Here is a 67,211-nt window from a genome sequence, read left to right on the forward strand (position 1 = left end):
ACATGTACAATATCGAGAATGAATAATTTAAGGAAAAACTCTTTTTAACTATACATTGGAAAAATAAAATAAAAATGTCATTATCTTCAAAAACAACTATCTTTAAGATAACATTTAAAAAAGTCTTGTTGATACATGAGACATAATACAATGCAGTATAAAAGAATTATTTGAACATTAAATACAAAATTACAACAGGGACAGTATTATACGTCCCTGATTACAAGCGTTATAATAATGCCAGTAAGGCCAAATATCTACATTATATGAAACAAGAAATTTCACCCCACAAGAAAACTGCATTAGATCAAATTTCAAACCGGAAAGATCTCCAAAATATCTACAATATTATTAGTAAGTTATAAATATAAAGACACAATTAAAATATCACTTTTGTACAGTCATAATTATCTCCCTTTGTTATGTGTTGTTTTGCTATGAACATTTTATACATGTATAATTAAACATATGGTTAAGACTTCACTAACCTCGTATACCCACTACTTGGCCAGTGTTATTCAAAACAAACAAGTAAGCAATATTATAACTCAAAACTATTCCACACGGAGGACTTCAATCAGTTATAATTCAAAGGGAGGTAACTGACCCCACAAAAATGAGTGTAATGCTTCTCTAAAATAAACCAAACTTGTTTCTATATTGAACAATAGAATGAAGATTAAGTCTCCCACACCTCTTACCCTTAGTTATCTAGACATTACTGGTAAAAAAACTCTACGAATGTCTCTTCATATATCATGTAATATACACCCGAAGTCTAGTGTTTACTTATTTCAGCCAGTGTCAACAGATTTAAGACATCAAGTCTTTACTTCAAGATAGCATTGTGACATGACATCACGTCAAGCTGGCAGTAGTGACGACTAGACAAAAATCACACATACAATAACTGTTGAAATTGGTCCATCTCAAATAAAATAAAAGCAATTTGTTCCAAATTTCTTTTTCACTCATTAAAATGATTTTAATTTATCTAACATCAAGAAGATGTGTTTTGTATCATTTTGGCTTGTAAAATGTCTAATTAACTAATAACTGTGTATTTCATGTATAGGTTTCAATTAAAAATTCATTTCATTGCATATTTCACAAAATATGAATGTAAACATATAAAAAAATGTTATTTTTGTGACTTTAAAATTCACTGTAAACATATAAATACATAATATTTTTTTCTGTTTAATGACTGTGTTTAGGAACCCACTGTAACAGGGAAACACAATAGACCACAATCCTGATTCCTCAACAATGAAATTTCATAACACTGATAAAATCTTTTGAGGAATTATTATTTTCAGATAACATAGAGAAGATTTAAATATCAATTGTGTATACTGGTCCATATGAATATAATTATGTTTTGCCTGTTACAAGCATTTTAACCTGAAAAATCATGTTTTTTTTAATGCTCAGTTTTTATTCCAATACTGACAATATAAAATTCTTTCTATTCTCCTAATTGATTACTACTGAATACACTTCACTGCTGATCTAATACATCCTGGTAATGTTCGATTGCACTGGCTAAAATATCTTTGGTTATAATAATTTCAGTCATAGACAAGTTTATAAACATGTCTTTAATATAAAGTAAAGGTGCTCTTCCATAACTTGTGAATACATTATTTAATTAGGTGATATATTCAATCATAATGAAAATTGTTCATGGTCCATACCTAAATTAAAATTGTTTGTGCACATATCTTTTCTATGTAAAAGATTATTGCTGCAGATGTGATTTCACTAACATATTTGTGTGCCATTCTGTGAATGTTCATTTCTCTGTGAAATCAAACAGTAGATTTAATTGAATAATCAATACTAATATTACGATATGCACTGAAACATATAATTTTACGGTGATTTATTTTGGCACAGTAACGAATAAGAATTCCCATAAAGAAATATTGGATATTGCTAAAAAGAGAAAGAAAGAGTAAACAGAGATGTCAAAAGACAAAAAAAGGACACTTTGAAGAATGAAGGTCAAGAAGAGGTGTATAAGGAAACAAGTTGAAAGATTGAATTGACAAAAAAAGTAGCATCAAGGTAAGAAATTAATGAGGACAGCTGTAGGCAGAATGTCCAGATGGAAGATCTACGTTACACGTTTTTACAGTGTGACAAGTACATGGTCAAAGATAAGGGATAATGAGTTCAAAATACAAAGTCAAAAGCAAAGACAAGAAGCTAAGAGGTAAAACCAAAAGTTCAAGGTAAAGGAGGCAGCATGCAGCAATTAAACCATATGTACAAGAAACAAAGAGATCAAATCCCCAATAGAAGATGTGAGGAGTTTCGGGAGGAGCAAAATCAGTGCTACATCAATCTACAGGCAAGACAACATTGACACACAACAGGTACTACATTAGTCCACAGACAACATCGACACACAGAGGTACAGCTGGCTTAAGTGTATCCTAGTTCATCTGGAATCCAACAATTGAAACAAGGACGTTCCTATCATTGTGACTGTCACACAGTCATGTAGTGGTTTTGGTTGTAGCACACGACCAAACCTGCTACAGATGATTACATCAACTGTTATATAGGATTGACCATGTGATGCTAAACAACCACCTTAGTTTTTAAGTCTAGAAAACCAATATTTCCATGTTTACATACAAACTAATTTTATGACATTCCATAACAGTTATCAATTAAAAAAAATCAAGTTACCTATCACCAATAAAAATGTGATGAACAGGTTATCGTACATAGTTTTAAAACTCAACAGACATCAATTAGAAAATGAGTAATATTTGTCAGAGATTGCAAATTCTTCATAGTTCTACAAAATTGAAGACTTGTAATGTCTTATTTCATTGGGAGTTACCTTCACCAAGAGGCCTTGAGGGCCTGTATCTCTCAATAATGGCAAATATAATATCCTTTAATGCAATACTGGAAATATTGCCTCATTTTGAGCTCAATTTCTTCAGTCTTAAAGGGAATATTGGATCTCAACCATATCATAAAATTATGTCCAAGGACTAAATTCCCAGGGGCACAGCCAGACCTCAATGCCAATCCTGGTAGCATGAAGTTGTTTGTATTTTCATGTCCTGGTAGGATGTAGAGTATTGCTACAGGGTGAAGATCTGGACTAGTACAGGTATTATTGTGTCACTTAATCGATTTATCTGTGATGTTTGTGATGTTTTTGAACTTTGATAATACAGCTGTATATGGTGGAAACAAAGAACCTGTGTCTGTGTTTGCATGGTGAGCTAAGAATTTAAATTCTGCCTGAAAAATATAAATCTTCCTAAAATTGGATGTGATGTTGGAAAGTTGTGATTTGTTGAAAATATGTCCATAAACACATTAAGAGTTACTTTTGAGTAATTGGATCAAAGGAAATTACATGAAATAGTCATGATTTTTAAATACTGTTTAATATAAAAGCACATTCATTATGCTGATCTCCCTACCAAAGGGAAACAAATATCCCTACTGCTTGTGTTCTGGATTACAATTCTGACAATCAAAAATGGAATTTGTAACATAACTTTATGACCTACACACAATAATGGTGGAATCCGCAGCAATAAAACATTACCCCATACACTGGTATATCTTTGTACTATATATCATGCTGGCAATAGGGTTAGGGTTTGGGTTCGAAAAGATCCAAAGGGAGATAACTGATGCATCCTACAAAAACTTTCAGAATAAATTCCAACCCAGAGTTAGATACAAAGCCTTGAGATAACTCTGGGTCATATTACACATTTGTAACATTGTGTTTATAACACAAACCTACAGCATCCTTTAGGATCAACAATAGAACATATTTATTCTGTAAATCTTCAGAAAATTGAACTCCTTGAAACAGGTTGTGATTTATTTTCAGATTATAACCATAGGAGTTAAAAGATTTTACAAACACATGTTTACAAATATGGGCGTTAAGGTTAGTTTGAGCCCAGGTAAGTGTTTTTGAGCCCAGGTAAGTGTTGTTTGAGCCCAGGTAAGTGTTGTTTGAGCCCAGGTAAGTGTTGTTTGAGCCCAGGTAAGTGTTGTTTGAGCCCATGTATTTGAGGACATACATGTATCTTTGGGCCTATCTATGTGTTAATATGTTATGTTAACATTGTTTGTGCTAGTATTTGTGCCTCGGAGCCCAGTTGGTAGTTTGGCCACAGTAAACAAAGCTTCTGACACAGTAAGGACCTACAGAAAGCTTCTGACACAGTAAGGACCTACAGAAAGCTTCTGACACAGTAAGGACCTACACAAAGCTTCTGACACAGTAAGAACCTACAGAAAGCCTCTGACACAGTAAGGACCTACAGAAAGCCTCTGACACAGTAAGGACCTACACAAAGCCTCTGACACAGTAAGGACCTACACAAAGCCTCTGACACAGTAAGGACCTACACAAAGCTTCTTACACAGTAAGAACCTACAGAAAGCTTCTGACACAGTAAGGACCTACAGAAAGCTTCAGACACAGTAAGGACCTACACAAAGCTTCTGACACAGTAAGGACCTACTGAAAGCTTCTGACACAGTAAGGACCTACACAAAGTTTCTGACACAGTAAGGACCTACAGAAAGCTTCTGATACAGTAAGAACCTACAGAAAGCCTCTGACACAGTGAGGACCTACAGAAAGCTTCTGACACAGTAAGGACCTACATAAAGCCTCTGACACAGTAAGGACCTACACAAAGCTTCTGACACAGTAAGGACCTACAGAAAGCTTCTGACACAGTAAGGACCTACAGAAAGCTTCTGATACAGTTAGGACCTACAGAAAGCCTCTGACACAGTAAGGACCTACAGAAAGCTTCTGACACAGTAAAGACCTACAGAAAGCTTCTGACACAGTAAGGACCTACATAAAGCTTCTGATACAGTAAAGACCTACAGAAAGCCTCTGACACAGCAAGGACCTACAGAAAGCTTGTGACACAGTAAGGACCTACACAAAGCGTCTGACACAGTAAGGACCTCCACAAAGCTTCTGACACAGGAAGGACCTACACAAAGCTTTTGACACAGTAAGGACCTACATAAAGCCTCTGACACAGTAAAGACCTACACAAAGCTTCTGACACAGTAAGGACCTACAGAAATATTCTGACACACAGGACTAGAGTAAGCAGTGACTTACAAAATTATGCCCACAGAGACAGGACATATAAATACACCAATACAGTGACAGGAGGAGTAAAAGGTTGGTGTCTCCTTTAACAGTGTATTGTTTACAAAATAATCACAGATGACTCAATAAAGTGCAATTCATTAACAAAAATCATTAAGTACTTTTAACATGGCCGTTATTAGACTGACGTACATGTACGTCATGCGACACGCTGCCGTTTTCTCCACTTATAGTCTGTTTGCCATTGTTTTGCTGTTCTCCTATTGAATAGTCACTAGTATCTCTGATATGACTACATTGTTTTTGTATACAGCCGTTGGCTTTGGCTGTGTTTCCCTGGAATATTAATTGTTCCTCTACGTTGAGCTGATGTGTGTATCCAAATTTGATGACAATCCACACGCAGAGCTTGCCGAACAACGGGATCATGACAGCCTGGTGGAGCATGGACCAGAGGTGATACCACTGGCCGTAAAATGGATCGGTGTAAGCCGGACAGTTCATGTTATTTAGATTTACAAGTGAAACCTGAAAATAATGAAACAACTTTAAATAAATTGAAACAATAAAACAATGCAGTGTAACATGTCTAACACAAAGCCTTTATAATCTGAACTGGGTAGGCTAGACCTCAATGTACATCATGTTGACCTTTGAACTTAACAAGATCTTGACCTTGGATGTAGAGACCCCTTAGTGGTATATGACACACATGCTTTGCCATCCTACATATATCGATAAAGTTCAGTTTAGTTCTCTTCTGCGAGTCAGAAATTATCAACCAGATGAAAAGTTTGGCCTTTGACCACAATGTGACATTTGGCATAGGGACCATAGTAGCATAGTGGTATGTGAAATATCGCCTTACCGTCCTACAAATAACACTCAAATTTCATTTCGCTATCTTCAGTTAGTCATAGTCATAACTTATAGCCATATATGGATGGACCAAGTGGTGATTATATAATATATATGCCTCAGGAATTACGTAAAATAAAATAAAAATGTGTGTGTTTGTTTGTTTGTTTGTTTGTTTGTTTGGGGGGGGGGGAGGTGCATAAAAAGCACTTTCAAAATAACGAAACTGCTATATATGGACAGGTTGGCAGTATTATTAAGGTAAAACGCACATCAACACTATACTTACATAGGCTAATAACTGAAGTGGTATAAAATGGTATATATACTGCAGGCTGGTAGCTATAAACACCTCAACACTATACTTACATAGGCTAATAACTGAAGTGGTATAAAATTGTTTTTATACTGCAGGCCGGTAGCTATAAACACCTCGACACTATACTTACATAGGCTATATATAACTGAAGTGGTATAAAATGGTATATATACTGCAGGCTGGTAGCTATAAACACCTCAACACTATACTTACATAGGCTAATAACTGAAGTGGTATAAAATGGTATATATACTGCAGGCCGGTAGCTATAAACACCTCGACACTATACTTACATAGGCTAATAACTGAAGTGGTATAAAATGGTATATATACTGCAGGCCGGTAGCTATAAAAGACCAGTTGACATCACGGAAAGGTTCCGCTGTGTATACCCCTGAAACATAAACATTACAATACACTGTAACAAAATAAGATAACTAAGTGAAGAATTTTAACTTGATCATTTATCAATATGACTTTACATACCACATAAAGTACTTCAAGCCATAGTTTCATGAATACTGAATACTGAATTATTATTATTATTTGTATATGAAATCAAATTGTATGTATAAATGTCTGAATGGAAACACATCCAATACATTATTCTGATATACTGATAAATACAAATATTTGAATCTTAACACATCTAAATTGATTGGATGTTTTGAACGTACATGTAATTCAAATCATAATACAAAATATAGTTACTGCTTTAAAACAAATTTGTTTTGATTTGTTCTGTCACCTATATCCTATCATCAGTATGTATAGGTCTTTCTCTTATACCTATCTGACAGACCTGTCCATGGTAAGGAAGGGGTGTGAGATTACAACACTCTTTCATGCACAGGGGTGTAGGAGGGTTTTACCAAATTTGAAAACCCCTCGGGTGGAATTTCCCTATCCTACAACCTTGGGCATGAAAGAGTATTTTTCTCTCATTTCAACCACCAGAATATAAGCTCAGAAACCATGAAAATGCGTTTGGACTTGCCACCATTTTGAAAATATCAATTTTTCCTTTGAAATTTTTAGACGAGAACGAATTAGCCAGCCAAATTAAGCATATCCCATATTTGGAAACAATGTTTATGCATAAAAATTAATCTCATCTTTCTAACGTGTACGGTATATATAAAGTAAAAGGTTTAAATTTCATCATGTCGCCTTTTCCCCATTGCGGCATCGGAGAGTTCCAAAATCGTGATGTCACGTCATTGTTGAGCCATTGTGACGTCACGTCACGTGAAATGGGGTGTAAAATAGAAATTTCCTACACCCCTTTCTTACTCTGGACAGCTCTATCTTACACACAGGGAAATGCCCAGGGGTGTAGGATAGGGAAATTCCACTATCTTGATTTTAAAATTGGTGTAAAACCCTCCACAGAATCTTGGGTTTTACCCAATTTGTATACCCCTTGGGTGGAATTTCCCTTTCCTACACCCCTGGGTATGAATGAGTCTTATCATATACTATACAAAAATAATCACCGTGGCATGGCATTGTCATTATATAACTCTACCACATCCAGGTGGTACTCATTAAGCCATCCTAGGCTAATGGTAGGCTATGTTTATAAACCCTCCTTGGACAGATCGCTGTTCTATTCATGGAAAAGCCTATACAATAAAAACCTTTTTAAAACTTAATGCTGAATAATGGTTAAGGGTTACCGTAGTGGAATTTTCTACGAGATAATCAGACTCCAAAAATGTCAAAGATAAGCAATGATTTGCTTTAAGTTGGCATTCATCTATAGGCAGGCAATATGAACTGAAAACTGTTTAATCCTTAAATGATCAGTATGAAGTATGCTAATCTGATTTTGTATATAGCTTTTGGTCTGTCACTTACCCCGTATCATTAGTAGGTATATAGTTTTTGGTCTGTCACTTACCTCCTATCATTAGTAGGTATATAGTTTTTGGTCTGTCACTTACCTCCTATCATTAGTAGGTATATAGTTTTTGGTCTGTCACTTACCTCCTATCATTAGTAGGTATATAGTTTTTGGTCTGTCACTTACCCCCTATCATTAGTAGGTATATAGTTTTTGGTCTGTCACTTACCCCCTATCATTAGTAGGTATATAGTTTTTGGTCTGTCACTTACCCCCTATCATTAGTAGGTATATAGTTTTTGGTCTGTCACTTACCCCCTATCATTAGTAGGTATATAGTTTTTGGTCTGTCACTTACCCCCTATCATTAGTAGGTATATAGTTTTTGGTCTGTCACTTACCCCCTATCATTAGTAGGTATATAGTTTTTGGTCTGTCACTTACCCCCTATCATTAGTAGGTATATAGTTTTTGGTCTGTCACTTACCCCCTATCATTAGTAGGTATATAGTTTTTGGTCTGTCACTTACCCCCTATCATTAGTAGGTATATAGTTTTTGGTCTGTCACTTACCCCCTATCATTAGTAGGTATATAGTTTTTGGTCTGTCACTTACCCCCTATCATTAGTAGGTATATAGTTTTTGGTCTGTCACTTACCCCCTATCATTAGTAGGTATATAGTTTTTGGTCTGTCACTTACCCCCTATCATTAGTAGGTATATAGTTTTTGGTCTGTCACTTACCCCCTATCATTAGTAGGTATATAGTTTTTGGTCTGTCACTTACCCCCTATCATTAGTAGGTATATAGTTTTTGGTCTGTCACTTACCCCCTATCATTAGTAGGTATATAGTTTTTGGTCTGTCACTTACCCCCTATCATTAGTAGGTATATAGTTTTTGGTCTGTCACTTACCCCCTATCATTAGTAGGTATATAGTTTTTGGTCTGTCACTTACCCCCTATCATTAGTAGGTATATAGTTTTTGGTCTGTCACTTACCCCCTATCATTAGTAGGTATATAGTTTTTGGTCTGTCACTTACCCCCTATCATTAGTAGGTATATAGTTTTTGGTCTGTCACTTACCCCCTATCATTAGTAGGTATATAGTTTTTGGTCTGTCACTTACCCCCTATCATTAGTAGGTATATAGTTTTTGGTCTGTCACTTACCCCCTATCATTAGTAGGTATATAGTATTTGGTCTGTCACTTACCCCCTATCATTAGTAGGTATATAGTTGTTGGTCTGTCACTTACCTCCTATTATTAGTAGGTATATAGTTGTTGGTCTGTCACTTACCCCCTATCATTAGTTGGTATATAGTTTTTGGTCTGTCACTTACCTCCTATCATTAGTTGGTATATAGTTTTTGGTCTGTCACTTACCTCCAATCATTGGTCTGTCATTAACCTCCTATCATTAGTAGGTATATAGTTTTTGGTCTGTCACTTACCCCCTATCATTAGTAGGTATATAGTTTTTGGTTTGTCACTTACCTCCTATCTTTAGTAGGTATATAGTTGTTGGTCTGTCACTTACCTCCTATCATTAGTAGGTATATAGTTTTTGGTCTGTCCCTTACCTCCTATCATTAGTAGGTATATAGTTTTTGGTCTGCCACTTACCTCCTATCATTAGTAGGTATATAGTTTTTGGTCTGTCCCTTACCTCCTATCATTAGTAGGTATATAGTTGTTGGTCTGTCACTTATCCTGTATCATTAGTAGGGATATAGTTTTTGGTCTGTCACTTACCTCCTATCATTAGTAGGTATATAGTTTTTGGTCTGTCACTTACCCCCTATCATTAGTAGGTATATAGTTTTTGGTCTGTCACTTATCCTGTATCATTAGTAGGTATATAGTTTTTGGTCTGTCACTTACCTCCTATCGTTAGTAAGTATATGGGGATGACCAGCATCAAGGTATGTTGTATATAGTAGGTGTGTACTTCAAACGGTAACTGAAATGACATAAAACAAAAATTTCAATGAATAATTTCCATGAGGTTCATGTTTTATCTATCTTTATTCTCCCTGATTATGTTGCAGAATTGGACTTGGTTGATCTTCAGCAAACAGGTAGCCATTTCCTGTTACAATTAATTCCTTGACCTATATGAGGTATTTTACAAACTTGTGTAGAAATTACTGGGAAGCTATCATGCAAAATCTCAACCAGAAATATATTAATGTCGGAAAACCAGTCCTAAATTTTAAATTACCAAGTTCTGCTTTAATCATGCTTCAAATAAATCATTCTTAAAGTGTCAATTTGAAATTGGGAAAAATAACCAAAACAATAATTAATGTTTCTTCTTTTTAAAACTCTTAAATATATGAATATGTACAAGATCATTGGTTTAGTGATTGACTCCCCTAAAACATTAGTAGTAGTAGTCGTGTGATAATTACATGAATGTTTTATACTGTATAGTATCTATAGGTCACCTTCAAATGATCTCTTTGGTCGCTTTTGTTCTTGGATGCTTTCCATTAGTTGAATTTTCATATTGTCCATTAACCTTGTGTATTTTGTAACTTTTGAAAATTAACAGCTGAATGAGATAAATATGATAAACTAAAGTCATTGGAGAACCTCTGTATCAAAATAGGAGATTGATGAATTATAACGATTATTTAAGCTATCAGTATAGTTTCTCAAAACCTAATATGTCTAATCAGAATATAAATACACCCAATATAACTAGGAGTTCCTCTTCACACCTACCCATTCACACATTTTTTGGACTTGTACATAAAGTTTACACTGATAGAGTTGAGTGATAAATATAAACCATTGATTCATTCCATGATTATAACATCCAAGTTGAACAATATACAGGCTTTTAAAACATTTCTATTACAACACAATCAAAGTGTACCCACACTGAGATTGTATTTGAAGTCTCAGCCAACAAAACAATGCTGGTAGTAGCTGATGATGGGACTTACAAGAACTCATCCAAATTAAATGGATGTTTTCAGTCAAGTGCCTTACTCTTTATCTGTGACACTCACTAGTAAAAACCGTCTTACAAAGATACAATGTACTGTATCCCGCACATAGAACACTCTACTGGGACTACATTGGTTTTTGAAACAGAAAATTTCTGGATAAAATACCACAGAAATAGTCATTAACAACTACAGGTCTAAAAGACTGCTAAGTCAAAAATAAACACGAGGTAATGACAACTTACACCAGAATCTCTATAAAGTCTTCAATTTGAATAAAGGGCATTACACATGTATATGTATGGTTCCAACCTTTAGTATTAAACTGACACAAGTGTTCCAATAATAATTAGTAACATTTTAACACAAAATTATAAAGTTCACCACTCATACAGAGGAGATGTAAATGATGACACAATGACAAGTACACAGTGATTGTGAAAACAACTCGCCAGACCTTGTCTTACATGATCTAGAAATTGATGAAATGTGTTCAATGTCACCTTATCATAGACATTTGTAAAGAGAACAATATCTACCAAGTTTAATTAAAATCTACTGAAAACTAAACCCTGTAGACTGGTAACAGTAGTCTTGTTGATACCAAACTGTATCTACTGAACACTAAACCCTGTAGACTGGTAACAGTAGTCTTGTTGATACCAAACTGTATCTACTGAACACTAAACCCTGTAGACTGGTAACAGTAGTCTTGTTGATACCAAACTGTATCTACTGAACACTAAACCCTGTAGACTGGTAACAGTAGTCTTGTTGATACCAAACTGTATCTACTGAACACTAAACCCTGTAGACTGGTAACAGTAGTCTTGTTGATACCAAACTGTATCTACTGAACACTAAACCCTGTAGACTGGTAACAGTAGTCTTGTTGATACCAAACTGTATCTACTGAACACTAAACCCTGTAGACTGGTAACAGTAGTCTTGTTGATACCAAACTGTATCTACTGAACACTAAACCCTGTAGACTGGTAACAGTAGTCTTGTTGATACCAAACTGTATCTACTGAACACTAAACCCTGTAGACTGGTAACAGTAGTCTTGTTGATACCAAACTGTATCTACTGAACACTAAACCCTGTAGACTGGTAACAGTAGTCTTGTTGATACCAAACTGTATCTACTGAACACTAAACCCTGTAGACTGGTAACAGTAGTCTTGTTGATACCAAACTGTATCTACTGAACACTAAACCCTGTAGACTGGTAACAGTAGTCTTGTTGATACCAAACTGTATCTACTGAACACTAAACCCTGTAGACTGGTAACAGTAGTCTTGTTGATACCAAACTGTATCTACTGAACACTAAACCCTGTAGACTGGTAACAGTAGTCTTGTTGATACCAAACTGTATCTACTGAACACTAAACCCTGTAGACTGGTAACAGTAGTCTTGTTGATACCAAACTGTATCTACTGAACACTAAACCCTGTAGACTGGTAACAGTAGTCTTGTTGATACCAAACTGTATCTACTGAACACTAAACCCTGTAGACTGGTAACAGTAGTCTTGTTGATACCAAACTGTATCTACTGAACACTAAACCCTGTAGACTGGTAACAGTAGTCTTGTTGATACCAAACTGTATCTACTGAACACTAAACCCTGTAGACTGGTAACAGTAGTCTTGTTGATACCAAACTGTATCTACTGAACACTAAACCCTGTAGACTGGTAACAGTAGTCTTGTTGATACCAAACTGTATCTACTGAACACTAAACCCTGTAGACTGGTAACAGTAGTCTTGTTGATACCAAACTGTATCTACTGAACACTAAACCCTGTAGACTGGTAACAGTAGTCTTGTTGACACCAAACACCAAAGCTCTATATACATTCATCAATTTTAATAGCTTTCATAACATTGCAACTTGGTTAAAAGCAATATTCCTCGTTACAGAGATGCACCGATTTATTTACTGAATGTTGTTTACTCATTCACCCATACATAACTAAACTGGACTTGCCCAGTCTTTGATTTGGTAAGGTTCAAATGTGACTTTAGGGGTGAATGGGTTAAGGTCATTTTTGGCAGTTGCATGTACGGGGGGGATCCTTAAATGTTCTATTACAAAGAGTCATACAATATTTGGTTACTGTAGCTCATTAGTGAAATTTTTCTTGTATCTCGTAGACTAAGAAGAATCTAAACATCACAGACCGAATCAAGTGAGAATAAGATGAAAACAATCAAAACTAAATTGGCAGATGAGAATTACCCACATACATATGTTTTATGGTTTCAACAAATTTGACATAAATGAGTATATACAGCCTCCAAACCTGTGGCACATTTGGTTCTAAACAGTCTTATTTATTGAATGCATCATTGATTTGTTTCCCATTTAAACTGAATCCAGATCAGACAATGAAATGACCCTTGACCTCTGGTGTTGTATACAGACCAAGAGGTTCAAGGGCCTTAGCGGACACCTGAGTTATATTATAGGTACTGGTAGCTTTATTTCATTGTTTAGATGTGATGTGGAAATCAGTATGTAAACTAATTATAAGAGAAATACAATACTTGTCATGTCATGAAAGGATAAGAATTTGAAAATATTGGTAAATGTTCCCTTCGGGGCCCTAGCTGCCCTAGCCCCTGGGGATGGGGCAGGAATCTCAATTTTACAAAGTAATACTTTCATTCACCAAAGTTGATTCTGACTAGGTTTGAGTAATTTTCTGCTGAAAATGGATAAAATATAGCCAAAAGTGTTATTTCCCTATATAAACTATTGTAAACTTTACTCCCTCCCCAAGAGAGAACGGATAGCTCGGGGTCCTGAAATTTACAATTTAAATAAAGCCCCTGATGATTTTCTTTCCATGCAGAGAAAATGTCTGTAGTACCTCTGAGTCTGGAGAAGAAATTTTTGGAAATATTGGTTAATTTTCCCTTTGGGGCCCCGCCCTGGCCCCAGGGGTTGGGGTAGGAATCTCAATTTAACAATTTGAAACCATCTTCCTCCAAGAATAATTCTCACCAAGTAAAAATAATTTCCTACAGAAAGTTGTCAAAATATACCTAAAAGTGTTATTTCCCTATATAAACTATAGTAAACTTTACCCCCTCCCCAACAAGGGAAAACAAATAGCTCGGTGGTCCTGAAATTTACAATTAAAGTAAAGCCCCCGATAATGTTAGTTCCATGCAGAGAAAATGACTGTAGTACCTCCGAGTCTGGAGAAGATTTTTTTTGAAATATTGGTTAATTTTCCCTTTGGGGCTCCGCCCTGGCCCCAGGGGTTGGGTTAGGAATCCCAATTTTACAATTTTGTAGCCTCATCTACCAAGGATGATTCTGACCAAGTTTGAAAAAAATCCATCCACTGGTTCTTGAGAAGTTGAAAATGTAAAAAGTTTACGCATGACGCACAACGACGGACAGAAAGCGATTAGAATAAGTCACTTCAGCAAAGCTTAGGTGACCTAAAAAGGCACATGTATTAGAGCTTAACATACACTACCTAGTTTTCCTAGACTTTATTATCAGTTTTACAGCCGTTGCAATTTAGAATATAGTCTTTTTTTCTTTACTACCGTTATATGATTTTGAAAAATGTAAAAGGCTTTTCATATTTCTTAACTTATAGTACATTGCAAAAAGAAATTTGCACTTTAACCATTTCTATGAAATTCTATGAACACCATAAAAGGATTAAGGAAATTTGATAAAATAACTATGCTTTATAATGACAGGTCAATGATGTGGGCACAAAATCAATTTCAATAAATATTATATGTTATATGGTTATGATTCCTCATCAACTGGGAGTTCTCTCTGGGCCAGGCAGCTGTTGTCAGACTCTGATTGACATGGCAAGCTTATAGAGGTAGAATAACTTGAGTGGTATGTGGTATGACCTGCTTGTGTAACGTCATTGATCACCAACGCTAGTTAACGAGAAGCTCAGGTCTCTTAATAGCTCACCTGCTCCCAACAGCTAGTAACTGCTACGTCCTATATGATTAATTTACAACAAAAGACAATAAAAATACAAATTCACGACAGACAGAATTTCAGCAATTAAGCATAACCCTCAGATCCTTTGTTGGCAATTATTATACCACATGTATTTTTCACGATTAAGTCCAACTGTTTGGCCTTTCCTGACCTAGTTTATTCATTAAATACTGAAAGAGAAGTCTTTTAAAGATTTCCCGCCTATTAATCTCTAATATCAGGTATTTTTGATCAATACATATCATGCAAGAGGCACAAAGGGACTGCATTGCCAACCTGGAAAAGTTAACAGGATTTGGTAGAAAGGAGTGTCAAGGTAATTTATTTGAACAAACTTCTGATAATCCCTTGAACTCCCCCCCCCCCCAACAAAANAGCAAGACATAATTAAAGAAATATATTACGATCAAGACCATGTTTTTCTAGATAAATCATCTGAAGAAAATGATGACAATTGATGAACAGATAACAGATAGACTTGAAATGCTGCTATATCATCTAGTTTTTAAATGCTAATGAAAAATAAACTCCTGAAAAAGTATATGTACACAAAATGTAAGTCTACTTTTTTCAAAATGACAATTTTCAAATTGTCAGAAAAAGGATTTGAAAGCAAGCAATCTGCTTTTCCTGTAAACGTTAATTGTCGTTTCCTGTTACCGGTAGGTATGTATCGTCAACTATTAACTACATGTAGGTATATATATCTCGCTGTATAAAGATCGTACGTCATGTCGGATGACTATGTACTTCCTGCCTATTCATTAGAACTTCATATATATTTTATTTACGTAGTTGTTTGTGTGGTTTTAAGGAAGCTGATTTCTGAAAGTAGGCTATGACCTTCTCATGCCAAAACTTCTGCCAGCTCAGGGAGTATTTCTATACTCCCCCTTGGGAAATTAAGGCAAATCAATGTTTTATCAATAGCAATGTTGCCTTGCGAACATACATAATGTATGTATGCCTACACTGAGGTTTAGTCTAGAGTATGTATGCTTACACTGAGGTTTAGCCTAGAGTATGTATGCTTACACTGAGGTTTAGCCTAGGATATGTATGCTTACACTGAGGTTTAGCCTAGGACATGTATGCTTACACTGTGAACCAGTGAACAAAATCAAGTTTTGGAAACATAAAATTCCAGATATTATAAATTTTATATCACACTTCTGAGCTCAATTACCAGACCACTTCACTATTTAATGCCTTTCTACTAAATCATCATCTAAAAGGCATACCGAAACAAATCTTTTGCATTCTGGGATGGTTTTATCATAACCTACAGGAGAGTTCTAAAACAAAGTCTCTTTTGTTCTGGAATTTAATTCTTGACTAAAAGTTTTGCTTAAACAAAACCTATTCTGTTGTTGGATCATGTATAATAATTTACAAGATCATTTCTGAAATAAATTCTATTTTATTCTGGAATCTGATCCTCAGCTACAAGATTTTGCTGAAACAATTTCTATTATCTTCTGGAGTCTGACCATCATGTAAAAGAGACTGCTGTAACAAAGCAAGTCTTATCAAAAGCTTCCTGATCATTGATAAAGTTGATCTCTTGTTAAAACATCTGAATATCATGGCACTGGGCTGCTTGTGCTTTACTTCTTACTATTGGCAATTTAGAAAAAAGAAAAGATATGAAAACATATTTAGACAAAAAGTGAACCAACTTACAAAATCGCAATTGCAACAGCCTTAAAAATCCAAAATGGACTGGTGGCCATTTTGTTTTTTTTCAATTTGAAGCAGGTTTTGTCATGATCCCTTCAGAAGTTCCTGAGAAATAGTGGTAACAAACTTGAAATGCAAAAGTCTATGATAGCTATCTGGCAGCCATTGTGTTTTTCTAATCCATTTCAAATTGGATTGAGCTCAGCTTGGGACAAAGATGATTATGTATATTATATATGATTTTTTAGTTCTCTCTCAAAAAAAGTTGTAACATACTTTACAAGATCCATCTCAATTTGCAGCATGAATAACTAAGGACAAAAGGTATTTGAGGTATATCAAGTTGGGGCCGCGGTGACCAGGTGGTTAAGGCGTCTGCCAATATTCTGCTACCACTAGCTCTCTACCACTGGGTCATGGGTTCGAGACCTATGTGGGGCAGTCGCCAGATACTGGCGGTAAGGTCGATAATATTTCTCCAGCTTTCCTCCACCCCAAAAACCTGGCACTTCCTTAAATGACCATAGCTGTTAATAGGACATAAAACACAAACAAACCAAACCATATCGAGTTTCATCAATAGTTATCCAGTGGTTTCTAAAAATAGCCATAACAAACTTCATCTATTTGTAGCCTGTTGTGGTTGGGAAGTCCCGGACTCAGCCCCTTAATAGCCTTATAAGTATTGTCCTCTCATAGGAGGCTTACAGTCTTCTTCATTTCCTGTCTGCCTGTCCTGCGACTCTCACATACATATTTTTAACCATACGAAAGTTGAGCTTCATGCTCAATATGTTATGAAGAATAGATAAAGCCTGATGTAATATAACATAGCGGTAATACTTGGTATACACAATGAACCTGTTTTGTTTGTCCTAAAGAGCTCTTGCAAGTTTGTCTTTATTCTAAATAAATATTTTTTCTTTACAAATATATAACATAACTTTATTTCATTACAGAGATGTCTTTTCTGATTGTCTTATTCACCCCTGAAATTTCATAATAAACTATTCCAACCTTTGAATTGGAAGAGTTCATATGTGTCTTCAGGGGTGAATGAGTTAACGATTCTGCAAGCCCTTTATTACATTGTATATTGTAGTAGGGGAAATGATAATTACTGTACTTGTTTCCACTATATGATCTTGCTTCATGAGTTGGTCTTTGTATGCATCCCATTTCCCATAATAAATATTTTACTTTAAAATTTTAGAATATACAAAATGTAATATATTGTTATTTCAGTATCATCATTTCTTCCATGATTAGTTTTGATTTCTTTTTTTCCTGTAACAAAATAGATGTCCATAAAAGTGAAAAATTAAAAACACCTTTGTTACTAATTTCTTGATATGAAATACTAAAATAACTTCTATTAGACTGAAAATTCACTGTCCAGCTTTATGTTTGAACATCCACTACAGTACACAAGTTGACTCAATCCTAAATAGGTTATAATGTGTATATTCCGAAAAACAAAACTTGATTTGTTTATACTAGGATTGTGACTGTCTGGACCCCGTGCTAGGAAAGGTACATGTATGTTGAGATATGAAATGGCTACCAGTAACAGACTAACAAATTGTGATTGTAATAATAGCTCACTCGAGCCTTTGCATGAGATCAGTTAAAAGTTTAATCACCTTGCATGGCCCAAAAAAGTGTTATACCAAATCTAATTAAAACTTATGAACCCAATCTTTAGGAGTAGTATTTCAGAATATACCTGTACCTCTACTTCCCCTAGCTGTACATCCTAACCCTAACCCTCATTGGCAAGATGACGGACAAACCACCCTCATTCAAATGAAATTAAATCCACCCACTTGCCTAAGAGATGCTTCATACCAAATTATCTAATTTAAAACTCACAGGCAGAGTGATATAAAAATAGCCACGTCACATGCTTGATGCATACATAGTAAAGCTTAGTCCCATGAGATCATGATCCTGGAGCAACGTCTGTTCGGTAAGCACACACTTTATGTCTCAGAAATGATTTCCACTTTTCTACTAAAAATGTATTTCAGTTATCAATTTGTTTTACGCCCACTTCAGATGAGGTGGAGTGTGGCTTGTCAGATTATATCGCCTCTACCCTTAGCTTAGACATGTCATTATCTTCTGCTGACAATAATTTGACCCACATGCACATGTTATTTTCAGTCTATACTCTGACAGATTAAAAGTTATATGTGTTCCTTTACAGAACCATAAATTATTTCCTTGTCTTTCAAGAGTTGTTATTTATTAATAGCGTTGGTTAAATTAAATGTTGCCTTTTTAAATTTGTCTCATTAAGTGTTATAGAATTCCAATCTCTTAACACTTTGGACACTTTATATGTGTGCAGTCTTGATATTGCCCTTAGATAGGATTTTGTGTATCACCATATTCAAACGTGTGCCCGTGTCTGTCCATAAACCATGCCAGTAGTTCCTCAATCATGCTCGCAGCGTTACAATAATACTTCTGAAATCAATACGTCTGTGTACCACCATGCAGCAAGCCAGTCCCAATACCATCACACAATATCATAACTTGGCTGAGAAATATATACCGCCGAAAATATAGCTCTGAAAAATTGTGTCAAGCATTACATAGAAACTGTTAAAACTTCTTTGCTGGTTAGAAAGTTACCTGATTGTAGTGAATCTGCAAAAATCTTCTCAATTTGCAAACAATTTTTGGGGGTAAATAACTTCAATGTAGAAAAGAGAATGAAAATTTCAATTAATGGACATTTTCTTTGTAAATGAATCAATAACATGAAATTGTATCAAAATAGAAAACCAAACAAAACAGAAACAGTGCCGTCTTCACAATGATCAAACAAAGGAATCTCGTAAAATATGGGAGATTGCATTGGCATCAGAATGTTCGAGGTAAATGAGATGAAAATGTAGTTGATAGGGTAGTTTACCGATATATCATGTATGCTTAATTTCATGAATTTATCTTTCAATAATTCTTCATACTAGACAAATTCACTTTTGAAGTAGGTGAAATCACTTAAATTTTCAGAAGAAAGTTGATATCTTTAAGTGCCATTTCAAAAAGTACCTGTCTTTCTTCAGTACTTATTGCCAGTGCTGAAATTAAGCTATTGAACAGCTGTTTTTTCTACTTTTGAATGCATGACAAACCTATAGTAGGGTAATGGCTGTACTTATATATACACGCATCACCCCTCCTCACAAAGGCTAATCTTTTGCAGAAGTATTTTACAGTTTATTGTTCCTTCATGAATGAAATATTTTTTCATATTCCTAACTTTCTGGCAGTTGCATTGTGTTAATTTCATTCGAGAGAAAACAGCAGTTTATTGCGGGGCAGCCAGTGACAGCAATGTTAACCATTGCGGGACAGCCAGTGACAGCAATGTTATCCATTGCGGGGCAGCCAGTGACAGCAATGTTAACCATTGCAGGGCAGCCAGTGACAGCAATGTTAACCATTGCGGGGCAGTCAATGACACCAATGTTAACCATTGCGGGGCAGCCAATGACAGCAATGTTACCCATTGCGGGGCAGCCAATGACAGCAATTTTAACCATTGCAGGACAGCCAGTGACAGCAATGTTAATCATTGCGGGGCAGCCAGTGACAGCAATGTTAACCATTGCGGGACAGCCAGTGACAGCAATGTTACCCATTGCGGGGCAGCCAGTGACAGCAATGTTAACCATTGCAGGGCAGCCAGTGACAGCAATGTTAACCATTGCGGGGTAGCCAATGACAGCAATGTTAACCATTGCGGGGCAGGCAATGACAGCAATGTTAACCATTGCGGGGCAGCCAGTGACAGCAATGTTTAACATGATTGCGGCATTGTGTTAATTTCATTCGAGAGAAAACAGCAGTTTATTGCGGGACAGCCAGTGACAGCAATGTTAACCATTGCGGGGCAGCCAATGACAGCAATGGTAACCATTGCGGGGCAGCCAATGACAGCAATGTTACCCATTGCGGGGCAGCCAATGACAGCAATGTTAACCATTGGCGGACAGCCAATGACAGCAATGTTAACCATTGCGGGACAGCCAATGACAGCAATGTTACCCATTGCGGGGCAGCCAATGACAGCAATGTTAACAATTGCGGGACAGCCAGTGACAGCAATGTTAACCGTTGGGGGGCAGCCAATGACAGCAATGTTAACCATTGCCGGACAGCCAATGACAGCAATGTTAACCATTGCGGGGCAGGCAATGACAGCAATGTTAACCATTGCGGGGCAGCCAGTGACACAACTGGCTGCCTCGCAATGGTAACCGATGTTAATATTCAGTATTGGTGTCTGATCAAGATACTCTCATGAATTCACGGGGCAGCCAGTGACAGCAATGTTAACCATTGCGGGACAGCCAATGACAGCAATGTTAACCATTGTGAGGCAGTCAATGACAGCAATGTTAACCATTGTGGGGCAGCCAATGACAGCAATGTTAACCATTGTGGGGCAGTCAATGACAGCAATGTTAACCATTGCAGGGCAGCCAATGACAGCAATGTTAACCATTGTGGGGCAGTCAATGACAGCAATGTTAACCATTGTGGGGCAGCCAATGACAGAAATGTTAACCATTGCGGGGCAGCCAATGACAGCAATGTTAACAATTGCGGGACAGCTAATGACAGCAATGTTAACCATTGCGGGGCAGCCAGTGACACAACTGGCTGCCTCGCAATGGTAACCGATGTTAATATTCAGTATTGGTGTCTGATCAAGATACTCTCATGAATTCACGGGGCAGCCAGTGACAGCAATGTTAACCATTGCGGGACAGCCAATGACAGCAATGTTAGGGCAGCCAGTGACAGCAATGTTAACCATTGCGGGACAGCCAGTGACAGCAATGTTAATCATTGCGGGGCAGCCAGTGACAGCAATGTTAACCATTGCGGGGCAGTCAATGACAGCAATGTTAACCATTGCGGGGCAGCCAATGACAGCAATGGTAACCATTGCGGGGCAGCCAATGACAGCAATGTTACCCATTGCGGGGCAGCCAATGACAGCAATGTTAACTATTGGGGAGCAGCCAGTGACAGCAATGTTAACCATTGCGGGACAGCCAGTGACAGCAATGTTACCCATTGCGGGGCAGCCAATGACAGCAATTTTAACCATTGCAGGACAGCCAGTGACAGCAATGTTAATCATTGCGGGGCAGCCAGTGACAGCAATGTTAACCATTGCGGGGTAGCCAATGACAGCAATGTTAACCATTGCGGGGCAGCCAATGACAGAAATGTTAACCATTGTGGGGCAGCCAATGACAGCAATGTTAACCATTGCCGGACAGCCAATGACAGCAATGTTAACCATTGCGGGGCAGCCAGTGACAGAACTGGCTGCCTCGCAATGTTAACCGATGTTAATATTCAGTATTGGTGTCTGATCAAGATACTCTCATGAATTCATCGACACTTGTTTGATGTATCTGAGTTCCAAATTTCTTCCAACAGAAATGAAGGCTTTGAAAAGGTGACAAAGATTTTCTTTTTACGGTAATAAGGGCGACCTTGAACTCGGTTCCATGATTCATCATAGACACTAACTTGTCTTGATTACTGAATAGTCGTTTTACGTAAAGGAGATACACTAACGATTTGGATCAATGTATTGATGGATGTATGTGATCCCAGTTGCCTAAGGATCATCACGTTACTATACAGACTAGCAGATTAAAAACTGTCATGATCAGGGATAATGGAAATACAAGTATCAATCCTATCATTACTGTACGTAATCTCTAAACCAATTTCATAGGTACAACTGTATCGGCAGTTTATATTCACGAAGGGGTGTATCAAATACACTGTCAGATTATATTCAATCAGACCTTCATTAACTAAATTTCCCGTTCTTCCTGAGTGAGTATAATAGTGACAGCGAGGTCTATTTGTCCTATGTTGTATCCCAGTCTTTATACCATATTCTGTACCATGTCCATATTATACCTAAACGGCAGATTTCACAATGATTAATGATATCAACTTCAGGGTATATGATAATTCTGCTCATCTTATGTAACAAATGACTTTATCACCACTCCAGGCACCCACACTTGTGATGAGGATTGTGTTGGGGTTTTAGATTTACAGTGTTGGTGAGGATCGTGTTGGGGGTTTAGATTTACAGTGTTGGGGTTTTGGATTTACTGTGTTGGTGAGGATCGTGTTGGGGTTTTGGATTTACAGTGTTGAATTTCTTTTGGCTCGTAGGCATTCATCACTTCATATAAAATTATACTTTAATTATTACTTGATATTCACAGGATGTTTCAAAGTCTTTACAAATGGATAGTTGTTATTCCCTGCTGGATTATGTACAGTATTTTGTGTGAGCAGAACGCCTGGTTCACCTGGTGTCAGTATAATGTGACCAGGTGGAATACTGGGCTTGGAGACTTCAGCATGGTATTTCAGAAAGCTTTCACTAACAAGTTGGCATCAGATCTACCAATATACCACCTCCAGCAGACAAGTACTTCTGTACGCATACACAACACACATCTTTGTCACATGGAGGCATATCCTTAAGGTAATAGGATTGTGTCGCCATTTCTCAGTATAATTTCTTCAAATTTTGAAGTTATATTCGTAGTTTTAAGGAATTTAAATGGAAATTTATGTCAAAAGGAGTGACTTTTGAAAAAAAATTGAAAGACAGATTTTTTTGCAAAATAATGTCAATAAAAATGATACTGCCATATATTAGTATTGCATTAATGTATATCAATTTAATAAATGTTGAAATTATGTCAAATAAATTATCTATAAATGATTAAAAATTGACATTTTATAATCATTGTAATTGCAGGTAAGAGTTATCTTTCTTGAAAAACTTTACAGTAGTGAAATAGGTAGGCGGTTTCCTGAAGTACAGAAAAATGGATACATGTGGCTCATTGATAAAAAAAATCTGACTTAATGCCTGCATTGCTTTGAAATACTTTAATATTGAGAGAAAACACTGAAATTATTCATCAGTTTAATATTAAACATTAGAATAAGCGGAAATTGTGATATTGTCTCCCTACATTAGATTTTCAACTAGGGATGTACTTCCTACTTCCGTTTATCAATACACTCCTATGACCTTAAGCAACCTTAACTGCTAATAGGACATTAAACCCAATACACAAAACTTGATATTTCATTAGAATGTCGTTCATTTCTATTCCTTAATTCTGTTGTAAATATATTTATGTAAGAAACTACATAGGCCTCAGTCTAACCCCATCACAATGAATATTTATTTCTTTTGTTAAAACTTTTGAATTTAGTGTTCTTCAACGTTAACTGAAAAGTCACATGTGATAATAAAGTAAATATTTCTTACAATCGTTCTGATTGGCTGACGTACTGGCACACACATTTATCCAATCAGAAGGCCTATTCTTTTAATTTGTGTCAATGGACTAAGGGAAATATATTCCTAATTTTTGTTAAACATTTTTTAAGGAGTGAATTTGAAAGATTTTCAAATGTATGTATTTGAACTTTACATCAGATCACTGGAGCAGTGAAACTTTTATTAAGGTTATCAGACGTTCACACTGGCAAATTGACAGCTTTAATTTGAGAGAATTAATAGATGTGCATTCACTGTTGATTAAATGAACCTTCAGAACAGTATGTATTTGTGTAGAATGAAATGTTATGACAGACTTTGGTGATGTGTATAGCACCACTGAACTTGTAAATGATGACTCTAGATGGTTATATTTAACTCACAAGTCTTGTATTGGTGACAGGAAACAGGAGGGCGATAGGTGCTCCAGTCAGCAGGTGAAGATGGAGCCGGAATATCACGGTTAATGACCGCGTAGGAGGTGCTGCCAAACAGTAGATCTGAAAATAAGAATCAATTTAATGAACTGAAAGTTAATAATCAGTCAACAACAAATAATCTGCTGGTCTTTTTTTGCAGTTGTTTAATTGATATGTAGCTAGCAGATTGACAACCATATACAAACCAGTACAATAAAAAACATCCGCACCTGAAACTCAGTACAGTAACACTAGCTGCATCCTAGAATAATCCATGAAACACATAATATAGTTACAATACAATGGTTTTAACAATAACTTTGAGATGATTAATTTTAATCAAGTTATTGTAATACAGTAATTACGAGTGTAAGAAGTTTTCAAAGCAGTAGATATTGTAAGCATTGAATTATAACATGTCAGGGGTGAATGAGTTAATGATCAGTATGAGGTATTGTCACAATAGTGCAGGTATTGTTAGAACTCTGGGATTGCTAACATTTGATTTGACCAATTATTATTGAGTAGGTGACATACAAAATATATGCACATACTGTATAACATATTGCAGTTACATTACATTATTTGGTCATATGATACGAGCTGTAATCGTAGCCAAATTGTACTCGCGTGTAAGTATCATGCTAATCTATATATAGCTACCTGTTTAAATCAAATTAGAAAGTTTAGACCAAAGACTCATTAAAACACTCCTGGTCATCTGTTCATACTGGCATGTGTATGCATATATATGTCGTCAATAAAAAGATCATGTATAGCTACATAGATTAACCCTATCAGGTACCAAAGAAATTGATAGGGGTGAAATTGGTGCGCTGTCCTACAGCACAGTGCGTATTGTAGTGCAAGGGTGAACTTTTTGTTTTTAGTTTTTTATTTAGTATGTACAGCAAAATATAACAGTATTTCTTTACACTGAAATCAACGAGATGCCACACTGATCATGAGGAAGCTGGGTAAGGGCTGGAGCATCACTTGTGTTTGTTTGTCTGATGCCATCCCAGTCTTTTTTATCACAACATCAGAATATATGTACAGAAATAAGCTCACATAACACTGGCTGTTCTTGCAACTTTTCACCAGCGAAGAAGTAAGTTGAATGAGCGACTTGTGAACAGAGTCATGAGGTGTCAAAACATCTACCTAGTCATTTAATCTGGATACATTGGCCAGATATTATTATTACACAACATCATTGTAATACCCTGGGCCAAACTTGCTATCTGAACAACTGGCAGTGGCAGATAATGGCCGCCTCACTAAGAGATCAAAAGTACTTTTGTTTTTCTAAATACAAGTGCATTACGTCACAAGCCACTATTCCTGTTGGTTGTTCCAGGTAGAATCCAGAAGTCACATAAACATCACAAGGTTTATTATTGTTTTTCACAAAAGGGAAAGTTTACCAAGTTTTTCGGTGATTTTACATAGCACACGTCAGCAGGTAATGTGATATTACTTTGTGACTGGCTATAAAGGGAATCATTATAATACGCACCAGGCAAAAGACATACGTCAGCAGATAATGTGATATTACTTTGTGACTGACTATAAAGGGAATCATTATATAACGCACCAGGCAAAAGATATGTACGTCAGCAGATAATGTGATATTACTTTGTGACTGGCTATAAAGGGAATCATTATATAACGCACCAGGCAAAAGATATAAATAACTGTATTTCACTTCAAAATATGAAAATAAAGAATTCCCTGGATTGTAATTTGTACTGCGACATGAAAAACTCTCATTTGTTCAAAACTCTCATTTGTTCTCTTCACTCTGGTCATTCTTTCAGTAGTTGTTGTTCACAGAGATTTGTTATCTAAAACTTAACTGATACCCATGTGATGGAGATCATCCAGCGATGAGTGTTGTTATCCACATATAATTCATACTTTACACATATCAGTAATTATAATGAAACATTTAAAGGCATTAAAAAGCCTTATATTCACATTCTGATATTGAACTTATTACATGGACAAAATATTCATTAATAATTTTTCAAGCGAAACTCTAATGGTCTGCTGTCAAGATGCTGAAAGAATATGAATAAAATCATCAGAGAAGAATTTTGACCAATTTCTATGGGTGTAGCTAGTACGGCCAAACATGAAAACATATTGGTTTCTGTTATAATTACATGTCTGAACAAATTAGGGTAGGTAGGTAATAGATTAAAAAAATTGTAAGGTTTATATAGGATAGTAATCTTGACTTTAACAGTGCTTCCTTGAAAGTTACCAAAAAAGTTAACAGTAGGCCAAAGATATTAGGACAGCTAGGGTAACCGTAAACCTTTTTTGTTTTTTATGAATGACTAAATGCTTATGTTCAGCTGTGACATTAGCTTGTAAACATACAAATTACATGTAAATATAAGTACCAACACACTCAGGGCACCTACAATGTATATATATACTACACTGCATACTGATCATCTGTTGTGTGAGGTTTGGGGAACAAACACAGCAGGCCACACCTAACGGTTTGTCCTACATTAGCGGTTATCATGTCTGTATGCATTCTTGGTTAAATCCCAGTGAATACCTGGGTCTTTATCCTCACATACGAACATGTATATATGAAAATGAACAAGACTTAAGTACAAAATCTCTAAAAAGGGGCATAACTCCCAATGTTTAGTTCAGATCCAGAGCTCTACTGAATACTTCGGCCATTGTCCAGTGATAATTTCACCCCAAGATAATTGAACCCTGGTGTTAGATATCGCATGTTCTCCTTCGTTGGTTAAACAAACACAAATGACCAAAATGATGATTATAGTTCAATGTGTATTTGGGGCAACTACATGTGTGTTGTCACATGATGGTAACAGAGTATTTACCGCACACACATGAAACCCAATCTGTATCACCAGATAAACAGTGAATTATAAACAATCAACCTTGAGCTATTGACCTGCTGTCATATACGTCCCCGGTCAAATTATTGTTGTTTTTCGCTGATAACATAATAAATCAACTAAAATCTCTATATCTTGTCTACGCCTAGGAGCTTATCAGGATATTCCTTCTATCTGACTTTATTTCTTTGGATCATTGAAAAAAATGAAAATTTGGGATATGATACTGATTTTTTTTTAATTATTTTTAAAATGAGCATGCACATGTTGGGTTTTAAACCTCAGAGTTTTACAATCAAAATTTCATCACATCATTAACAGCACTAGCAGTTTAAATACTAAATGATGTTAAAAAACTACCATTTACGATACCAGCTTGTAGGAACTACCCTCATTGCCATAAAAGGTTCATTGTACATAGTATGGCAGGATTTGTACATGTACCAACATTTGTGACATAAGTACTTTCCACATGTAGTTTGCTGTATAAGCTGTGTATAAACAGTATGATGGATTGCAGGTACATTATGTGTACTTGTAAGAAGCACTGCATCATCTATAGCTGCTGCAGTGGTATTGACTGAAGGTTTTACTGCCATCAATCTGTTCTGTCTATAGTACTATAGATAAACCTGATGACCCTATACAGTGACTCTACAGCATCTTTGATGGCCTCATTAAAAATAAGGATGTAATAGTTGTATAATACATTGTCTACATGAAATCTATGTTACCTGGCCTTGGACATAACATTAGATTCTAAGATATGTTTACATGTTGTTTACATGAAGGCTCACAGTGGTATCCCGCCTCGGACTAAATGCTAGATAATCTAACCCGGGGTAACTTTGGTCTTAACGCTAGATTCTCACCTCACCTTAATAAAACACTAGATTCTTACAACCACATGTAAACATATGTAACCTTAAGTGTATAAATACATAATAACTTTTGTAGTTTTATATTAACACATCATCTTTCTACTCTGCCTGCCATCCATACACAGTCGTCCTTACTCACACCCACCCATACACAGTCATCCTTACTCACACCCACCCATGCACAGTCGTCCTTACTCACACCCACCCATGCACAGTCGTCCTTACTCACACCCACCCATGCACAGTCGTCCTTACTCACACCCACCCATACACAGTCGTCCTTACTCACACCCACCCATACACAGTCGTCCTTACTCACACCCACCCATACACCCACTCTTACATATACAAACACACAAACACAAACAATCAAGGATTCGAAGAAATGCAAAAAAATTAAAAGCTTCTAAAAACTGTGAACAAAAGTACATGAATCGGGACATTATTAAATGTGTAGTGAAATCTTTACAGTCTTTTAAAAAACCCACATTACAATGACTTTTTGTGGCATTTCATGATAATGTAAAATTTCAGTGTAAGCTGATTGGACTAGTACTTTAAAGGTAAACAAAATGTATAAGTAAAAACATGACTACTGTCTAACCCTCCAAAATTGGAAGACTTTAATTTTCAGTATGATGTAAATGATACATGATTGTATGCAATATACACGCTCCATACATATAGGCCTCCTGCCTGCAGATTAGGAAATTATGAATGTCAAGTGTACATGTTTAAGGAACTAATCACTTCATCGTGAGTTAGGATACAGAGCAGACAGTTAATTCTTCCTTAAACCACAATTCTGAAAATCTGATGAATCAGGAAATACTTATTTCGATGGAAGTGACAAAGTCCTTGTGAATGGAATCTTCCTAATAGCACCATACTTTGTGTCAAACCATAACGTCCTTGAGAGTAAAATCTACCTATAATAGTAATAGTAGATAAATCTGTGTCACAGGCTGGATTCAAGGAAGCAAGTTTGACTCTTGTGTGTGTGTGTGTGTGTGTGTGTGTGTGTGTGTGTGTGTGTGATACGATTACATACAATTATCACTCTCCTTTACATCATTACTCTGTTTAACCTGTTTTAAAATATGTATTAATATTGTGTTTTGTATCTTATAAGTCGTCTGGCTTACAGAATAAACTAATTGAATTGACTCTGTGTAATATAAGATTTACATATTTTCTAGTTTACCCTTTTGGCCTTTTTTAATTACTTTATTAAATCATTAATTCCACGGAAGTACTGGTAGATGTATGTGACACCTTTGCTGACAAATTATAATTAACTCATGATCATGATTATTCAGGAAGGAAATGCATATATAAAGTTTATTTGTATTATTCAGACAGGTTTATTTAAGCTTCATCAATAAGATGTCTTTAATGATAAGATAAATTTTACAGCCCAGACGAGATTTCACAGAATACTCCTCACTTATTTCCGTTTTGATTTACGGTAAATTCTGAAGGTCACAGAAACCTAATTTTTACTTCATTGCACAGTGCTGAAGACCTCTGTGTGGGGTACGGATGTACCGTATATTCCTACTAATAAGGTTGGTCTGGTTTCGTTAGGTTTTATGTCCTATTAACAGCTAAAGTCATTAAAGGATCCATGTGTCCAACTAATAAGCGCCATGGGGGCTCAATCAGCAGTTTCTAAAAGTAAAAGTTTTTGGAAAACCTTCCAAAGCTCTCAGAAATAGACAGAATATATATATATCTAGTCCTTTTTTTCCATGTAAATTGGTAATTTTTGGTGAGTATTCAATATACATTGCACATCTGTTAGTCCCATTGTACCTACATCAGCATGTTTGATAACCTGACAATAAGCTATTGTCCAGCTCCCGTGGACTTTATATCGGGGGGGGGGGGTTAAGGTTAGAGTTAGGGTTAGGGTTAGTCCTGTGCATGCAATAAATCAAAGTCTTGATTGTGAACTTACAATTACTTGTGTATCGCTGACAGCTGTGTACTGTCATAGCCATCAGGAGCATTGTTCACTAATTAAAGGGACGCAATATTTAATCATTCGTTTATATGACGTTAAATGCAGCACTGTTCTGTAGTAGCTATAAATAAATATACCAGAATAGTCCAATGGCTTTAATATATTTCATCAAAATAAAAGCAATGTACTGGGAAATTGTAACTTGCATGCATATACGTCTCCCAAAAAAGTAGATTATTTACAGCGGATCTTTGCAATAGGTTTTTTGTTGGATCAATGGTATTGGTTATTCATTGTCGATCATTTAAATAGGTTATACGTATACATTGTCAACAAGTCAAGATTCCTAGTATTATAAGTACATGTACATCACTTTGTAATTAAACGTATTATAACTTATAATACGTTTTAATTATAAAGTGATTAACATGTACTCATAATTTACTTGTACATGTACATCACTTTATAATTAAAACAAAGAGAATGATAACCTGTTGACTTGGTGATAAAGATTAGTTTAGTAGAAAAATGGTAGATACATACTTACTTACTGCCCATTACGCCCAGTGGCATATATGTATCTTAAATCATTAACCTTGTGATAATTTAATTCTGTGATTAAATGATATGAAATTATCCCAAGCAAAGTTCTTTCCAGCACTTTTTTTAATATTGGAATTTTCAGCTCTAAAAAGCACCTTTAAGGAGAAACAACCCATGATATGTTCCACTGTAAAAATGAAATCTCGCATTGCTGCCAGATCTGGGTTCCTTCCCAAAAACATATATATATACCAGGCAATACTCAAAATTCCGATTTTACATGAAGTATTAGAATTAGTATAGTATGTATACAGGGCTTTTCCACATCTAACTTGATTTGTCACAGTTACCATTAAAACAAAGAACACTTTTAACCTGGACTTGTCCATAAGAAAATTTTGTTAAAGATTAAAAGGGAAATATGGGGTCCTTAAAGTATAGGGATCCCCTTTTTTGTGCCCAAAAAGAGGCAAGGAAAATCCCTGGTAATTTGTATGTATGTATATATATATGATGTACAATATATAATGTACATGTGCAAGGGCTGACCTGTTTAGAAATGAAACTGACCAATTCCTATATATTCCATCGAAGTTCAACACACCTGCAGGTAAAAACGTTATCAAGGTATATACTACATTTGCTTTCCACAGGGTTTAAGGATAACTGTACCATCAGGAAATACAAGTAGGTACAGATTTTTTTGCACATTCAGCTGTGTCTTATAATTATCAATGAAATTAGACACTGGCAAGGTTATCACCTGTCTGACGCTTGTCAATCCTACGAACACATCAAAAACAAAATATATATGATCTAATCAAAGATCTATAGCAGTTTTATTTTTTTTTAGATAAATAAGTAGACACCAACAGAATATGACTGGGCTGAAGCTGTGTACAGTCATAATGGTTCTGGGACTGGGAGGTAAATGAATGCTGTAAAATTTCATGATAGAGGAAAGTTGTATCTTTTAATATTAAATAGTTACATCTATTAGATCCAAAGACTGGTGCTATACCTGTAGTGGTACGCTCATGATGTACAAGTACTCATTTGATCATGGTATGGGATTCTAAAAATAATTTTATACAGAATATTTCAAATAGGACAAATTTAAAAGTAAAGTTATGAACATTACTGGTACATTCAATAAAGTATAATATACACAAGCATTGCTTACCTGAATAATGGTAACGATATGACAAGGATTTAGCGTGTAAATCATCTGTCCTGTAGCTAGCTTGAATCCAAGTTCAATTCCGAAAGTCAAACACATGACCACTAATAAAATGCGTTTCCCACATCTGTCTGTTTTCTCGAGGGGCGTCACCTTTTTTGGAAGAGTCAGACGCATTAACGATGGGTAGATCATAAATCCTGCTACTACACACGCAAATATACTCTCTAATATTCTTTGAAATAACACAATAAAGTTCCGGCATTTCTCTCCACCATTTCCAGCAAGGTCAAAGTTTACCCCATTGTACGCCCAATCAAACATCCCCTTATCAGCCTCAGGGGTTATGGCTTGCTCTGTTGCAATCATCATGGTTACAACAGAGGTCAAAGGTTAATGATCACCAGGTCATGGTCAGTGTTTCCGAAGGAGGCACCTGTAAAGAAAGAGCAGAAAAATGATATCCTCAGATACTACTTGACCAATGCCCAGGAATAAATTTCATGTCAGGTTAATGAAAATTTTAATATTTACTTAAGGATTGACCTTCATTTTGACGGCGTATACGGTATTATGAATGCAGTTGGCAAAAAATATATTCTATGGTGAGCGTTAGTGCTCAATAAAGAATATGTTCGTTGCCAACTGCATTCATACTACTGTGTATGCCGTCAAAATGAAAGTCAATATATACTTACATTCAATAAATGTTTAAATGCTACATTACGCCGAAAAAAAAGTCGAAGCAGGTTGCCATGATGGTGACTACGGTAGCCGTGATTGCTAGGACAATATAGTTCCAATGAATTTACATCGATATATGAGTAAATTTAGAAAATATGCATCGAACAACACTATGTTTGTTCCTGTCATGGTTTTTAAATTTCAAATTTAGCAATGTGAGAAGCCTTTCAAACTTTTCCATTCATTTACAACGGTTGTCATGTACGCACATTGACACACTGCCCATGGAGTGAGGCGGTCAGAACGAAGCCGCCATTGTTGACGTTACCGCTAAAGAAATTTGAATGTGCGTCCATGGAATAAGAAGTTTGTCAGCATTCTTTTGTTGTATAATTAGACATAATGGATCCTGAATATGTTCTATGTATCTGGATGGTGAATGATCCCAAGCTTGGTTGTCATTGGACTGTTATCTTGCTGAAGTGTAAATGGCGCCATATTTATAAGTATCAATCAGCCGAGCCTTTTTTCACTACGTATAAGCTAATTTATATGCAGTCAGAGTTTACTAAGTTAAGTTAAGTTTATTTCCGGTTCAGGACTAGTAAAAGTCCTCTATACCAGACTCTTATGTTACACAATACATAAATATACATATTATATATATATATATATATTACTAAGCTGAAGAAGGGAGACAAAAATGTAAATATAATAAATTAATAAATTAATAATAAATTAATAGTTTAGGGTAATAGAATTTTTCAAAATCTATCATTTGGCAAAAAACATGTACTTGAAAATATGACTATTTACAACCACTCCTGTGGTAAAGTAACAGCCTGCAGGTTTAGTTTAATCATGCTGTTTATAAGCATTAAGTTGTTTTTTTCCATTGTTTCCTAATATATAATAGAAATAATAAACTGTACAAATGTATACACTCTGTCCAATATTTATTATGATCTGGTCAAATGTTACTTTATATCAGGATTAATGTCATAAATCTTTGCAAAGCTGACAACTTAAGAACCACTTGAGTGGTGACCTTTGATCACCTAATGCTCTAAATCTTGGAAGATAGGTGACCTTTGCTTAAATAGTGTCTACGAAGACAGATGAATTTGACTAACAGTTTCTATGAAATGAGACAACTTTGACATAATAATTGCCATGAAGGAAGATTACTTTTCACTGAATACCTGGTATATTATAAAGAGAGTCTGTGATTTTTGACTGAATACTTTCCAGGAAGAGGTTGGGCCAAGGGAACACAATTTTGTAAAAATGGTGGGTGTGGCCCCCTTGGGGGCAGTAGCTAGGGTGGGGCCGAATAGGGGAAATAGAGGTAAAACCTTTAAAATCCTTATTCTACCATAGGGATTAAGGGATTTTATCCTAAATTAGTCTGGAGCATCCTTGGGCCAAGGGGACACAATTTTGTAAAAATGGTGGGTGTGGCCCCCCTGGGTGCAGAGCGGCAGGGCAAACAATGGAAATAGAGGTAAAACATTTAAAATCCTTCTTCTACTATAGAGATTTAGGGATTTTATTCTAATTTAGTCTGGAGCATCCTTGGGCCAAGGGGACTCAATTTTGTTTAAAACAACAGTTGATTGTGGATATGTCTGCGCCCCCATAATGATACCGACAACCCTAGCCTAAATAGTTTGATTGACAAAGAAGAATTTTCACTCCAATACGTCAGAATCGATGCTGATTACGATGGATATTTCAGATGCCTTCAAACTTATCCCCATCAACCCAGACCTCTGGCCATTTCATGGAATATCATGGCAGGACAGTTTTTATTTTTTTGTGTGATTAGTGTTCGGCAGCCCATCAAGTCCTAAAAGTACTATTTGCTGGATAGCCGAAAACAATTACAATATTCAGAATTTGCTACACCTTCTGGATGATTTTTCATTCATTGTGCCACCCTGCGACGATGCAGATAGCATCATGCAGGTTTTTTCTTTCAGTCTTAGAGAAACTCAATGTACCCCTAGCCGTGCATAAAACTGAAGGTTCATTTGCCTTGACTCAATTAAAATGAGGCAAGACTTCCATATGTGAAGATAGAGAGAATATTTGGTGTTATGAGCAGCCCCCAAGAATGCCAAAAAAATAATTTTTAAATTTGTATAACTGAACAAGTCACTAGTTTCAAACCTTTAATAAATTCTTGAACTATAATTACTTTTGTTTTGTCGTGTACAGACTAAATACTCTCCATGAAGGTATGTTAAATTTACATTTGAAGTCGAAAATCTTGTAGCTGAAATTTATTCTGGCAGTTTACATGAAATACTTATTTAAAAGTTTAAAGAACAAATGAGCTATTAATGTTGCAATAATTTTCAAATCTGCAACATTGTACATTGTAAATGTTTTTACTGTATATATATATGGTGCTTTAATATTCCCCCCATTTCAACAGGTATTTTGGAAGACTATATATACTTTTGACCTCAGTACCATTGATGAATGAAATGACCATATGTTGCATTAAAAATAAATAGTTTTCTCCATCAACTTACTAAATATTCAAATAGCACACCTTCCTTGTACTTTTTGTGATTTTTTATGAAATTATGGTACTTTGAATACTCACCACGTACAGTAGAGTTACATTTGACCTTAAAATGGCCTTGTCATTATCAGATATCTATATCTGATCGGTATAATGTTTTTGTTCCAATATCTAAACATTCCTGATTTAATTAATCAATATTGTATCTATAACAAAAGCCTCAAACTGACCATTGAGGCAGGATAGCCACGGTCCACAGATCAATCTAGTCTCTTTAATGTTGAATAGAGTTTTAGGCCATCCTCTGTTTAGTAAATATTAACACAGCCGTCACTGTACAATGTACAGTAGATCAATCCCTGATATGATGGAAGGGGTTCATCATCATGTCGTCATAATGGGAAGCATTTGTTTGCAACTGTTTGTTATCAAGTTATATTAAACTTGAACAGGTACAAACAGTTCTGGTTCATACCAGTTAGTTTTGTCCGTGCATTTCAGTTGAAATGGAACAGATTTATTCAGAAAAGTATCTATAGTACTACTAAGGTTTGAATTGTGCATTCATGTGTAATGAACAGTCTATAATTGTACGGAGCTTGTGTACTAAATCACTTCTTAGTGCATAACAGTTTGTGATTGTTGGAGCATTACTAATTTATATAACCAGACTTTAAATAATGTTTTGTCTTGTTTTTATAAAGAAGTTGAAGAAAAACCTTTGAGAAAGTAGTAAACCACATAAAAATGAATAGTGCAGTGACACATTACACATCGTGTTAACTCGGAGTAAATTTAAAATGTGTGCTATTATGTTATATACATTGGTAATACGATGTCCTGATACAACCTCTGTCAGAGAAGGAAAGAAGAAATACTTACAGCTACTGCTAGGTACACAAGTCACACTAGATTCTGGAGGTCAGAGAAGTCACCCTTATTTATTCTAACTTTCCCAGTAAACGACGCCAAGAATTATTCATGACAAACAATCTTATACACCTCATCCTGTACATATTTATACAGCTGATGGGATCATGTTTGTTTACTGAGGATTTTACATCTCTGTAACAGCTAAGGTGATGGTATGATTGGATACATATAGTTATTATTGTGGCAAAACGATGGCCCAAAATAGCAAAATAGAAAACAAACAACAATGGCCATGGCATAGATCTAGATCTTCAGCTATATTTCAGTGGTTACATTGGGAAATGAACCTCCAGAAACGATGTTTCAAAATTTACTGTTATTACTGCCGAGTGCTGATCAGGTATAGTTTTTCATTTGAAATAATATATTTTTTTAGAGGTAACTGTTTGTTTGTTTGTTTGATTTTGTTTAACGTCCTATTAACAGCTAAGGTCATTTAAGGACGGCCTCCCATGTGTGCAAGATGCATGCGTGTAGTTTATGTGTGTGTATTTTGGGAGGCTGCGATATGTTCGTGTTTGTCTCCTTGTGATAGCGCGGAACTGATGCCGACTTTATAGTGCTACCTCACTGAAACATACTGCCGAAGACACCAAGCAGGACGCCCCATCCGGTCACATTATACTGACAACGGGCGAACCAGTCGTCTCACTCCTAATTTGCTGAATGTTAAGCAAAAGTAGAAACTACCATTTTTAAAGACTTTGGTATGTCTCGGCCAGGGGACAGAACCCAAAGCCTTCCTCACAGGGGCGAACGCTCAACAAATGGCCAAAAGTGAGGCATTGTCAAGGGAGACATTAGGAAAAAGAAAGTTATTTAGAAAGGAGAGAAGAGATAAGGTCCCAAATTTAGTCGCCTTTTACGATCATGCAATTGGGGGCAGCAGGTACAATTCTTATGCCCTACCTGCAGGGTCAACCCAAAGGCTAGAAAGGCCTTAACTTTGAATAAAAGAGGTGGATAAACAGAGTCGGAGCTTTCAAATATTTGGAATTAATGCATTTTTAGGGCTTTTCACCAACTGGTGAAAAGACCTTTTGTTTTTGTTATGTTTCTTATTCTTATTATTCTTTTTCCGAACTTGTGAATTCTGTTTCTTTTGATTGGTAAAAGATAGGTTTATAGTCTTTTAGGTATGTTGTAGGAAAAGGACTGAAGCTGATCAAGCAACATTTTCAAGTAGGTCAAAAATTAAATATGGCCGCCATGACGTCATAGGTCAAAATCTTAAAATGGCCATAACTCAAAAACGATTCAATTTACAGAATTGACGCAATTATATTATATGTAGATAAACTTCGGGGCTAACTTTTATACCACATGTTATTTCATTTAAAGGTCAAATAAAAAAGCTTGCTGTTGGGTCAAAGGTCACAATTTTTAAAAAAACATTCATTTTTCATATTTTTTGAAGAATATTTCTACAGATTAATGAAGAATGTCATTACGATGAATTTGATGTCTTTAGTTTTTCTGTAACATTTACCGTTAAGGTTGTACTCCATTTTGAAATATTTCCTTTGATCTTTTAAAAATTTCGCAATATATTAAAACTCGTTTTACTCCAATATCAATGACAAATATTTCCTTTAGTTGTAACGGGAAAAGTTTCCCTAGATGTCTTCTAACATTTGGTAACATTTTCAACTTCATCAAAAAAACAAAATGGCCACCATGACGTCATAGGGTAAAATCTTTAAAACCGCTATTACTCGAAAACTGTTGATTGTACAGAATTTGTGAAAGTAAATTATTTGTAGATAATTTCCATATCTAACTTTTTCTCACTACATGTTAATGCAAAATATTTCTAATTAAAAAGTGCGCCCCTGGGTCGAAGTTCACCAATTTTTTTTAAAAACATTCATTTTTCATTTTATTTGAAAAATTCTTCAATAGATTGATGAAGAATGTCATTCCAATGAATTCGATGTCTTTAGTTTTTCTGTAACATTTACCGTTAACGTTGTATGCCATTTTGAATATTTCCTTTGATCTTTTAAAATGCTGACAATATGTTAAAACTTCAACAATCTTCTTCTCCAATTCTGCCATTGCAATATTAACCACAATTAATACATGTATCCCTCTAAGGGCCCTTAAAAACTTGTGTTACTTTTTGGAGTCATCAATATTCCAAGATGGCTGCCACGAACTCTGACTGGTTAACAGCCTATACCAATATATTTCATTAACGATATCAAACACGAGGTTGATCTTTGGATATCATGTAGAGATAGCCAAGGGCAAACTTTTTCTTTCGTACTGTTTTAACAAAAAATGTCAACTTTCGGTTTTCGGCAGGGGTCAAAGTTAAAAGGCACTGTATTGGGTACCAACCTTAAAAAATCTTCTTCTCAAGTTCCACAAGGTCTAGAGTCTTGATATTTTATTATAAGAATTCTGAGATGTCGGGGTATCAGGTTTGAAAAAATGGTTGATATTGATCAACTATCAAGGTCACAATCAAGGTCACAAACTTTATATGTGCTATTTCAAGATAATGACTTCAAAAAACTTCTTCTAAAGTTCTAAAAGGTCTAGAGTCCTACTATTTGATACATAACATGGTCAGGTGATTGACTATCAAGTTTGAAAAAATGATTGACCTTGAATGACTTTCAAGGTCACAAAGGTCATATATGTAAAAATATTGAAACCACTTTTTCTGAATAACCAATAACTCCAGGGTAACGATGTTTGGCAAAGAAGCATGCTTGAATGAAGGGCTTTAAAATGTGTGCAAATGAACGACCTTGACCTACTCCAAATATAATTTCAAAGGTGAAAGTCAAAAACCGTTTTCATTTTTGTGCGATTGTGAAGTGCTTTCAGTACTCTCAGTACTTTGATTTATATCAAGACATCTAATACACGCTGGTAAAACTACATCGATTACTACGCACTCCCAATCTTAAAAATGTGGACAGTTTACACCTCTATTGCAGTGGGTAAACATCAGCCTTTCTCTGGCGTGGCAAACCCAACCGATATAGACACAGAGATAGTTTCAGTAAATCGTCCTGACGTACATAGTGGATGGACTATATGACGACATTAACGGACTACATTCGTATACAATACCGCCCATTGGCTGCCTATATTTATCCAGTCTTTCTCTGACGTCACTTCGCACTCCGGGAATGCCCCACTACTCAGCCAGCTACTGTAGACTTGTACAGGTTATTATTAGAAGGCCAAATCAGTACTTACAGTGAAAAGCCCGTCAAATTGTTAGCCAACAATTTCTAGTTTTCTTTTGTTTTTCATTTAACAAGGGTAACAGTCAACTTTAATTATTCTTAAATTTATTAGGCGACAGAACTGATCAAAATCAATTGTTTATATGTAACTGAAAATTGATTGTTTAAATGGCAATGATTCCTGTTACTACTTATTGACCCTAAATTCCCCCTGGCAAGATTTTACATATGAGAGGACTCAGGCTTCTCTTGCTGTAATTGATAGCCCAGAACAATTTTAGCCTCTGCATTCGGGGATTATCAAAGTAAATAAATTTTCTGGTAGATTCTTTAGTGAGTTTTCATTTTACATTTTTAATGAGGCTCTGCTGAGTTTAATGGGAAATTTTATTACAATTTTGTCAATCTCTTATGAAATGGAAAATTTCCTTTTCTAAGTAGCACATGGAAATATGCGAAAAACATCAAGTTTTCTTTAACCATCTTCATGACTTGCATTCAACTATTGTTTTCAAAGTGACATCAAAATGTCATAATATGGTTTATTATGGTTAATTTAAAAGGAGAGGGAAATGCACAACCAGGCCCCAATTTGATCCGAGGACCCTCTAAACTCTTTAAGAGAGATGGTCTAATAACCTGATTGCCAGTGACTGATCCAGGTACCCTACACAACATTGACCTTTTTTTATAGTGCAATAAAGACTGACTCTAAGGCGAATTTCTATTACAGGATGGGAAAAAAATGAATATGTGTTTTGCTGGGGATCAAATACATGACCGCAGACTCTCTAATCTGACACTCCGATCCACTGCTGAGGTAAACTAAAAGGTAAATTCCCTTCTGGTACTGGTAATTTAATTTGTTCAAAAGAATTTTATAATTAGAACAATACTTGATAGCAACAGAATATTTATGGACACCATAAATAGACCTACCGAATAATTGTTTCTGGATCATTGAATGCAAAGTGTTTACAATTATAAACTTGTCGGTTCCGGGTTGTTTTGCCCTAAATCCTGTTTGCCCTATAGGTTGATTTGCGCTAGGTTGTTTCTTCTTCTTCACAATCATGTGCAAGATTGTTTCGCTCTAAAACGAAACAATGTTTGGTATTTTCTGTCAATTTTAGTAGTTTTTTTAATTCACAAGTTAAGTCTTCCTAGTCTTCTATATCATTAAAATCAATTTCATAAAAAAATGTGTTTGTCTTGTTTTTTAGCGAGTGTGACAAATGTCAACTGTAAAAAGCTGACTCCGCTCTCACATATACTCTACATGAAATATACCTAACACCAATGTAGAAAGTCATCTGTAACTTTAGTTGATATATTTAGATATTAATTATTATATTAGCATATAAATTAAAAATATATATATTTAGGGCGACACAACCTGTTACCAACTTGTCTCACATAAACAATAAAACAATTAAGTCCTCTTGTTCCGCGTAGATTCCAGTTTTGTTTAATCAAAATCAACAGATGATTAAGCCATAGTAATAATACTCTACTGTACGTCACCTAACTATTTTGTTTCAGTTTAAAAACTGTAGAACATTGATTGAGTGATTACAAACAGATACTGTCCCTTAAGTGTTTTCACGAAGTCAAACAAAACATTGTAAACGTTTTATATCTATAAATGGGACATATACTATAGTAGCGACTCTTTCAAGTTAAAGAACAAAGACGTTATCTCGATAACAATAGCACCATCTTCGGCTCTTTGCCAATATTTGCCAATTTGCCAATGGTTTGACACAATTTTCAAGCGCGAAATAAATGTTAAAATATTCTTGTAATAGACCTTTGTATACCCAATTGCAAAGGCGACAGCACTTACCATACGTGTCACAGCCATCCATCAGCCTCAGCGGTCGGTGTTTGTACCCTATAGGCACTGTTACTCCTGTCATTTCATTTTTGACAGAGCCCGACTGTTTACTTAAAACCGGAAGTTATACCGAGGTCAATCAGAATTGATTACCTTAAATCGCATTTACAGATAAATATTTAAAGTATCATCCTATTATATGAGAACCATATCTTGTTTGGTATCATAAAATTAGTTAATAACGCTAAAATTGGAAATAAAACCGATTCTAAATATAGCACAAATTAATCCGCTTTATCCGGATTCAAGGGCAAGAATACCATTGACGATTTGATTGGTTGTTGATTGACGGAAGGGGGTTTCACATAAAAGCGTCTTCAACCGACAACAAGGACCTTCAAGTGACAACAAGCGTCGCCAGACAAAACCTTCAAAATTACTGAATAAAGTAAGCGACATCAGAAGATATGTTGTTAATATGACAATAATACACCTCTGTACCAAATTTCAATTTGATATTTGAAAAATTGACCGAGTTATGATGAATTGAATTTTTACGATCGCGGCGTGGCACATGTGTGTATTAGCTGGAAAAGTGTAGAAAGCGTCGCCAGATAATATCGTTACAATTACCCGCGGTATAGGACGCGCCGCGTGCAAGGGTCGAGTTCAATTTCAATTTTTTTTTTTTTTTTTNAATACTCGTTATTTAAGGGATAAAACTTGCCTGAATAACAATAATTATAACAATACATGAATATTCATTTGGAAATTTATCTAGCACGTATAAGTAACGAAACGTTTTGATGATTTAATATAAGAGTCAACATGTATAAGAATAGTTTTATTTAATTGGTTGGATGCATTACTAATACCATATACTAAACAGTGCAGATTTAAATATCCTACTAGATTATAAATAGTGGTAATATGATGCCTAATATTAGAATACAGAGGACATTGAAAGAAAAAATGTATTAGATCTTCCCTCTGTACACCACATACACAGGAAGCATCATCAATCAGATGGTCTTGTAACTTATCACAGTTAAGATCACTTTTAAAATTTCTTAGCTGACATAAAATTATGTTAAGTTTCCTCGGAACACAGTTAATAAAAGTTTCTGAGACGGATGTATCAAAGGTTTTTTTAAGTTTCTTTTTAAAAGATGAAATTGAGATGGAGTCTCGTACAGTGCTATCAAGTGCATTCCATTTTACCATTGTAGAAGGGAAGAAGCTATTCATATAAGTAGTAGTTCTTGTCTGTGGTATATTAAAGAATCTGTTATTTCTGAAGGTATAGTTATTATTTACATTTAGAAATGGTTGAATGATATTATCGAGATAAGTTGGAGTGTAATTATTAAGAATCTTATACATTAATGTTAGTTTATGATTTTGTCTTCGTGTGTGTAATGTTTCAAGTTGTGTTTCAGTATACAGAATATGATGAGATGTACCTCGTCTGAGGCCAGTAATTAAACGCATAGCTTCTAGTTGAACTGATTCTAAAAGATCTGATTCCGATTTGGTACAATTATCCCATACTATATCAGAATATTCTAGCACAGGTCTTATATAAGAGACATATAATGTTTTTAATGTATTCCTATCAACTGTAGTTTTTAAAATTCTAAGAATACTTAGTCTAGAGTTCGCTTTCTTATAAATATTTGAAATGTGATCTGACCATGTCCCTTTACTGTTAAATGTTAGTCCTAAGTGAGTATGGTGAAAGGGTCGAGTAATACCGTCTCAGTACAAAAATCTCGTCCAACTGTGGCTGTGGGTTAAGTGGTACGGTTTTTTGTTTCACCATCTTACAAAACATATCTCACTCTACATAGTGATGTATTCAAGAAGTTTATGACCACCGATGTCTCCAGAGTTTTCCTGCAGGTTGCAGGAAATGACATCACTGCAATACAAGCAGCACCCCAAGGTCCACTTCTGGTCATTGCGGGGGCTGAGGCGCCTCAAAAGGTCAGACTTTGTTCTTGGCGGTTCTCCAGACAGGTTCGACTAGCGCTGTTCTGACAGACTGCGCTAGTCGCCTGCTTAAACGGCCCTTTTCAGGGCCACCATCTTTCTCAAAAAGTCCTGAGAAGCTCGAAAATTACGCATTCCGATCCCCCTCCCACTATATTAGTTATAATAAAAAGATAATTAAACACATTGTTAAATGTATTCTTAATCGGTTACAGTTAAAATCTAAATTGTTCAATAAATGCAATAATGTTATTCTTGACACAGCTGATTAAAGTTGTATCAATGTTTATAGAGCAATATATTCTAACTGTGTTCACCTATGCCAGAGACGTATAACACATACACAACGTCTCTGCCTATGCGAAGCCCTATACCCTACGTACACATATGTGGCACGGCGTATAGCTTAATATCTGTACATCGTATGAATTAAATTCACGACAACTCAATCATTTTTCAACAAATCAAATTAAAATTTGATATATAGTTGAATCATAGTCATATGAATTACATATCTCATGATGTCGCTTACTTTATCAATTATTTTAAGAGATATAGTTTGAAGACGCTTCACAATCTGTCGAGTTCTATTCACACACGTGTGCCAGGCCGTCGATCGCATTAATCAAAAACATCATGAATCGGTCATTTATTAAAATTTCTACCTGAAGTTTGGTATGAAGGTGTATCATAGTTATTTGAATAACATATCTTCTGATGTCGCTTACTTAATCGATGAATTTTAGAGATATGTTCTGAAGACGCTTCTTCATATGTCGAGTTCTATTCACACACGTATGCCACGCCGCCGATCGTAATAATAAATTATTCATAACTCGATCATTTTTTCAAATATCGAGCCGAAATTTGGAATATATATCAATAAAAGCCTACCTAATAACATATCTTCTGATGTCGCTTACTTTAGCGGGTAATTGTAACGATATTATCTGGCGACGCTTTCTTCACTTTACATGCTAATACACACATGTGCCACGCCGCGATCGTAAAAATTCAATTCATCATAACTCGGTCAATTTTTCAAATATCAAATTGAAATTTGGTACAGAGGTGTATTATTGTCATATTAACAACATATCTTCTGATGTCGCTTACTTTATTCAGTATTTTTAAAGATTTTGTCTGGCGACGCTTGTTGTCACTTGAAGACGCTTGTTGTCGGTTGAAGACGCTTTTATGTGAGACCAACGGAAGGGGTTTCCCCAAACGCATGCTGTACGATATTAGACCACGTTTTGCCGAAGTTAATAAACAGACATGGTTGTTTTGACAACTTTTTCGGCTCCTTCGGAGTTAGTTCGACACAAGGAAAGAGATACAGTCGTTAATATTGATGGTACTGGGTATGGAAACGGTACACTCTTCATAACTGAAACGTGAGTACTGAAAAGTAGCGTACTAATATTATAATATTGGGGTAGGGAAGACTTTTTGTTTATACTTTAAGTATTTTTAACATATTTACATAGACTGGTGTCGTGTATACACCTTTTTACTCTCAGTGGCACCAATGATTTTATAATTTACAGTTAATTTTAATTTATAACAACAAGAAAAAACATCAGCCCACACCTTTGAGAATTGTTAACGTCAAATTCTAGTCCAGTCAGGAAATGTCTTTGCAGTCACTGCTTTTAACATGTTTTTATCCTATAACAAATAAAAAAGTAATCACTGTACATTATTAACGCACAACAGTACAATTACCCTATTTCCGAATACAATAGACAGTACTATGCCAGATATTGTGATTGGAACAGAGACTTGGCTTAACCGTAGCATGTAGAGAAGGGCACCATTTTGGAAAAAATATGTCTTTGCCACAACTATCAGAACCCAGACAGTTACAGACAGCACCCATTCATGCCTGGGTGTATGACTGGAGGGAGTGGCAGCCATCTATTGCCCTTTGGTAGGGATTCCAGCCTCCAACTCATACAAGCCAATTTGACCAATCTTGGGGTCATTGAGATTCCCAACACCACATGGGACCATCAGCCTACCATGTGAGTTGTGGTTTTGCCCCATTGCTTTCCCTCAGTGTAAACCATGGAGCATGGTCTCACATTCTCAACAGCATTATGGAGGATTGTTGGTTTCCCCCTCCCTAAAAACTCAACTGTTTGGCTGGGGGTCTTTACAACTGTCAGTAGTAGGCAATACTGGATCACAAGTACTACCAGGTATTGCTCCTAGGGTGGCTTAGGTTGGTAAACATATTTCTACGAAGCAATCCCATTTCAAGTCACCCTAGACCTAGCCCATATCTGTTATCTAGTGGTTTGGATTTCTCAGAGCCCATGGACTGTAACGGTTGAGGTGCGACAGAACATTCTCAATCTGTTATTGTTGTTACATATATATGTTGGCTGAGGTCACTTACCCTAAATGTTTGGTATGTGTGTGATATGTGTGGACATTGCCCTTATTAAAAGTTCTGGAGGCTACCAGTTTACCTAGCTAGATCAGTGATACCTCCTAAGTTTTCTCCATGCGGGGACAGGACCTTGTCTGATGGCATCATTGTGTCTTCTGACCTGGCTGCGGCCCAGACAGTAGAGAACAACATTTCTGGCACTTGTGTTACTGGGTTTCATGGGCTGCAACTTAGTATTGCAGAATTATCGGAGGTCAAACTAATTAAACCAGTTTCCATGATGCGATGCTTAACATGGCTTTATTGAGTTGCCCTTCTGTTGTTATTTTCCTCCACTTCCTCTTCATCCTGTGCTTAATCATTTTGCATCAGTTTTGATAAATTTTATTTTTTGTCTTTCATTGCAGTATTGTAGCCTGGCAAAATGTTGAAGGGAAAGGTTTTTCGTTGAATTACCCAAAGATCAGTCTCCATGCATTGTCCAGAGATACATCGGCTTTTCCTCAGGAATGTCTGTACTTGATGGTAGAAGGCAAGCTACCAGGTAAGTTTTAAACCTCAGAGTTTGACCTCTTTAAGACTATGTTACCTTACTGAATTATCTCCATGCTGAAGAGTTCCACATCCCAGGGTTTGAAATCTTGAAAGATGTCTTATTCCAATAATAATGCTAATACAGCTGTTTTCTTCCTGTGAGCCCAATATCTCTGGCATTCCAATTAGATATTATTGTTTTTGTTTTCCTGTGACCAAGAGGTTTTGTCAATTCAAATTAGATATCAATGTTTTTGTTCTGCCTGTGGCCAAAATGTCTAGCATTCCAATAAGATATCAATGTTTTTGTCTACCTATGACCAATATGTCGTATAATTTTAGTTATATATCAAAGTTTTCAATATGTTGGCTATTAAACTGGTGTGATGTTAGAAGAAATATAAAGGCTACAGAGTTAATTTGAATGAGTTTATCATACCTTGTATTGTACTTACAGAAGAAGTTGATCCTTCAGAGAGACAGGACAGTGAGGAAGAAGAGGAAGAGGATGAAAGTCAGGTCATCACCGAAGTACGATTTGTTCCCTCCGACAAAAGTTCATGTGAGTAGTCAGTTCACCTGCGTGACATGCACGACGGTAAAGATATCTTCTTTTTGTACTTGATCTGTATATAGCTAAACACCACCTAGACTAATATTTCTATTTATAAACAGTTAAAATTCACATAATACAAGTTCATTTTATAAAGTTAACTGAAAATTAAAATTTGCAGTGAGGAATGCTTGTGTTTTTGAATTCGAGTAAATTATTATAAAAATATTGTTTATTCATAAATGATAGATATTTAGAATACAGAAAATTTCAGAGCCTTTGCTAATGCGAACATTAAGCTATTAATTTTAATCTGTATGTAAAAGATTAAGTCTTTATTGTTATGACAAAACGGTGAAATATAATGCATTAAATTGTATTAGTGTCTATAACCTGCTTTAGATTTTCATAACGTTTCACCCATCACTTGGTCATCCATTACGGACAGGTTTCATAACAAACTAGCAAACTTCTAACTTTCTAAGTTAATTGTTTCGAGGATTGATACACAATTCATAATTCAAGATAAAGACAATGTTTGTTTCTATCTTTGCATGTTGATTCTGTTTATAAGTCTGTCACAGTACAGACAATGTTTGTGTTCAAATCTGAATGCTGATTCTACATTAAAGTCTGTTACAGTAGAGAAATGATTGTCTCCATGTCAGAAGGTTCATTCTACATTAAAGTCTGTTACAGTAGAGAAATGATTGTCTCCATGTCAGAAGGTTCATTCTACATTTAAATCTCTGTTACAGTAGAGAAATGATTGTCTCCATGTCAGAATGTTGATTCTACATTAAAGTTTGTGACAGTAGAGAAATGATTGTCTCCATGTCAGAATGTTGATTCTACATTAAAATCTCTGTTACAGTAGAGAAATGATTGTCTCCATGTCAGAATGTTCATTCTACATTAAAATCTCTGTTACAGTAAAGAAATGATTGTCTCTATGTCAGAATGTTCATTCTACATTAAAATCTCTGTTACAGTAGAGAAATGATTGTCTCTATGTCAGAATGTTCATTCTACATTAAAATCTCTGTTACAGTAGAGAAATGATTGTCTCTATGTCAGAATGTTCATTCTACATTAAAATCTCTGTTACAGTAGAGAAATGATTGTCTCTATGTCAGAATGTTCATTCTACATTAAAATCTCTGTTACAGTAGAGAAATGATTGTCTCTATGTCAGAATGTTCATTCTACATTAAAATCTCTGTTACAGTAGAGAAATGATTGTCTCTATGTCAGAATGTTCATTCTACATTAAAATCTCTGTTACAGTAGAGAAATGATTGTCTCTATGTCAGAATGTTCATTCTACATTAAAATCTCTGTTACAGTAGAGAAATGATTGTCTCTATGTCAGAATGTTCATTCTACATTAAAATCTCTGTTACAGTAGAGAAATGATTGTCTCTATGTCAGAATGTTCATTCTACATTAAAATCTCTGTTACAGTAGAGAAATGATTGTCTCTATGTCAGAATGTTCATTCTACATTAAAATCTCTGTTACAGTAGAGAAATGATTGTCTCTATGTCAGAATGTTCATTCTACATTAAAATCTCTGTTACAGTAGAGAAATGATTGTCTCTATGTCAGAATGTTCATTCTACATTAAAATCTCTGTTACAGTAGAGAAATGATTGTCTCTATGTCAGAATGTTCATTCTACATTAAAATCTCTGTTACAGTAGAGAAATGATTGTCTCTATGTCAGAATGTTCATTCTACATTAAAATCTCTGTTACAGTAGAGAAATGATTGTCTCTATGTCAGAATGTTCATTCTACATTAAAATCTCTGTTACAGTAGAGAAATGATTGTCTCTATGTCAGAATGTTCATTCTACATTAAAATCTCTGTTACAGTAGAGAAATGATTGTCTCTATGTCAGAATGTTCATTCTACATTAAAATCTCTGTTACAGTAGAGAAATGATTGTCTCTATGTCAGAATGTTCATTCTACATTAAAATCTCTGTTACAGTAGAGAAATGATTGTCTCTATGTCAGAATGTTCATTCTACATTAAACTCTGTTACAGCAGAGAAATGATTGTCTCTATGTCAGAATGTTCATTCTACATTAAAATCTCTGTTACAGTAGAGAAATGATTGTCTCTATGTCAGAATGTTCATTCTACATTAAAATCTCTGTTACAGTAGAGAAATGATTGTCTCTATGTCAGAATGTTCATTCTACATTAAAATCTCTGTTACAGTAGAGAAATGATTGTCTCTATGTCAGAATGTTCATTCTACATTAAAATCTCTGTTACAGTAGAGAAATGATTGTCTCTATGTCAGAATGTTCATTCTACATTAAAATCTCTGTTACAGTAGAGAAATGATTGTCTCTATGTCAGAATGTTCATTCTACATTAAAATCTCTGTTACAGTAGAGAAATGATTGTCTCTATGTCAGAATGTTCATTCTACATTAAAATCTCTGTTACAGTAGAGAAATGATTGTCTCTATGTCAGAATGTTCATTCTACATTAAAATCTCTGTTACAGTAGAGAAATGATTGTCTCTATGTCAGAATGTTCATTCTACATTAAAATCTCTGTTACAGTAGAGAAATGATTGTCTCTATGTCAGAATGTTCATTCTACATTAAAATCTCTGTTACAGTAGAGAAATGATTGTCTCTATGTCAGAATGTTCATTCTACATTAAAATCTCTGTTACAGTAGAGAAATGATTGTCTCTATGTCAGAATGTTCATTCTACATTAAAATCTCTGTTACAGTAGAGAAATGATTGTCTCTATGTCAGAATGTTCATTCTACATTAAAATCTCTGTTACAGTAGAGAAATGATTGTCTCTATGTCAGAATGTTCATTCTACATTAAAATCTCTGTTACAGTAGAGAAATGATTGTCTCTATGTCAGAATGTTCATTCTACATTAAAATCTCTGTTACAGTAGAGAAATGATTGTCTCTATGTCAGAATGTTCATTCTACATTAAAATCTCTGTTACAGTAGAGAAATGATTGTCTCTATGTCAGAATGTTTATATCTACATTAAAATCTCTGTTACAGTAGAGAAATGATTGTCTCTATGTCAGAATGTTCATTCTACATTAAAATCTCTGTTACAGTACAAACAATGTTTTCCTCCATGTCCGACTGTCAAGCTCTACATCCTGATGAACAAGACACAGATTCAGAAGCTGAAGCTGGTAAGAACAGGACATTAAGGAAAGAAGGAATTCCACCAGTAATAATTAAGGAAAGAAGGAATTCCACCAGTAATAATTAAGGAAAGAAGGAATTCCACCAGTAATAATTAAGGAAAGAAAGAATTCCACCAGTAATAATTAAGGAAAGAAGGAATTCCACCAGTAATAATTAAGGAAAGAAGGAATTCCACCAGTAATAATAAGTTAATGTGTCAGCAATTTGATTTAATGATATATCAGCTATCTTTGTTATCAATATAAAAAAGAAAATAAAGAGGCATGAAAATTTAAAAAACATGCATGAGAAGCAACCTTTTGGAAGTATTAATATTTTGATTTGATTTTCAACTTGAAAGGTAATTAAAATTTTAACTGTAGTGTCGGTGAACTTTTTATTATCTAAATATGGAATGATTTAATTGATATTTTTATGTTAATAAATTTGCAATTTGTCAAATGTAAAGATTAAGATTTTGACAGAAAACATTTTTACTTTACAGAAGAGGGCATGGTGTATTATGATGTTGACGAGGGATATGACAACTTGACACTACAGGGACAGGCCACACTACAACATCTGGAGAACCTCCTTATCTCTGGTCAGGGTGATGGTCAGCCTAGCGGTGAAGTACCCAATGGTAGGTTATATGGTCAGGGCTTTACATTGTTCATATTTGATAAGGCGTTGTACATGTACCATATTTGAAATCATTATATTTGAGATGTACAAACCTGAGAAACATCCTTGACATTTTGTTTTAATGAAATCTTTTCGATACAGTTACTTCAATTTACATGTTCTATTAGATTTGGAAAAGAACACAAAATTTCTGAACTTGATATTGTAATATCTGTGATGTCATATGAGTATTTGTTTGACAATGATGAAATGCTTGCCATGTATTCTGTGGTAGTCATTTGAACAACACTCCAATTTCTTGAGATTGTTTTTATATAGGTCAAATGTTTGTGTCACACACCTATGTTAGTTTTGTACTGAGATTTCACCTACAGGTGCACAATACTGTCATGGTGGACACGTAATACAATATTTCATAATTATTTCATTTTCTTTTCGGGAAATAACTACTTTTAACTATTATTTTATCTAATCAAATAAACATTGGTATATTGCAGGCACAAATGTACCATCAGAACAATTTGAAGATGCTGATGAGATGGACCAATAAATCTGATCTGAACTTCTCTGATGAAATGGATCAGTAACCTTTATTTTGGCTACCGAGGAAATGTAAAGTGACCTTGACCTTGGAGGAGATGGACTAAAGCCTTAGCCCTAGCTGCTACTGAGACAGGCCAGTAACTGACTTTGGATACTGAGGAGATAGAAGGTGACCTTGACCTTGGCTGGTGAAGAGATGGACCTGTGACCTTTACCTTGACTGTTTACAAGACAGGCCAGTGACCTAGGTTGTGGCAGTAAACATTAGCGTTGGATTTACTTGTTTCCCAGCATTATTGAATTCTTCAAGAATTTTCAAGTGGAAAAGAACAAAACTGTAAAATGTTTTAAAACTTTTTGATCCCTTATTCAAACTTGTAAACAGAGAGATAAACCTTTTGCTTTTTTAGAAACAATTTTCAAAATTTTCTTCCCTGTGCAAAATTTTGAAATGGCTAAGTGATAGATTATAAGCAGGAGAGTGGATATGTGGAGAGTATAAGTTTATCTGTTACCATTCACAGCTATGTTACAGCTGTTGATCTCAAAAGTGTCAAGGTAGGGCTGAACATAGTCTAAAACAACACTGAACAGTGAGATAGGCAGCATACTAATTCTGGTCAGGGTCACTGTGTGACATATTGTTATTAGACATCGGAACCATATCAGAATAGCTACCAAACACAACTTCATTCTGCTCGACCTTGCTAACCTTTAAGGTTGTACAAACTGTTCATTAGGTATATGAGGTTACCTATATTGTGTCATCAGAGATGTCCAAGTTTGTGGAGGACTATTAAGTGCTATATATAGTTCTCAATGTCACCAACACTTACACACTCACTCAGACTGAGCTCAAACACCGTTCATGTATACATATACCTGGGTAGAGTAACACATGTTTGTAATAAACCAGTGGAAATCAGGATATTGATCTTTATGTTATCATTCGTCATCATCATCATCTTAAATCACATACCACGACCTTTTCTGAGAATATATGTTGAAACTTGTTTGTGGTGAGAGAGAGAAAGAGAGAGTTTGTATGGAATACCATGTATCATATTGTTAGCCATTTATTTGTAATAAAACTGCTTCTTTATCAAAACTCTTTGTGTGCTATATTATATTGACAATGGAGTTTGTTTGTGATTAGTGCTGTACCATATATAGTCTCCCACACTTCAATGCTTTCCTGTTTGAACACTCAAAACATTCCTCTGTCAACACCCTATGGTGTAGACAATCTTAACACTTGACTGAAAGTGGCTGTACTTTTTCATTACCATTAAAACAAGTCAAATGATGGAAATTTTATCATCAGATGATGTCCCATTATGGCTGGGAAGTTGGAATACTGAAAGTATTCTTTCTCGTGGAGAAAAAATTTACAGGTAGGAGAAAATCACATAATTCTCTATTTTAAGGGCTAGACATAAGCATTTGTTCATGGCAGAACCACAAGCTGGACACTCAGAGTTTTACTCCTCTAGCTGGAGGGCTATCAGCATGTGATTTTGCTTGGCTGTCATCAAAAATTTTAGTTCATTGACCCCTAGCCAAGATTTTTGTTTCAATTTTGTAGAAATCTTTAAAGGTTACTCCTTAATAAGAGATGGTGCAGGCATTTAAGCCATTAATTAACAGAAATAGGTGCAAATGAATGATGTTTTTATCCTCCCCCCTCCCCCCNGGTCTTTATTGCTCACCTGAATAATAAAGCAACCATTGGAAATTATTCTTATTACATGTACATCAAATCCCTCCAATGGTTCAGAAGAAGGAGAATTTTAAAGATTTAAACCCCTAATTCCCCTATTGGGCCCCGCAACTCTGCACCAAGAGGGGCCACACTCCCTGTTTATACAAAATTTAATGCATCAAAGAAGGATTTTGAAGACTTGCACCTCAAATTCCCCTTTTTGGCACCTGCACCCAGAGGGGCAACACCCTCCCTTTATATAAAATTAAGTCCCCTTTACCGAAAGATATTGCAGGCCAAATTTGGATAAAATCCCTCCTCAGGGAGCATAATCCATCAGTTTTACTGATTTGTTTCTGGCTGATCTGAAAGTCAATATCTCCAAATTTAACTGTCATTATTAGCTCACCTGGTCTGAAGGACCAGTTTGTGAGCTTATGCCATACCGTGGCGTCCGTCCGTCATCAATTTCTTTGAACGACTTCATCTTCTTAACCACTGATTGAAATTTAACTAAATTTGACTGGAAGCATCCCTAGGTGGTGGTGATTCAATATTGTACAAATGGTGGGGCCGAGGCGCGTGGCAAAAAGGGCGCAATTTGGCTATGTTGCTTTAAGCAACTTCTTCTCTGGAACTAAGAAATGGATATCAACCATATTTGACTGGAAGCGGTGGTGGTGGGGATTCAAAATTGTTAAAATGGTGGGGCCAAAAGGGAGCAATTTGACTTCTCTAGAACTTTGCCATGGATAACGATCATTTTAGGTCGGAAGCTTTCATGGGAGGCAAGGATTCAAAATTTTACAAATGGTGGAGCTGACCCCCCCCCCCCCCCCCCCCCCCCCCCNCTTCAAGGATGGCCCCACCCTTGGAGACAAAGTCCCTGGATCATAACTTTTAAACGGTTGAGGTCCCCACCCCAAAACTATATATACATATGCTGGGCATAAAGAGACGAATGCAGTCATGATATTAGAATAGACCCTGGGGTCTGACCGAACCCCTAGGGACCTAGTTTCTTAGTCACAGCTTGGAAACAGTTGAGATCCCCACCCTTTAACCATACCCAAATTTGCTTGGCATGAAAAATCTTATTCAGATATCTACATGGATTGCCCTTGGGGTCTGGCATATTCCCTTGGATCTCATTAGGAGAAGATTTTGCCATGATTACAGATATCTCCAGGTGAGCGATACAGGCCCTCTGGGCCTCTTGTAATTTGTATACACCTTCAATGTTCTGTTTCTGATCCCAGAATGACCAATACTGACATTAAAAAGATTGATCTAAGAATGACAAAGACAGTAGTTAGGTTTTGTGTTTTATTGGAACACATTATAAATATCCACGTTTAAAGATCATTTACAGACATACTTGATTCAACCAATGACATGAAATACAAAAAGTAAAAGTTCAAAGGTTAGGATGAGGTCAGCTTGGGCTTTTTAAATAAATTATGATAAGAAAGCTATTTGGAGAAAAAAAAGCAAAAAGTTGGTAATATATTTCCTTGTTTGTGAAAGGTGATATAAAAGAAATCAATTCACAGCAATGTTTTATATTACATGAACTAGTTATTTCCAAAATGCATACAAGTACAGTACTAAAACAAGTTTCATTTCTTGTCTTTCATGGAAGCTACATCTACATTCTTCTGAAAATTTTCACAAAATGATGGTGAAATGTACTTTTATATCCTACATAATAAAACTGTTTTTACTGCCAAACGCAAAATTGTATCTCATACAATGAAAGAAAATAAATACATCTGGTTAATATCTTGATGCCAAAAACACTTAAATCTTTCTGGTTTTTGAAATACTGAGCTAAAACATGAGTAGCCGGACGTGTATGCACTTGTGAATAACCAGATCAGACAAAGGACATCACTGTTATTTCCCACACAGACATCTCTTCACAGTTTACCAACAAATGAGATCAATTAGGCCGTTAAAAAACGAAAGTGATATAATACACATTACAAAAACAAAACATAGCTTCAAAATGTTACCTTACTACAGTCAAACTTGTCTTGTACACCAGAGGGACGTTCATGCATGCAAACTATTTTGGCCTTATGTTCTTAAAGATACAATTTTGTAAAAGTACAATGGTTTATCGTAAACAACTGGCCTTTTCGATGAATGTATGAAGTAAGTAATGGTACTGTATTAAAATATCTATGTCGTGTTATTTGTGATACAATGTATTCTGTTGACATACAATGTTGATGGCGATTTCCCTGAATTTATTACATGGTAAATCGGATATATCTGGTGAGATCAATGTTGTCTCGTGTACGAGTCGGTGAAATATTCAAATATCTTATGTATATTCATACACATGCATTTATCCAGGAGTTATATGTCCATTCATTTTTCATGATTTACTTTGCAAATCTAAATCCTTGCAAATTTTAAAGTACAATTGGGAAAAAAGGTAATTTGGTGATAGGCAGTATCCATATTTAGACATCTCCTAGTTGAGACAAATATCTCTAAACAAGTTTGACTGTTCTGGATGATAATACTTGCTTATGGAATATTACTAATTACAGCTGTCCCTGTCACTTATTACATAGACTGAACTACTCAAGCTACACACAGAGTTGTAACATCAAACCACCCCTCCATCTAGTCAAACTATATATGCAAACTTTTGAAAAAAATTGTGAACAATAGAGATCTACTTAATTTGCTAGTTCCCTGGACAGGCTGTTTACAATCAAGTACTTAATTTGCTAGTTCCCTGGACAGGCTGTTTCACAATCAACCACTTAATTTGCTAGTTCCCTGGACAGGCTGTTTCACAATCAACCACTAATTTGCTAGTTCCCTGGACAGGCTGTTTTACAATCAACCACTTAATTTGCTAGTTCCCTGGACAGGCTGTTTCACAATCAACCACTTAATTTGCTAGTTCCCTGGACAGGCTGTTTACAATCAACCAATTGATGACATGAATGTCTCTAACACAGGCATGCTTTCTCAAATTTTGTTTAACTGTTAATACATTTAGTCATTTTTCCTGTTGGAACTTCAACACAGAGCTAGTATTTTTTATACAGCAAGGCAGTATTACACTGCCAAGATATGGTAGTTACCATGGCAACAGGCATGTACCTGTAGTATTACACTGCCAAGATATGGTAGTTACCATGGCAATAGGCATGTACCTGTAGTATTACACTGCCAAGATATGGTAGTTACCATGGCAACAGGCATGTAACAGTAGTTTTAAACTGCCAAGATATGGTAGTTACCATGGCAACATGTGTACCACTAGTATTACACTGCCGAGATACAGTAGTTACCATGGCAACACGTGTGTAAAGAAGTATTACACTGCTAAGATCCAGTAGTTACCATGGCAACAATCGTGTACCAGTAGTATTGCACCGCAGGAATATGGTAGTTACCATGGCAACAATTGTGTACCTGTTGTACTTTAATGGTAAGATGTTAAACACTGGAGAAAGAAAACCATTACATCATTGGTAACTTCATAATTTACCAGGAACTCAAAGCGATTGTAAAGCAATTCAAAACATTTACATGCTGAGCAGTGATCATTTACAATACGCTTGATGCCCCTATGTAGTATTACTTTTCATCCAAATGTACATGATGACGGTTACATTTATATTGAATGGTCAAGATCACCATCAGACACACGACACCCAGGAAAATGCTCAAATTTTCTAAAACAATTTCGAAACAATTAAATGCTCATATTTGACATGTTATTGAGTTGTAAAACCTTATTACTATGAAGTCCTGTTCTACACAGAAAGTGTCTTCTCTTCAAATAGCGAGAACATTGAGCAGATTTTGGTTAGGGAGTTAACTAACAATTGTAAAATGGCACATCACTAAATAGACCAATCAGATCTTCTGTAGCCTCAACTCTATCTCCAATTTATAACAACAGGGTAGGTCAGGCTTTCTGTGTGATAAACATACTGCATACAACTACCAGCTTAAGTCAGAAGTAGGTACACATTGTTTCAAAACAGTCTTAAGTACTATTGAAACCTTATTGGTACTCATGCTGCGTAACACTGGTCTAAATTCTGATCTTATACCAAGTACAGGTATTATATGCCTTATTTTATTTTTACATTTACATTTTTCTAATGACAAGTTATAATTCACTTGAAAAAGGCCAGATATGGTAAAGATAAGTTACCATATGTGATGTGTCACCTAGGTGACGTAGAATAAATCAACAGAAAAACAATGATATCAATACAAGGGAGGTAAGTATAATGGTCAGTTTTTAAAATCAGTGCATTGTTTACTTCATTTAGCTGCCGAAGTTTGTATTAAGTAGTTTTTCGGTTGATTTCCTGGCACAACCCCCCATTATATTTCTACACAGACATATAGGTGTGTGTTAGTGTTCAGCAGTGACTAGTGTTAATGCACACACAGTGCTTAACTCAAAATAGGTACTCGACTCAAAAAGTGTCCTTTTATGTCCAACTGAAGGAGATAGACCCATGTGGAATGAAACTGTATTTGTGTTATCATCATTTCTGAATTTAATGTTAACCAAACTGTGTTGTATTGTATCTGATATGTGACCACTTTTTTACTACGGTAATACTTTGTCCAAAACATTTAATTAGTGAGTTGTAACTGATAAAATCAACTGTGAAACAGGGTTTTATCGTCACTGATACCAGCGTCAATATCTGTCACAGAACGTTTTAAAATCCTTCATCCAAGCCTAATGTTACTCTAGTTTTTGTTTGTTAATTTTGTTCCCCAAAATTTCCCCTCCAAATCATGTTTTTTCCCTATTACAACGCTTTCTCCAGATGTATCTAATTTTGCTTTATTACACCTTTTATATTGCTTCACTCATTTAGTCAATATGATGTATTTATCTATTGTTTAGTTGTTTAGCTATTGTTTTAGCTGTTTATCTATTGTTTAGCTGTTTATCTATTGTTAGCTGTTTATCTATTGTTTAGTTGTTTATCTATTGTTTAGCTGTTTATCTATTGTTTAGCTGTTTATTTATTGTTAGCTGTTTATCTATTGTTTAGCTGTTTATCTATTGTTTAGCTGTTTATTTATTGTTAGCTGTTTATCTATTGTTTAGCTGTTTATCTATTGTTTAGCTGTTTATTTATTGTTAGCTGTTTATCTATTGTTTAGCTGTTTATCTATTGTTTAGCTGTTTATTTATTGTTAGCTGTTTATCTATTGTTTAGCTGTTTATCTATTGTGCTAATTAGTCATTTAGATCATTACCACATTGCTATCAGAACAAATGGCAAAAATGATGGGAAACAAATCTTGATATTCATCTATTTCGTATAAACATTTTCAAAGTACACATTCCTAACCAAATAACTGTAGAATCCTGTAAAGACGTAAAGAAATAGAAATGTTCAAATTATAATTATACCCTCATGTATGTATAAACTTAAACTATTTCATCAAGTGTCAGAATGGATATTACAATTTTTTATAACAACACAGTTACATTAAATTTTGAGAAATTCACAAAATACTTAAATGTAATACAATGTAAAAATAATTGTTTTCTTAACATAATGCAACCCAAAAATTTGAAAATCACACACATTTTAACATTAAAACAAAGATAAAGAAGAAAACTTATAGAACAATAAGCTAACATGCTATCACAATGCTTTTGTGTACAGAACTAAACCCAAGTCGTGTATTAGTACCAAGGATAAAATGATCAAAATCGTAGCACTGAAGGGGATACTTTGGATACCGTACCCCGTTATTTAGAGGAATACCAGGTGGTGATGAAGAACCCATATTTTTCATTAATGTGAATTCTGATATTCCTAGCACTTACAACTACTTATTCTTGATATTTTCCTGAAATACAAGGACAAAAAAGTAGCATATATATTCATTACAATGTCTTTTTTAGTGGACTAAGGACCCAAGTACAACATTAAAGTAAAACTTTACACATATCACGTACATGATACCCTCTTCAACTTGGAACAAAAGACAACTCAATCAAAAATAGAGGAAACACATGAAAGGACAGCAGCTACTAATTCAGATTAACCTTTGATATAGACTATCTATAAAAGTCAAGTAACTATTTGTAATCAGAGAAATAAAAAAAAAATATCCTCATGACAGCTAACTTGTCAAGATAATCACATGCATAACACTTCATCCATGCTGGAAAATAAATTATTTGCTTTCCACATGTTGAAGTCCTTCAACAATACTCACTTTATAGCTACTTATATATACAAGAACATATCATAAACGGACATCGATCGTAAAAAAACTGAAAATAAATATATTACACGTCTCTTGTTTTTTCTGTTTTCGTGTGAACGTCTGTCACTTGTACAAAATATAACTATCTGATTTCATGGATTAAATAATAATGATCTCCAATCACTTCTGGAGATTGGAAAGTGACAGGAGAGTGAAATGTTTATGTCAACATTATTATGATGGTGACAGCGATGAGACAATGATATGATGGTGACAGCGATGAGACAATGATATGATGTCAACAGCGATGAGACAATGAGATGGCCAAGACAAGGAAAAAAGGACAGATGACAATTTTTATGGACATAACATCGGACAATAACTTTCATGAACATGACAATGATTTTGACAACATAATCAGACGATGACTGACAGTTGATGTACAATGATGTATGGTAGCTAGAGACGATAACGACAAAACGAGCATTGATAAGTTAGATGAGATGAAAATAATTATGATTTTGATGTGTGATGATAATGGAGATGAAAGTATATATGATTTAGATGAAGGGAGGATTGGTTATGATGATGATTTAGATGAAGGGAGGATTGGTGATGATGACTTAGATGACAATTATGATGTAAATGGCTGAGTGATGGCTTGAGATCAACAATAAAGCCTATAAACGTCTAGGTAAAAATTGGCACAAGACGGTTCCCTGCACTGTTATGGTTTGATTGGCTGATGATAACTGATGTCAATTCTCTCCTGGTTGGAACGAAAGGCAACCTTGTCCAGAGTGATACCCTTAGGTTACACTGACCAGTGTTCTGAGTAGCATCCCAAGGTCACATTGACCAGTGTCCTGAGTAACATACCAAGGTCCCAACGACCAGCAGGCAGCAACTGTTCCTTTCTCAAACAATTTTAACAACAGATTTAACATATCATTTTATTAAAATCCTTTTGGTATGAAGGAAACTTGCAACAGTTCCTAATCAGGAATGAGTTATATTTCCTTGTTTTTCAAACAATTTATCATCTAAGTGAGATATGTTGATGTCTTATAGTTCATAAGCTTTGTGACAAACTAATTTGTCTTGACACTACGAAAGATATATTCTTCAGACCAAAATGATTGGATTTTAACACATTTTCATGCCTTTAGAAAATGCCAAAGCTAGACTTAAATTCAACAAAGTGTGTTTAATCTTCTTTTCGTTCATAAATAGTAATTTCAATTATTTTTCTAATTAATAAATATTACTAAAGTTAAATTATAACTACAGATTGGACGGAAATCTGTTAAAATTGATTGAGGAAGAGCATTTGCTGTAGGGTATCACAATGGATAGGGCTGTTGTGATATGATCGGACAATCCCAACATTTTATGTAAATTGTGGTTTATTCTGATTTGCATAGCTTTGGTAGCCATTTTTCTAGGTCTCCTGCTTGTATTACGGGGTATGTTGAACAAAGTTTTCCTTAAAATGTATTCCTGGGTTTCACATATATCTATATAATATATTCCTGGGTTTCACATATATCTATATAATATATTCCTGGGTTTCACAAATATATATATAATATATTGGTGGAGGTTCCCTGATTTTCATCAATCGTTGCTGCAGTTTGATTTTTATATATACAAAGTTTAAGGAAAAGTTTGTTGAACATGTTTTCTACAAATCTATCCTACATGAAATTTTGTTGAATTAGCTTTTTTTAATAACAATATTCACAATTCTACAAACTTAACATATTACTAGGTAAGGAAAAATAAAAATCTCCAGACATTATTTGGTTAGATTTTAGTTTTGGAACAATTTCACTAAATCCTGTTCTAATTATTTCATGTAGGACAGAGGTTTGTCAGTCATATAAGCACATGTAGGACAGAGGTTTGTCAGTCCTATAAGCACATGTAGGACAGAGGTTTGTCAGTCCTATAAGCACATGTAGGACAGAGGTTTATCAGTCCTATAAGCAAATGAAAGAAATTTCCATCACCTATATCATACAGTTAACCTTTGGAAAGGAAAGCATAAGATTTTCACTTCTTCCTTCAAGACAATATAAATGGACTTTTCTTCAAACACTTTGGACCTCTTCGTGTTGTATTTTTTATAAAACATATTTTGTTCATCTCGTCAATAAATATGTCAACCATTTATAACAGCTCGGACCCCTGTCTCAGTATTTACATCACAAACCCCAGATGTATTCATCCTAACCTCTACCAGTTCTTCTTATATTTTACCGCCATTTTCTACTTGTTCATCCTCAATCAATCTATAACTGCCACACATTCACTGGCTGTTGTCATTTCCTCCCCAGAAATATCAACTGGCTGTTGTCATTTCCTCCCAGGTATTAGTTACTAATTCCTACCACTTACTAGACCAATGGGTCTTACAAAACTGTTCCTTAACTATCAGCCGCAGTTCAGATAGGATTTTCATGGTTTGTTAATGATAAAAGTGAATTAACAAAGAAATATTGAGCAATTTGATACAATAAATATCAATGGATGGAATTTTTGTGGTAGAACACATCGTTGTTGCCATGAATACAAAAGGGGTTTGTGATGAAGCTTTTGTTATATCAATATATTTTCAGTCACACATCAGTTACTTTATACATTTACTACAGTCATCCATATTCTCCTCTTTTTCTCATCAGAACATACATGTAAGCAATATCCCTCTCATTTTATCATCAGAACATCCATCTAAGCAATACCCCTCTCATTTTATCATCAGAACATCCATCTAAGCAATACCCCTCTCGTTTTATCATCAGAACATCATAAAAGATTTTCACCGTTTCTAACATTACCTTTTCATTTTACAGTACTGGTGGTCAGTATAATTATCCCTAAGGCAGTAACTGTATCTTCATTTGTTGAAAAGGTCTTAAACATGTATTGAAGGTCGTACATTTTAAATAAATTTTGTTTCAGATTCAACTTCTCCTAAAAAAAAATTAAGCAGAAAGATTTTTTCAACTAAAATAATACGTTTACAAAAGTTTATCCTGAGAAAACAGGCTGTGTTGTCTGTAACTTTGCTGATGTCTTTCTTTTTGTCTTTCCTTTTGTTTGATCTTCCTGTCTCGCTGTTTGCTCTAAAAGGTAAAATCTTTTTGTCTTTCACATTGTCTTTCTTTCTTCAAGTCAGGGCCTCCTGTTCTTCGTGTCCTTTTGATTGCTTGTAAAGGTCACACATGTTCTCTTCCCTCCTTCTTTCTGTCTTTGGTATTTCTTCTCCCTTCCTCCTCTCTGTCTTTGGGCTTCACTTACCAGGACACCTACAGCTACACACATTCACATCAAGTCTCACTTTCAACTTGACAGTGCTGCAACCTACAACCGACAGTAAACAAATACAAATATAACAAATAGGCCAATCTCTGTTTCTGTTTAATTCACCTACTTGGACTTAACATCAAAATTGAAGATCATCATTTAAACATGCATTTATGGAAATTCAACTTAAAGACAAAACAGAAACATAAAATCTACATCAATCACCACATTTTAGTTTCATTTACCTCAGTGTGTAGCTTTGATGAACATGTTAACCCTTAATACTTGCTTAAACTAAGGGTTTTCACTGACAAAACTAAGGGTTTCTCAGTGGCAAAGAGTTTCAACTTAACAATCTCTAGAGTTGTACACAAAGGGTTCTTCTTACAAAACTGTAAGACCAACTTACGCTGGCCTATTGTAGAACGAAAAAGCAGATTGGGATTGTATATAATATTAATTTCATTTGTTAGTTATAGCAGAGTTGACTTACATTTGTATGATGCTGAAACTTATCGTAGACATCACACAGTTCATCAAGTTTGTACTGATTTAAAACGACAAATCCGTCCAGCACGGGGCTGATCCTCCGTGCACAATCCTGACAGTGGACCACAAACTTCTTATCTTGTTCAGTCACAAACAGGATATTAAACACTTCCACCTGGAAACACAAACAGCTGTTTTATTTTTGCCCTATGAACTCTTGATCAAATAAAAGATATAATGCAAGATAATTTAAGTAGGGAAGCTGTGTTTTGTGTATGAACATACACTCAAATGATTCAAAACAGAATGAAATCTTCCTACAATATTGTATATCGAGAAATTTTGGCCACGGATGAACTTTCGCCTTTCTGCCCTCCGCAAAGAGGACGAATTTGATCATGACAGCAAATATTAGTACGTAACATACAATATATAGTAATTTGATGTGAAGCGTGAAATTGAATCTAGGGGAACTTGGATTTGGTAGCAAAGGGTGAATATTTGACAATGCAAATGTTTCCTTGTATACAGTACTATTTCATTGAATTATGTCCAACAATTAGAAATTCCACATACTACAGTATCGTACCTCGCATTCATTACAGTAGTGAGCTGCCTCGGTCTCGGAGCGGCCGTGCCACTTCACCTCAACACCAAGGTTTTCTACAAAGTCCAGGGTGAAGCGGATCTGTTGTAACGACCTCAGTAAACACGACCTAAAAATTACCACAACATACTAAAGGCAATCGTCAACTGGAATAAACTGTAAAAGTGGCTATGATTTAGTCCTATCTTTTAGAGTAGACAGCATGCCAAATGGTCCTGTTCAATTTGTTTATCTTTACCACTTATCATGCCTTATTAATATTTGGTGATAGCTGGACAAAGGGAAAGATAATTTGGTGTTGGTTAGATAAACAAGATCTGACTCTTTCTATATATATCAACATAGAAAAGTTCTATTGGTCTAGATATGGATCAACATAAGCAGTGCACAGTGACAATATTCTCCTGCAATCACACCAGGTTTCCTCCCCCACTGCTAGTTGTATAAACGTTCTAGTAGTTGATCAACATGTTTGTCTACCAACTATGGAGTACATAACACCCTGGAGGTGATTTACTGGTCAATCATTTAATTATGATGTCATGTAACAACACTTTTTAACGTCAACTTCCATTGTGACGTCATGATCCACGCCAATCATTTTCCCATCAGAAATAGACATGATGTATCTTCAAAGGGAAATGTGTGGTTTTCTCTATAAGATATGACTGTTACAGGAGAAAAACTTCCCCAAACTCTTGAGGGCTGTTGTCATATTTAGTTAACTCTCACTAGTTTATTTTCAAATAAACATGTAGTAAAATACATTCGGTAAACCTTGTGTCTTTCTAAAAGTTGAAAATTAACTAACTTGAGTTGGATAAACATGATAATCAACCATCGCTAATTGGAAAATCTCTACGTAACCACTTGATAACTGCCAAACTTTATTTGTACATTACTTACTTGACAAGCTCAAAAAACTTTGGTTCGGAGATGTGGAGGTTGCGTGCGATGTTCCAGGTGAGGTGCACCATGGGTACAATGGATTTGTAGTTTTGGAGTTTGTTCCACTCGTACCTCTCCAAGGCGAGCTTGTATTGTCTAGCATTAACTGGACCCACATTCCATGCAATGTTGTTACACCAACCCTGTCAAAGGTCAATGATTAAAGATGATAATTAATGAGATAGATATCTATGAATGGGCTTATTGAGTGTAGCTTTCACAGGTTTATTTTCACTTGCTCTCTATAGATTCAACAATATACAAAAGGTACCCATAAGTTAAGTGTTAAAGCTGATATTGGGAAAAACCAGTGAATAGTTATATGACTATGAACTGACCACAGTCTGTACCTGATGGACATGTGACCCTTGTGAACTGACCACAGTCTGTACCTGATGGACATATGACCCTTGTGAACTGACCACAGCTTGTCTCTAGTGATTATATGACATTTGACCATGCCATAACGTCAACCCAGTGAATATGACCTCTGAACTTATGACAGCCTCTACCCAGTGAATATGCCCTCTGAACTTATGACAGCCTCTACCCAGTGAATATGACCTCTGAACTTACCACAGCTTGTACCCAGTGAAATATGACCTCTGAACTTACCACAGCTTGTACCCAGTGGACGGTGCCAGCACTGACCCAGACCAGGTCGCCAGGTTTCTGTATGAACCTATAGACAGGGATGTCCTCCTCATACAGATCCTCTAACATTGGCCACCAGGACCCTGTCAGGTAGTCCACGCTGTTCCTACAATACAGTACAGTCATAACATTTATAGAACAGAGTATGTCATGTAAATCTTATAACATATACCACCAGGATCCTGTCAGGTAGTCCACGCTGTTCCTACAATACAGTACAGTCATAACATTTATAGCACAGAACATGTCATGTAAATCTTATAACATATACCACCAGGACCTTGTCAGGTAGTCCATGCTGTTCCTACAATACAGTACAGTCATAACATTTATAGCACAGAACATGTTATGTAAATCTTATAACATATGCCACCAGGACCCTGTCAGGTAGTCCACACTGTTCCTACAATACAGTACAGTCATAACATTTATAGCACAGAACATGTCATGTAAATCTTATAACATATGCCACCAGGAACCTGTCAGGTAGTCTACGCTGTTCCTACAATACAGTACAGTCATAACATTTATAGCACAGAGCATGTCATGTAAATCTTATAACATATACCACCAGGACCCTGTCAGGTAGTCAACGCTGTTCCTACAATACGGTACAGTCATAACAATAATAGCAGTAGCACAGAGTATGTCATGTAAATCTTATAACATATACCACCAGGACCCTGTCAGGTAGTACATGATGTTCCTACAATACAATACGATACAGTCATAACAATAATAGCAGTAGCAGAGAGCATGTCATGTAAATCTTATAACATATACCACCAGGACCCTGTCAGGTAGTCCATGATGTTCCTACAATACAGTACAGTCAGTCATAACACTTCATAATGTGAGGAAAATCTCAGGAATGCAAACACTGAATATCAAACAGATTATATTTGTTTTATAGTCTTCATCATAAACATATAGATAACAGATCCCTTTTTAAGAAGCATTATCTGTGAGCTTACTTCTGACACATGTTGTGGATCATGCCCCAGTATGGCTCTGGTACCCCGAACCATTCACAGTCCCCAGGCCCGATGTTTACATTGATAGAACAGTAGTTATTGTTCTCTTGGTGGCCTGCAACAAACAAAAATCAATTAACAATTCTGGTATTAACGAGGTAAGTCATTAAATTCTTATTAACTCTTTCCGTACCGCAACTCCGGTCCGGATTCCGTACCGGATGTACTTATTAGCCTCGCCCCCGCGCATATAACAAAATGGCGGATTATAAAGGTACTTTTTAGACTAGGTGTAACTGCCGCAAGAATTAAACAGGTAACCGTGAACAAATATTGTTATTGTTTCATGTTCTGGTTCATAGACAAACACTTCTTCATTTTCGCTGCATAATAACTAACTGGCAGCTGATTATGACTGAGAAACAACATTTGTCTGGCAATAAACGAAACGATTCCTTGTATTTAACACAGCGTTGTAGTACAGGTTTCCAATAGGGATTGATTATGGTTACGAATGTGGAGTCGTTGATTTTTTTTCTAAATACAAGTAGATTTCATCAAGACTTATATTAGAATATTCGAATTTACTCAACAAATATCTGATGATGAATTTACGAGTGTTCGTATGGAATTAAGTTGCCGCCATCTTGTTTACTTTGAGGCACCAAACGCAAACATCTTGCGGCAAATGCGAGAACATTAAGTTAAATAATAAACAAGGTTACCGCGAGCGGTATATAATACGCCCGTCACACATTAAATGAGCAGTTGTTTGTATGATTGAAATATATGAAGTATTTGTGATATTAAAAGAGAAATCATTCAACATAACTGGTAGATCAATGAGTGCAATACAACATCATGGAACACATGCATCGCATTAATGAAACCAAGGGAAATAACTCCAATAATTATGGTCGGATAATGGCAGTTATCGAACTTGTCCGATGTTTTATGGTAATTAACCTTGTTGTAAAGTTTGATGTTAATCCGTTAATAATTACTCGAGATATCGAGCAGACACTGTTTCGGCAAGTCCATAAAGGGGCATAACTCCACAAATTATTGTCAGATAATGGCGGTTATCGAACTTGTCCGAGGTTTCATGGTTATTAACCTTGTTGTGAAGTTTGAAGTTAATTCGTTAATAATTACTCGAGATATCGAGCGGACACTGTTTCGGCAAGTCCATAAAGGGGCATAACTCCA

At 35.5% G+C, this 67,211-nt stretch overlaps 3 protein-coding genes across 10 annotated transcripts in view; 1 reads left to right on the forward strand and 2 right to left on the reverse strand.

Annotated features, from left to right (window-relative positions):
* Positions 1 to 5,016: 5,016 nt before the first annotated feature.
* On the reverse strand, positions 5,017 to 41,456 carry LOC110466599 (transmembrane protein 164-like). Of its 2 annotated transcripts, none has more exons than XM_021523228.1 (6): positions 41,242 to 41,456; positions 32,043 to 32,475; positions 24,543 to 24,659; positions 10,046 to 10,124; positions 6,605 to 6,705; positions 5,017 to 5,662 (listed from the first exon to the last, which is right to left on the reverse strand). In XM_021523228.1, exons 2-6 carry the CDS (start codon positions 32,409 to 32,411, stop codon positions 5,288 to 5,290), a joined length of 1,041 nt encoding a protein of 346 aa, XP_021378903.1. In that variant the 5' UTR covers positions 32,412 to 32,475; positions 41,242 to 41,456; the 3' UTR covers positions 5,017 to 5,287. The 2 variants fall into 2 exon arrangements, with proteins under 2 accessions (XP_021378903.1, XP_021378997.1); XM_021523322.1 differs by lacking the exon at positions 41,242 to 41,456 and adding an exon at positions 40,335 to 40,428.
* A 2,955-nt stretch (positions 41,457 to 44,411) lies between these two features.
* LOC110466705 (methylosome subunit pICln-like) lies at positions 44,412 to 52,193 on the forward strand. The gene is made up of 6 exons (XM_021523445.1): positions 44,412 to 44,621; positions 46,030 to 46,166; positions 46,614 to 46,718; positions 49,825 to 49,905; positions 50,406 to 50,543; positions 51,043 to 52,193. The coding sequence occupies exons 1-6, from the start codon at positions 44,503 to 44,505 to the stop codon at positions 51,093 to 51,095; spliced, it is 633 nt and encodes a 210-aa protein (XP_021379120.1). The 5' UTR covers positions 44,412 to 44,502; the 3' UTR covers positions 51,096 to 52,193.
* An 8,756-nt stretch (positions 52,194 to 60,949) lies between these two features.
* The window catches only part of LOC110466209 (histone demethylase UTY-like), a 121,290-nt gene continuing 115,028 nt past the window's right edge, over positions 60,950 to 67,211 (reverse strand). For all 7 annotated transcript variants that reach the window (XM_021522630.1, XM_021523029.1, XM_021522787.1 and 4 more), the window contains 6 exons: positions 66,003 to 66,117; positions 64,990 to 65,134; positions 64,333 to 64,517; positions 63,409 to 63,535; positions 62,824 to 62,994; positions 60,950 to 62,387 (listed from right to left, as the gene is read on the reverse strand). In XM_021522630.1, coding sequence (XP_021378305.1) covers positions 62,367 to 62,387; positions 62,824 to 62,994; positions 63,409 to 63,535; positions 64,333 to 64,517; positions 64,990 to 65,134; positions 66,003 to 66,117 — 764 coding nt within the window. In that variant the 3' untranslated portion in view covers positions 60,950 to 62,366. The remainder of the gene's footprint in view (positions 62,388 to 62,823; positions 62,995 to 63,408; positions 63,536 to 64,332; positions 64,518 to 64,989; positions 65,135 to 66,002; positions 66,118 to 67,211) is intronic.

The sequence above is a fragment of the Mizuhopecten yessoensis genome, unplaced genomic scaffold, assembly GCF_002113885.1.
Source record: "Mizuhopecten yessoensis strain PY_sf001 unplaced genomic scaffold, ASM211388v2 scaffold213, whole genome shotgun sequence".
NCBI lineage: Eukaryota > Metazoa > Mollusca > Bivalvia > Pectinida > Pectinidae > Mizuhopecten > Mizuhopecten yessoensis.

Bases quoted from the DNA above. Each gene is read 5' to 3' on its own strand.
- LOC110466705 (XM_021523445.1), top strand. From the start codon at position 44,503: ATGGTTGTTTTGACAACTTTTTCGGCTCCTTCGGAGTTAGTTCGACAC. The intron at 44,622-46,029 runs GTGAGTACTGAA...CTTTCATTGCAG, and splicing joins ACACTCTTCATAACTGAAAC to TATTGTAGCCTGGCAAAATG. The intron at 46,167-46,613 runs GTAAGTTTTAAA...TTGTACTTACAG, and splicing joins GGTAGAAGGCAAGCTACCAG to AAGAAGTTGATCCTTCAGAG.
- LOC110466599 (XM_021523228.1), bottom strand. From the start codon at position 32,411: ATGATGATTGCAACAGAGCAAGCCATAACCCCTGAGGCTGATAAGGGG. The intron at 6,706-10,045 runs GTAAGTGACAGA...TTTATGTTTCAG, and splicing joins ATACTTACTAACGATAGGAG to GGGTATACACAGCGGAACCT. The intron at 5,663-6,604 runs GTAAGTATAGTG...CATTATTTTCAG, and splicing joins CACTTCAGTTATTAGCCTAT to GTTTCACTTGTAAATCTAAA.